The 66704-nt window shown below is 38.5% G+C and overlaps 5 protein-coding genes and 2 pseudogenes across 6 annotated transcripts; 1 reads left to right on the top strand and 6 right to left on the bottom strand.

Moving 5' to 3' along the window:
• Positions 1 to 17181: 17181 nt before the first annotated feature.
• On the bottom strand, positions 17182 to 19514 carry LOC133734339 (2-methylene-furan-3-one reductase-like). The gene is made up of 4 exons (XM_062161969.1): positions 19000 to 19514; positions 18145 to 18522; positions 17874 to 18033; positions 17182 to 17600 (listed from the first exon to the last, which is right to left on the bottom strand). Exons 1-4 carry the CDS (start codon positions 19222 to 19224, stop codon positions 17332 to 17334), a joined length of 1032 nt encoding a protein of 343 aa, XP_062017953.1. The 5' UTR covers positions 19225 to 19514; the 3' UTR covers positions 17182 to 17331.
• A 106-nt stretch (positions 19515 to 19620) lies between these two features.
• On the bottom strand, positions 19621 to 21818 carry LOC133734340 (2-methylene-furan-3-one reductase-like). The gene is made up of 4 exons (XM_062161970.1): positions 21555 to 21818; positions 20607 to 20930; positions 20338 to 20498; positions 19621 to 20046 (listed from the first exon to the last, which is right to left on the bottom strand). Exons 1-4 carry the CDS (start codon positions 21771 to 21773, stop codon positions 19782 to 19784), a joined length of 969 nt encoding a protein of 322 aa, XP_062017954.1. The 5' UTR covers positions 21774 to 21818; the 3' UTR covers positions 19621 to 19781.
• A 3369-nt stretch (positions 21819 to 25187) lies between these two features.
• Positions 25188 to 26079, bottom strand: LOC133730207 (2-methylene-furan-3-one reductase-like). Its single transcript, XM_062157838.1, has 2 exons — positions 25872 to 26079; positions 25188 to 25429 (listed from the first exon to the last, which is right to left on the bottom strand). Exons 1-2 carry the CDS (start codon positions 26077 to 26079, stop codon positions 25188 to 25190), a joined length of 450 nt encoding a protein of 149 aa, XP_062013822.1.
• Positions 26080 to 30849: 4770 nt separating this feature from the next.
• On the bottom strand, positions 30850 to 33348 carry LOC133732926 (2-methylene-furan-3-one reductase-like). The gene is made up of 4 exons (XM_062160536.1): positions 33014 to 33348; positions 32068 to 32391; positions 31464 to 31623; positions 30850 to 31181 (listed from the first exon to the last, which is right to left on the bottom strand). The coding sequence occupies exons 1-4, from the start codon at positions 33230 to 33232 to the stop codon at positions 30916 to 30918; spliced, it is 969 nt and encodes a 322-aa protein (XP_062016520.1). The 5' UTR covers positions 33233 to 33348; the 3' UTR covers positions 30850 to 30915.
• A 9947-nt stretch (positions 33349 to 43295) lies between these two features.
• On the bottom strand, positions 43296 to 45788 carry LOC133732837 (CASP-like protein 4A1; annotated as a pseudogene).
• A 682-nt stretch (positions 45789 to 46470) lies between these two features.
• LOC133732105 (protein farnesyltransferase subunit beta-like) lies at positions 46471 to 50668 on the bottom strand. Of its 2 annotated transcripts, none has more exons than XM_062159573.1 (10): positions 50520 to 50668; positions 50369 to 50422; positions 50165 to 50216; positions 49598 to 49662; positions 49117 to 49173; positions 48517 to 48589; positions 48230 to 48316; positions 47946 to 48132; positions 47665 to 47789; positions 46471 to 46948 (listed from the first exon to the last, which is right to left on the bottom strand). In XM_062159573.1, exons 1-10 carry the CDS (start codon positions 50600 to 50602, stop codon positions 46685 to 46687), a joined length of 1047 nt encoding a protein of 348 aa, XP_062015557.1. In that variant the 5' UTR covers positions 50603 to 50668; the 3' UTR covers positions 46471 to 46684. The 2 variants fall into 2 exon arrangements, with proteins under 2 accessions (XP_062015557.1, XP_062015558.1); XM_062159574.1 differs by having other exon boundaries at positions 50517 to 50587.
• Positions 50669 to 53718: 3050 nt separating this feature from the next.
• On the top strand, positions 53719 to 58273 carry LOC133730112 (pentatricopeptide repeat-containing protein At1g12300, mitochondrial-like; annotated as a pseudogene).
• Positions 58274 to 66704: the final 8431 nt, after the last annotated feature.

Raw genomic sequence — 66704 nt, forward strand, 5'->3', positions numbered from 1 at the left:
GAGCCGCCGTCGGAGATTGATCGTGGAGAAATTTCGGACGTCCGCACTTTTTTTGGGTTGCTGACATCCTCTTTGGAACGGATGTTGAGTCACAAATTACTTATGCAATTGTGCCCCATAATTATGAAAATTGATTTGTCTTCCATGCCATTTTACCCTTTTTAATCCATTTCCTTTTATTTGTAGGAAACCTTGCATTAAGAATAAAATGACTATTTGAGGCTTGAAATGCGGAGATTTGAAGCTAGGGGAAGAAGACACAGAGATTGGAAGAAAATTGCAAATCGACTTTTCTGAAGATTTTTCCGGCAAACTTTTTTGGCGAGCTGCCACTCATGAAGGCTCTTTTCTCCAACAAAGGAGGACTATGGTTGTGAGAATCTCCCATCACTTGAAATGCAAATATCTCCCTACACCTTGTCATTTTGTCACCTTGCCAATTTGGGACCATTTGGGGGACAATGGTGTAAGAGCATCTCTTGCACACTTTGGGACCAAAGAGGACACACATAGTTGATCAAAGAGAGGCGAAAGACTAATTCTTCAGCATTCTTGACTCCATTCAATCATCTTCATCCTATCCAAGATCCATTTTTCTCTCTAGAGAAGACACCACCATTTCCACTACTAAAACCACCATTTCCACCACTACAACCTCCACTTTCCTCCACTACAACCTCCATTTCCTCCACCACTCAACACCACAACTCACCTTAGAGATCCTAAATTTCACTATTCTTACCAATATCAAGAGCTTGGAGCAAGGAGAAGGAGGTCACTACCACCACATCATGTTCTTGGAGACCCATCTCCACCACCTCTTCCGGCATCATTAATAGTCACCCTTTACTCTCTATCTCTTTATGTATTTGATGTTTAATAGAATGTTGAAGCTTGTGTATCTAGCTATGTGTGAGTAGTGAACTAGTTGGGGCTAGGGTTGAAAGCCCTAGCCAAACTTGCTTGTATTGATGCTTTTGTTTATAAATTGATGCAAATTCATGTTGTCATTCTCACATGCTAAGTCAATAGTTGAATGCATTACTTGGGCCTAATCAATTTGAGTTATGTGTTTGCCATGACATGAAGTTTTTCCTAGAGATTGATTACCTTTAGGCAAAAAGGGAGCATGAAAGCACACCATGTGTGCATGTGAGGGAAGTGAGCTAAAATCACCTAGAGATAGGATTGGTTTGCTTGCTTGGTTACCTAAACTCTAAGCTTTATGTATTTAAGGGCAAAGGATTGAGACCTATCCGGTAATTGAATTTGTCTCTAGGTAGTTAGCTCTACACTTATCTGGTTAGAGTTAATAAAATGAAAGGGGTTTATGCCTTAGTAGTCCTATCCGGATGCTAAGAGGGTAGTTGGACAATTAGCTTTGCATCATTCATATTCAATTGCTTTAATTCTTGCAAGGGAGGCAAAAGATGAAACCCGATGCCCTAACTCCCATCCATTTGATAACAACTTGTTTAGTTTAGCTTAGTTTATATTACTTGCTTTCATTGTTTCAATTTGAGTAGAAACCAATCTCAAAATCAAAATCAAATCTCTACACAACATCTTGCACATACTCGCCATGAACTTTGGTTCACTTGTGAGCCTTTGTTTGTGATTTTACATTTGCATATTCTTCTAGTTTTTCCTTAGGTTTTCCCTAGCTAGGAAAGGATTTACCAATCCTCGTGGGTTCGACATCCTTACTTAATACCCTATTCTATAACTTGTACCCACTACAACAATGATAGTCATTTCCAAGGGTGCGATTTGGTCGGAAAAGCCACTTTCCTTGTCTGAAAAAGCTATTTCCGACAGCTAGGTGCCCTCGGTGGTCCTCGGAAAAAATATCATCGGAAATAGTCTTTTTCCGACTAACCCTCAGAAAAAGATATATTTCCGACAGCCAGATGTGGTCGTAAATAATTTTTCGGGCGGAACCTCCCAATTAGCATGATCGATCGATCAAGTCTTACATAAATTCAAAACACATACGTATTATGTATATCTAACTATGAGACTTATAATATATATATATATATATATATATATGTGTGTGTGTGTGTGTGTGTGTGTAATATGTATATATATTATGAGATTTATCCGATCTTACTTTATAACCAATATATAATAAAATTGTTTTGTTCATTACCGAGGGTACTTTGTTGCCATTGAAATTAAGAAATCATTTCCGACAAAGTCAACTGCCTCTCGGAAATAGGTCTATCATTACCGATAACACAAAATCTTGTCAAAAATAATACTGGCACCAAAAGGTCCCGCCAATTTTTTTGTTTTTCCTATGAAATTGGAACTCTTTTCCTATAGCATCTGCAAATTTTCAGCCAAAGATGATCTTTAAGGTATCGAAATCAATGGACAAACTGAACCTATCCAACTTGAACGGTTCGTGTTCATAATTGTATATCGCAGTTATAAATGCCCTAATGATTATCAATTTGGCTAAAAATTTGCATAGATGATCTACTCATATATACCTAAAAACTGAATAGTTAAGATGTGAATATGTAATCGAAATGCGGGTCTAATGAGTGATCTCTTAAAATGACAAAAAAAAAATGATCCCTCACTAGAAGGGCCTATATAAAATATATATATATATATAGATAAATTTCAGTTTAGTACCCTGTGGTTTGGGGGTAACATCATGTCAGTCCCTACTCATTCAATTTGATCAGCAACACCCCTGTGCTTTCAATTTCAATCAGCCGTGCCCAAATTTTACTGTTCCGTCCAATTTGAACGTTAACTTTGACTGGATTGACAAAGTAAAATTTGGACGGAACAATAAAATTTAGGCAGGGCTGATTGAAATTAAAAGCACAGGGGTGTTGCTGATCAAATTGAAAGAGTAGGGACTGACATGATGTTACCCCCAAACCACAGGGTACTAAACTGAAATTAATCCTATATATATCAGTTTGGGGTAGGGGCGTAGGGCTGCCACTTGGTTTGGTAATTACCAAACTAACCGAATACCAACCGAACTTTAGGTTTGGTAAACTGACTTTTTAGTAACCGAGACCGATAAAACCGAAATCGAAAATTACAGAAAAAGTTGGTTTGGTTTTGGTAAATACCGAATCTACCGATTATCTAAATATTAGCTTTATGTACTATGATTTTCAATACACATACATGTATATTAAGAAATAAACATAAAAGTTTTCATAAATACTACATTAATTAATAGTACATGTATTTTGAGTAATCTAGTCCAAGATGGTTAAATAACCTAGTTTTATTGAAAATGGCTAAAATTTGATGTCATATATACAAAAGAAAGCTATGATTAGTAGATGAATACAAAATTTGGTAGATATGATTAAAAACCGAAAATTTTGGTTGGTAATTGGTAACTCAATTTTGAAAGCGAAAGTTTTAGTTTTGAACTTGGTAATACCTATAATCGATTCGAACCGACCGAGTGACAGCCCTAGTTTGGGGTTCATTGATATCGTTTTCTTTGTAGGTTTACAGTGACCAGAAACAAGGCCTAGAGTATTTAGCCAGGTTGTTGGCGTTAATCGCCAAAAAAGAAGCTGGAGAAAAGGCTAAAGAGGCAGCCAAAGAAAAGGCTAAGAAGTGGGGGTACGGATTTACACAGTATTAATTCTCTTTATCATAAAGATTGATAGTAACTGATACAGTAATAAATCAGTTAAACTCTTCTTTGGTCTATTGTTCTTTTTTTCCCCCCTAATCAACTCTCAATAACGGCTTCTAACATTTGAATTGGGAAAAATGCACCAACAGTGTAACAGTGTCCGGACACTGTGAGGACTGTCAAAATGATACCTGAACTTACAAAGTTATTAATGTGATACCTGAACTTACAAAGTTATCAATGTGATACCTGGACTCATTTTTTTGTATCAACATCGTACCTACGACCAAATTCCGTTACGGAATCGTTAAATTTTGCACATGCCACACCCGTGAGTCACTTAATGAAGACAAAAAGACTGATTTACCCTCAATTTTTTTTTTTTTTCTTTCTTTCTTTCTTTCTTTGTTTCTTTCTTTCTTCTTTCTTCTTTCTTCTTTCTTCTTTCTTCTTACTTTCTTTCTTTCTTTTTTCTTTATTTTTTTTTCTTTCTTTCTTTATTTATTTCTTTCTTTCTTTCTCACTACTAGAAAAACTAGCCATTCCATACAGATTTAGTTCACACAGATATTCACACGGAAAAGATTCTGTATATAAAACACTGCAAACACACAGATATTTATGTGTAAAACTATCTTCACACAGTCTTCCGTGTGAAATTAAAACTAAAAGTGGGACCACGAAAATTCACACGGATTTCAGTGTGAAATTCACACGTTTCACACGGATATCCGTGTGAATTACGGTGATACAAAGATGTTTGTGTAAAAAATTATTTTTACATTAAAAATTATTGTTTTTGTGTCAGACATTCACACAGACTTCGTGTGAATCTTAATTCAAATATAAAATAAAAACAACTAAACTATTTAAAATTTAATAAATGTATTTATATGGAGCACATTAATTCTGAGAACCTTTTATTTGCACAGATATCCATATCTAAGATTTTTTTTCAATAGCTTAAAGCCTTAAATTCCAATATAATCGTAATTCGTAAATACTTCTCTCCCTCAAATCTCTCTCTTCGAGAGTTCTCTCTCAGATCTAGCTTTTTCTCATGTAAGACATGGTTTCAATTGCCTCTCTTTTATTATTTCTTGTAGTTCCTAATCTTGCTGATTCTAATAGGATGTTTCGACTTGCTCTTCTATTCCAGTTTCCCCCAATATGGATTCGAATCACAACGGGTCTCCCACCTCAAGCCATAACTCTTTGGATCGAACACTTTGAACTCGCAATATCAGAGAAGAAATTCTGCGAACAAGTACTGGGAGGCATAATGGAGGACTTGGTGTCCAGATCTCTAGTTCAGTGGAAACGTATTGCTTTGCCATTCCCCTTCAGTTTTCTGTAAATCACTTTTGCTTTTTTTTTTTTTTCCTGGGCTCATTCTTTACAATTGATTCATAGAGTACCTTTTCTTTCTCACGAAGTTGAATCATAAATTGGGTTTCTTGGAGCTGGGCTAATGGATCTAACAAGGAATTTATGGTACTAGTATGGATTGATATTTATGAACCCATGTAGGAATTGATTATCAGGCGACTTTGGAAGGCCAACTTGAGGAAGTAGCGATGAAGGCTGAAGAAGCTGAGGGTTGCTTACTTGCTTAGGCGATTTGGGTATTCCAGTACTGTTATTCTTTTTCTGGAGAGCATGTATAATTTGGATATATTAGTTTTGTTTTCTTTTCGTAGAGTTGTTAGCATTGAAGCCACCCTAAGTGCAAAAGGTACAAGTTATAGAATAGGGGATTAAGTAAGGATGTCGAACCCACGAGGATTGGTAAATCCTTCCCTAGCTAGGGAAAACCTAAGGAAAAACTAGAAGAATATGCAAATATACAATCACAAACAAAGGCTCACAAGTGAACCAAAGTTCATGGTGAGTATGTGCAAGATGGTGTGTAGAGATTTGATTTTAATTTTGAGATTGGTTTCTATTCAAATTAAAACAATGAAAGCAAGTAAAATAAACTAAGCTAAACTAAACAAGTTGTTATCAAATGGATGGGAGTTAGGGCATCGGGTTTCACCTTTTGCCTCCCTTGCAAGCATTAAAGCAATTGAATATGAATGATGCAAAGCTAATTGTCCAACTACCCTCTTAGCATCCGGATAGGACTACTAAGGCTTAAACCCCTCTCATTTTATTAACTCTAACCGGATAAGTCTAGAGCTAACTACCTAGAGACAAATTCAATTACCGGATAGGTCTCAATCTTTTGTCCCTAAATGCATAAAGCTTAGAGTTTAGGTAACCAAGCAAGCAAACCAATCCTATCTCTAGGTGGTTTTAGCTCACTACCCTCACATGCACACATGGTGTGCTTTCATGCTCCCTTTTTGCCTAAAGGTAATCAATCTCTAGGAAAAACTTCATGTCATGGCAAACACATAACTCAAATTGATTAGGTCTAAGTAATGCATTCAACTATTGACTTAGCATGTGAGAATGACAACATGAATTTGCATCAATTTATAAACAAAAGCATCAATACAAGCAAGTTTGGCTAGGGCTTTCAACCCTAGCCCCAACTAGTTCACTACTCACACATAGCTAGATACACAAGCTTCAACATTCTATTAAACATCAAATAAATAAAGAGATAGAGAGTAAAGGGTGACTATTGATGATGCCGGAAGAGGTGGTGGAGATGGGTCTCCAAGAACATGATGTGGTGGTAGTCACCTCCTTTTCCTTGCTCCAAGCTCATGATATTGGTAAGAATAGTGAAATTTGGAATCTCTAAGGTGAGTTGTGGTGTTGAGTGGTGGAGGAAATGGAGGTTTTAGAGGTGGAGATGGTGGTTTTAGTGGTGGAAATGGTGGTGTCTTCTCTAGAGAGAAAAATGGACCTTGGATAGGATGAAGATGATTGAATGGAGTCAAGAATGCTGAATAATTGGTCTTTGGCCTCTTTTTGATCAGCTAGGTGTGTCATCTTTGGTCCCCAAGTGTGCAAGAGATGCTCTTACACCATTGTCCCCCAAATGGTCCCAAATTGGCAAGGTGATAAAAGGACAAGGTGTAGGGAGATATTTGAATTTCAAGTGATGGGAGATTCTCACCACCATGGTCCTCCTTTGCTGGAGAAAAGACCCTCCATGAGTGGCGGCTTGCCGGAAAAGTTTGCCGGAAAAGTCGCCGGAAAAATCACCGGAAAAGTCGATTTGCAATTTTCTTCCAATCTCCGTGTCTTCTTCCCCTAGCTTCAAATCTCCACATTTCAAGCCTCAAATAGTCATTTTATTCTCAATGCAAGGTTTCCTACAAATAAAATGAAATTGATTAAAAAAGGTAAAATAGCATGGAAGACAAATCAATTTTCATAATTATGGAGCACAATTGCGTAAGTAATTTGTGACTCAACAAATACCCCCAAACTTGAATATTGCTTGTCCTCAAGCAAAAGCATTAACCCAAATCCGAAACATAACAAAACTAACACAACCTAATCCTTCCAACATTATCCTCAAAGAACACAATTTGCTCAAGGCTAGAAAATCAAGTCATGTCTCAAAAGTTTATGAAGCTATGGGACAAATGGTAGATTAAAATGTATGTCATGCCATGATTGTCACTTTGATGTACCAAAACCAAGCTTGCACAACAAAACCGTGCTAACCATAAACTCACTAGATTTTCACTCTAATTTTCACACAAGTGTTTAAAGGTTAGCTACACTATCACTCAAACAATCTCATGCAAATGCCGCTATATGCTTGCTTTTCAATCTCATCTCCACGGGTCATGCACAAACCATCTTGGATCAAAAAGGACTTTTATTAGGTTGTAATGAGGCTTAGGGCGAGGGGTTAGAGAAATGAAGTGGATAGGAAATCACAAATTCCAAGCAACTTAGCAAGCAACTCCCTTATTGAGATTTTACGAACTTAAGACCTTAAGATGCTTCATATGATTCACTCTCTTAACCAGTCCCCCAAACTTTAAACTAAAAACTATTTATTGAACTAGAGAAACTTTCTTTTTGGATTTTCTTTCTTTCTTTCTTTCCTTTTTTTTTTTTTTTTTTTTTGACTTTCTTGAAATGTAACGACAAATTACAAATGCACAACAAACATCATACTCCCCCACACTTATTTCTTTTCAAGTACCCCCAAACTCTGTTTCTTGAAGCATCTTGACATATACAATCTCACATTGCTCACTAAGAAAACTTAGAAAGGGTAAGGCTAGTGTTTAAGCTAGAAGGTAAGACATTTGTGGTGCAAAGAAATGAAAGGCTAACAAAAGGCACAAATTGGCAATCTAAGGATAATCATCTTTTTAGGACAAGAGCTTATTTGGCCATGGTGGAATTCCTATTGTCTCAATCATTTCCGCGATGAATAGACCTGTAAATGGATCGAATTCGGATCGGATCGGCCTAAATCCAAATCTGTTTACTTAAAAAAAAATTCGATCCAAACCCGCTCCGTTAACACGGCGGATCATTGATAGCTTGATCCAAATCCGTATCCGCCGGGTTAACGGATACCCGATCCGCTAATCCGACCCGTTTATAATTTCAAATATTTTAAAATTTTAAAATTTTAAATTGTAATATTAAATTTATATCATTATACCTCATAAGATATTAATAAAATATTAAAACAACATGAAAACTATCACCAAAAGTAGAATTGCGTTATCAAAATTCTTAATGCTACCCATTCCTTAAATTTCTGCAAAAAATTTGTATTAGAAATTCTTCATATTTTATATTTTATATTTTAAAAAAATAATAATATATTAATAAAAATAATATTTTATTATTACAAAAACGGGCCGGATCATTAACGGATCGGATCGACCTAAATCCGTATTTGATCCGTTAAATAAACGGGTTATCGGATTTGGATCATTAACGGATCAACAGATCAAAATTTTCGATGCAAACCCGTCCAATAGCCACGGATCTGGAGCGGGTCCGGATCAAAATCCGGTCCATTTACAGTTCTAGCGATGTATTCATGCTTGACAAAAGTTTTGAGAGATATAAAACAAGTTCTAGAGATACAATTCACAAAAGATGGAACACACATGAAGAATAAAGTGCTAAGAGTTATTGGATGCACTTTTATTAGGCTCAAAACTCACATTTGTGGTGCAAATTGTTCTCACAAATCTCATCATGCCAACCATATCTCAATGCATCAACTTGACAATCAAAGGTACCAATGAAGTTAAACATAAGTCCCATAACCTTTATTTGAAAAATTGAGTTCACAAGACATAGACATGCTTTCTACCCCTTTACAAATCAAGTTCAAGTTTCATCATAGGAGTTGGAAGGAACTAAATACAAACAAAACATACAAAAACTAGAAACAACTAAAAGCTAAAAACAATTTTTTTTTTTTTTTAACAATTTGAATTTATTGAATTTAAACTAGACCTTCCCCCCACACTTGAACTTAACATTGTCCTCAATGTTAAAAAGTGTTTTCTTGAAAGCTTTGCAATGAAAGAGTCAAGCATGGTAAGAAAGAGCATGCAAACTATCACAAAAACAAAGAAGTGACCGGAATTTAGACACAATGAAGTACATAAAGCAAGAAAAAGGTTTAGGAATGCTCCCCCTTGTAGACCATGAAGTCCATTCAATTCACCAACAATCACCAACATGCAAGGCTTTAAGCCCTTGCCTTCCAAGCTAAACTTTAATGGTGTCATTTCTTCAAGAATGGTTCCAAGGGTTTTCCTCCTCCTTCACTTGCATTATGAGCTTGGCTACCTCCAAGTAGGGCTTTGCTTTAAGGACTTCTAGCCGGTCCGTTGATTCTTCATTCATTCAAGGGGGCTTCTTGAGACAACCATCTCCCTTGTTTACCTTCTTTGAACTTCCAAGGCAAGCTCCCATGTCAACAAGTGCTCCCTTGAGCAGTCCTCCAATTTGTTTCTTCTTCTTGATGGGGGTGAGGAGTGACTCAAAGCCTTGTGAACATGGTAAGACCGGAAGAGGTGCCCAAACTTCTTTCTTATTTTTCTCATCTCCCCTTACTCTTGCCTCACCATAGTAACCCAAAAAGTAGCATTCATTCATGTCATTCAGAATTTGAAGGGGAGGAAAGATTTGGAACTTGATTTTGTCTCCAAGTACTTTCATGCTCATGGTGCCTTTCTTCACATTAATCTTGACACCGGTAGTGGCCATGAAAGCTCTTCCAAAGATGATAGGAAGCTCATTGTCAACCATGGGGGCTTCCTCCATGTCTAGGACTATAAAATCCACTGGTATCACAAACCTTACAACATTGACAAGCACATTCTCCAAGATTCCTCTAGGATACCTCACGCTTCTATCCGCCAATTGGAGAGTGATTGAAGTTGGTTTTAAAGCTCCTTCAAGACCAAGCTTCTTTAAAGCCGAATAGGGCATTAAATTGATACTTGCCCCAAGATCCATCAAGCAATTGTCAAAAGTAGTTTCTCCAATCTTGCTTGGAATAGTGAAGCTTCCCGGATCTTTGAGCTTTGGTGGAAGCTTTCTTTGAATGATAGCACTCACTTCTTCACAAAGAGCCACTTGCTCATGTTCTTTGAACTTTTTCTTCTTCATGCACATATCCTTCAAGAACTTAGCATAAGATGGGATTGTCTTCACGGCTTCAAGGAGTGGAATGTTTATATGAACCTTCTTGAACAAATCAATCATCTCCCTCAATTGGCTCTCTTTCTTGAGTTTTTTCTCTTGTTGCCATATAGCTTGAGGGTAAGGGAGATACACTTCTTCATCTTGCACAATCTTCAAAGGAGGATTGAAGGTCATACCTCTTTTGAATGGCCTTTCAATTAGAGTAGAAGGAGAGTCTTCATTATCATGAGTTCCAACCTTGGCATTGACATTGTCCTTCAAGGCTTCTTCTTGCTTCTCATCGGCATAAGCATTCTTCTTATCATTCAAAGCTTCTTCTTCACCATCATTGAAGCCTAAGATGACTTCTCCATGTGACAACTCTCTTGCTTCCCCCTTTGATCTTCTTTCAAAATCGGGTGGCTCCCTTGGAGTTACATCTTCCTCATTGGTAGGCATGTACACATTGTTCTCCACTTGCCTTCCACTTCTTAAAGTGGTAATAGCTTTGGCTTCATGCATTGGGTTATTCTCCACTTGGCTTGGAAACATACCTTGCTTCCTTTGACTCAACTCATTAGCTAGTTGCCCCATTTGTACCTCTAGCTTGCCCACACTTTGTTGAATGACATTGATCTTCTCATCTTGCTTTGCTTGATTATTCACAAAGGCCGTCATCATTTCTTCAAGGGTAGGTGTCTTTCTTGCTTCTTGAATTGGCACTTGGGGTTGTTGTAGAGGTAGAGGTTGTTGATGTGGTGCTTGATAAGGTGGTCTAGGAGCATGGTAAGCACTGTTTGCTCCTTGATTGTTGAAGTGTGAGCTACTTGCACCTTGATATCCACCTCCGTTCCTTTGGTAACCTTGACCTTGTTCACGGTTTTGATTTCCACCCCAACCAAAATTAGGGTGGTTCCTCCATCCGGGATTATAAGTGTTGCTATAAGGGTCATTCTTTGGCTTGGTTTGGTAGCCGAGGAGATTGCATTGCTCTATCAATTCCGGATACATGTCGCTTTGTGAACACTCCGTTGTGCTATGATACACACTTTCGCAAATCAAGCAAGCTTGGTCCATGGCTTTGACTCCCAAGCTAGGCTCCCGAATTTGGCTTGGTGATGCCATTTGATTGAGGGGTCTTCCTTGTGCTTGTAGAATCATGTCAAGCTTCTTTTGCATATCTCCTTCTATTCGCTTCAACTCTTGTTGCATTTGAACACCTGAAATGTCAACATTATACATGCCTCTCCTTTGCTCTTGCTCCCTCATAGGTACTTGTGCACTCTTCATCATCATTGGCTTTCTATCTGAGGCACTATCATAGAGTTGAGAAGATTCACTCATTTCATCTAGGATCTTCATCGCTTCATCTTCGGTCTTGTTCATGAAACATCCCCCACAAGCATTGTCAACTCTCCTCCTTGTGTCTTGTGAAAGCCCGGTGTAGAAGGCACTTAGAACAGCTACCTTAGAGAGACCATGATTAGGAACACCACCTTCTATATCCTTGAATCTCTCCCATGTCTCATAGAATGACTCATTTGGTAGCTCTCGGAAGCTCATCAACTCATTCCTCAATGAATTGGACTTGTGAGGAGGGAAATAGAACTTAAGGAATACCCTTTGCATCACTTCCCAAGTGTGGATACTACTTGGGGGAAGCTTGTACAACCATTTCTTGGCTTTGTCCTTCAATGAAAATGGGAAGAGCCGAAGGCGCAAGTTGCCTTCATCAATACCCAAAAGTTGAACGGTCGAGCATGCTTCATTGAACTCTTGAAGGTGCAAGTATGGCTCATTACTCGGCAAGCCAAAGAAGAGGGGTAAGTTTGCAATAGTCCCCGGCTTTATGTCAAAAGCAACGGCACATGGTGGAAGCACGATGCAACTTGGGTGATTGGAGATTGTTGGCAAAGTGTACTCCTTCATGGGGCGTGGTTCAACCATTGTGGGTATCCGGGATATTTTAGCTTGCAACTCTTCCGCCAATTTCTTTATGAGATCAAGAGTTTCTTCACCACTATCTTCAAGAGCTTGATCAATAGATATGTTGTCTCCACTTGGTGTGCTTGGAGATGATGGAGTGGAATATGTTGAATTGATCCTTGGGCTACTTGTAGGTGATTCGTGAGACATAAACACCTATAAAATTTCAAAACAAAGGTAAGAAAATAAGTCAAGATACAAAAAGAAACCAAAAATGAGAAATTGAAAAATTGCTGAAAACAGGGGAAACGACCGGTCGGCGACACTTGCCGACTGGTCGGTGAGCTTCTGACCCCTAAAAGGACACTTGCCGACTGGTCGGAAATTTATGACGACTAGTCGGCGAAACAAAAATCACCCGAAATGAACACAAACGACTGGTCGGAGGGGACTAACGACTGGTCGGCAAACAGAGATAAAATAAAAACAAGGGAAATTTCTAGCTAGTCCCTAAGGCTACCCAAGCTAGGGATTGGCTTTCACACCAATCCCCGGCAACGGCGCCAAAAACTTGTTAGCATTGAAGCCACCCTCAAGTGCAAGAGGTACAAGTTATAGAATAGGGGATTAAGTAAGGATGTCGAACCCACGAGGATTGGTAAATCCTTCCCTAGCTAGGGAAAACCTAAGGAAAAACTAGAAGAATATGCAAATATATAATCACAAACAAAGGCTCACAAGTGAACCAAAGTTCATGGTGAGTATGTGCAAGATGGTGTGTAGAGATTTGATTTTAATTTTGAGATTGGTTTCTATTCAAATTAAAACAATGAAAGCAAGTAAAATAAACTAAGCTAAACTAAACAAGTTGTTATCAAATGGATGGGAGTTAGGGCATCGGGTTTCACCTTTTGCCTCCCTTGCAAGCATTAAAGCAATTGAATATGAATGATGCAAAGCTAATTGTCCAACTACCCTCTTAGCATCCGGATAGGACTACTAAGGCTTAAACCCCTCTCATTTTATTAACTCTAACCGGATAAGTCTAGAGCTAACTACCTAGAGACAAATTCAATTACCGGATAGGTCTCAATCTTTTGTCCCTAAATGCATAAAGCTTAGAGTTTAGGTAACCAAGCAAGCAAACCAATTCTATCTCTAGGTGGTTTTAGCTCACTACCCTCACATGCACACATGGTGTGCTTTCATGCTCCCTTTTTGCCTAAAGGTAATCAATCTCTAGGAAAAACTTCATGTCATGGCAAACACATAACTCAAATTGATTAGGTCTAAGTAATGCATTCAACTATTGACTTAGCATGTGAGAATGACAACATGAATTTGCATCAATTTATAAACAAAAGCATCAATACAAGCAAGTTTGGCTAGGGCTTTCAACCCTAGCCCCAACTAGTTCACTACTCACACATAGCTAGATACACAAGCTTCAACATTCTATTAAACATCAAATAAATAAAGAGATAGAGAGTAAAGGGTGACTATTGATGATGCCGGAAGAGGTGGTGGAGATGGGTCTCCAAGAACATGATGTGGTGGTAGTCACCTCCTTTTCCTTGCTCCAAGCTCATGATATTGGTAAGAATAGTGAAATTTGGAATCTCTAAGGTGAGTTGTGGTGTTGAGTGGTGGAGGAAATGGAGGTTTTAGAGGTGGAGATGGTGGTTTTAGTGGTGGAAATGGTGGTGTCTTCTCTAGAGAGAAAAATGGACCTTGGATAGGATGAAGATGATTGAATGGAGTCAAGAATGCTGAATAATTGGTCTTTGGCCTCTTTTTGATCAGCTAGGTGTGTCATCTTTGGTCCCCAAGTGTGCAAGAGATGCTCTTACACCATTGTCCCCCAAATGGTCCCAAATTGGCAAGGTGATAAAAGGACAAGGTGTAGGGAGATATTTGAATTTCAAGTGATGGGAGATTCTCACCACCATGGTCCTCCTTTGCTGGAGAAAAGACCCTCCATGAGTGGCGGCTTGCCGGAAAAGTTTGCCGGAAAAGTCGCCGGAAAAATCACCGGAAAAGTCGATTTGCAATTTTCTTCCAATCTCCGTGTCTTCTTCCCCTAGCTTCAAATCTCCACATTTCAAGCCTCAAATAGTCATTTTATTCTCAATGCAAGGTTTCCTACAAATAAAATGAAATTGATTAAAAAAGGTAAAATAGCATGGAAGACAAATCAATTTTCATAATTATGGGGCACAATTGCATAAGTAATTTGTGACTCAACAAGAGTACTAACTACTAAGTGTGTGTTGTCTGTTTCTAGTGGATATCCGTAGAGTAGTACTGGGAGGCATAATGGATGGACAGATGTGGCCAAATGCTTTGTAAATCTCGCAGATAAAATCATGGCGGTGTTCTTCAGATTCGCCGATGCCCGGAGCAGCAAAGAGCCACAAAAACTTGAACAGAGTAACTGACAGTCTGGGCTTCAAATTGAAGGAAACTCAGATGGTGGGGTGCCACCCCCACGAGATGAATTAACGTTTGCCAAAAAAAAAAAGAAAAAAAAAAAGAGGACGGTCAAGTGAAGAACTAAAAAACAAATATGTGAAAATCTAAATAATTTAATAAAATTCAATAAAATAATTTTGTCTGGAGTTGTGATTTAAATGGGGCCCACCAAATGTATTCACACGGATTAGACAAATCTGTGTGAAAGTAGTATTAGCAACGCCAGTAATACGTACGTATTATTAATCCGTTGTTGTACCGTGTGTATTAACGTTTTCACACGGTATGGAATACTACTATTTCACACGGATTCTCATCCGTGTGTGATGGGAGGTTTTTCTAGTAGTGTCTTCTTCTTATTTTTTGTTTTCTTCTTCGGAGGTCTTCCCCTGATTTGAATCATCAAGATTCAAATCATCTCAGTAGCGGGCCATTCCGGCTACGTCATGGCCTTAAAGAACACCGGCGCCGCCTTAAGCGATTACGGCCATGGTGAATCATAGCAGGCACCTCCTCACCCTGCTCCGCCTGTCGAACTGCTCGTCCAAGTTCACCCCCGCCGCCGGCTTAGCCACCACCACTCTCGTTCTCTCCTCTGACCCCCTTGTATACACCATTGATCAGAAACTCAGACCCCGCCAGCCCTCCACTCTTAAATCACAGCTCCAATCCCACCCCACCATTCTCTCCGTCACTCCCGACATGCAACACCACCTCCATACCATCAACAACCACATGAACAACCTCTCCGTCATTCCTGACATGCAACACCACCTCTGTTATTCCCGACATCAACAACCACACATAAAGAAACTCAACAACCCCTCCATCAAATTATAAGATCCAATTCAAACTCTAATCACCCATAAAACTCATCAAACGAAACACAACACACAAAAGTGATCTATACCAATCTCAAACCCATTGGGCAAGCATATATTCAATAATTTCCAATCAATTTGAGTACCTTCTGGAGCTGATTGTAGCTGACATCGTCGCAATGCTTGGACCAAAATCCATTGGGTGAAGAGAGTGTGTAAATGGGTGAAGCCCTGTCACTGAATTGGTCGTCCCTCTGAGCTAAGCCGGGGATTTTGGGTTCAATCAGAGGCAATTGTAGGCCAGCGAATTGAGAGTGAAGTCAGAGGCCGACGATGCCGAAGAAGGTCTGGAAAACGAGGATGCAGGGGGTTAGGTTGCCCATTGCTGAAGAGGACGAGGGTGAAGAAGAAGAGGACCATGAGGAAGAAGAAGGGTTTCGCCGGAGATCGAGAAAGGGAATGGGCTCGATGGGCGCGGCGGTGGTGTTGGTTGAACTGATCGACTGGTGTGGTCTGGTGTTGGTTGCGGTGGTGTTGGCGAGGAGAGAAGGAGAGTGAGAGGAGAGAGAGAGAGAAGAAATAATAAATTTCTTCTGTTTTTTTTTTTAATAAATATTTGTAATAAGACAATTTTACCCTTAAATTTAACGATTCCGTGACGGAATTTGGTCGTAGGTACGATGTTGTTACGAAAAAATGAGTCCAAGTATCACATTGATAATTTTGTAAGTTTAAGTATCATTTTGACAGTCCTCACAGTGTCCGGACACTGTTGGTGCATTTTTCCCTAAAGATTGATAGTAACTGATGCAGTAATAAATCAGTTAAACTCTTCTTTGGTCTATTGTTCTTTATCTTTTTCCCCTAATCAACTTTCAATAACGGCTTCTAACATTTGAATTGGTGTATACAAAGACTAAATTAATTTTTCATGTTACAATTAAATTGGTGGAATTAAAAGTGGTTTAACATTTTATACTACATTCGGCTAGGTCATTCGGCTTTCAAAAAAAGTGCAATTGAGAGCATCAGCGGTGATGACGGTCACAGTACATAATTCCATCGCTTTAACCTAGTCTCCACAACTAATAAAAGTATCGTGACTCAAATAATAAGATTGAGAATAATTAAGTCATTATAAATTATTGTAGTAAATGTCATGTAACTTTAATATTTATGTCTAATTAGTATAGTAGATTTACATGTTGCTTGTTTTTCTTTTAATAAATATATAAATTATTATATATTTGGGTGTATCGTTTTGATACTGGTTCTAAGATACAATATTTGGCTGAGCTTTTTCGATCAATAAATAAATAAATATATAAAATTAAGATATACTAACTCATATATGTTACAGGATAAAGTTATGACTTTCGAGATTCGTTATACTGGGTTTGAGACATCATTTTAATGTGAAATCATATTTTTTTTCATGTGCTTAGCCTCACTTGCATCGATATGTCCATATTAGCCCCACTTGCATGGATAAGGTCCCTGGCCTGGCATATATATTTTGTTTAAGGTTTCAATTTTTTTGTTTTTTGGCCGAAGTGGTCCTACATTTCGATTTTGAGTGTTTTGGCAATGCATCTAGACACCTTAGCTCCTGAAGTTAAATCATTTAGTGTACCAACATGTCTTCCAAAAACTTGTCAAATTTGATTTCCGACTGAGGATCCTCTAGCAAGTATCATGCAGCAAATACAAAACAATAACTATAGGTTTAGTAGGAACAAAGCAAACAGCAAAGAAAGTAAAGAAGCTCTTATTCTACATATTAAACAAGCATCTCCTACATCCCCGTATTACAAGTCTTCAAGCAACTGCTGCATACACAGTGAAAATGGACTAAATCTTTAATAGAATCCTAGATTAATATAGACACAGCAAGTCTCAATCTCATGGGATAGGGTACACAACCACCTTTCCTGTAGCTCTATAAGTCTCACGGTAACCAAGTGCTTCAACAACTTTAGAAAAGGGATATGGACCTGTGGGATCAAGTACTGGCTTCACCTTCCCGCTCTCCAAGTAAGGCTTCAGTTTCTCCAAGATAGACCCTGTAGGGGTGAGCACAAATCTGAACGCCGGAGGAGTTACTGGACCTATGACTATTGTCACTGCCTTCCCACCTTCCTTCACCGCCTTCACTGCCTTGTCAGTCTGCCCTGTTTTGTTTTGCAAATACAATATATCATATCAGTCACCATAGTCCAATTCATTCATTCCGGGCAAATCATTAGGTGATAACCCCATTGACTAGTACATTTGATTGTTTCATTATGAATACAAGATAAATCTACACCTCTATCATCTTAGAACTGTTCTAATCAGCTATTTGTTGACAATCAAATTATCAAAATATCAGCACAGAAAAGATGACTAAAATAGCTCCGTGCAAGCGAGCTTATTCAAACAACAATGGAGTAGAAGAATCTTACCAACTGCATCATAGACTACATCAAATTTCTCTGGCAGGTCTTCGATGTTTTCCTTGGTGTAATCAATAGCCAAATCCGCACCCAAGCTTCTTAACAAATCCAGTTTTTTAGTGCTTGCAGTAGCTGCTACTTTGGATGCCCCAAAAACATGTTTAGCAAGCTGTCTCACATAAAAGTATGTATTCTCAATTACTATTGTCTGAAGCCAAAATTATTAGTATTGGACATTGAAACTGTAACAAAGTTCAAGCATCATGAAATCGGAATGTACCTGAATCACATGTGTTCCAACACCCCCAGCGCCTCCCAAAACAAGGACGGATTTACCAGCCGAAAGCTCTGTTCTTTCAAGCGCTCCATACGCAGTCTCAATAGCTAAGGGAAGGCTAGCAGCTTCAATAAAGCTCAGATTTTTGGGTTTGAGAGCCAACATGGTTTCTCCTGCAGCAGTGTACTCTGCCAAAGACCCCAGCCTGTTTGGTTTCACCAATGCTTTCTCATTGAGATCCCCATGGCTATTCTTAGCATGATATTGGGGAATCTCATTGCTATTACTCAAACAAGCATACACTTCATCCCCCACCTTAAACTTCTGCACTTGGCTTCCTACCTTCACCACCACACCAGCCACATCATACCCTGGAATTGTCTGCAAACCAAATTGAAAATGAACAAATAAACAAAGGTAACCTCTTCTGTTGTAGTAGAAAAATCTCAAGGTAAAAAAAAATCTCCCACAGAAAAAAAGTTTAATGAAATGTGATCATACCCTGGAATCATCTGCAAACCAATTGAGTGAAAATTTGACAAGCATACAAACAAAAGTAACTTCTTTTGATACACTAGAGAAAAGTCAAAGGTAACAGAAGTTCAATAACATGCCTAAAGTAATTTCTTTTCTACTTTCTGATGTCTTTTTTATTCATAGGTATAACAATGAGATATGATCTTTTATGAAAACAGACAACTACATAGAGACAACAACATCTCACCCTGCAAGAAAGAGAATGATACCATCTTCTGCTTTAATTTCCTAAATGATTAAAAATATGAAATTTTACCCCAAAAAGAAAAAAAGAAGAAGTAAGCATTGGAAAATGAAAGGAGAAAGATAAGGGTGACTCACAGGTAAGGTAGTATCACCCTCTATGTCCTTGTAGAGACCAAGAGCCCTTCTGGAATCAAGTGGGTTAAGAGAAGCAGCAACCACCTTGATCAGCACCTGGTCCTCTTTAATTTCAGGAACAGCCACATTTGGATCAAATTTCAGAACATTTGCAGTTTTTCCATACTCTGAATAGACCCAAGCCCCATATACAGAGGGTATGTACTCACTTGGAGCTGCAGCCATTGATGATTGATGTAGGGCAAAAAGTAAAGCTTGCAGTGGCAGACGTTTCCAGAGTGCGCTTTATAGAACTAATAGGGTGAAAGTTAAGAAAAATGTGTAAGCTGCCATCTTATCATGGGAGGTATGCATCTAGATGGATCATTGTCCAAATTCAAAATTGTTGTATGAACGTAAGCAGTGACAATTGTGAAAAAACGAAATGAACGTAAGCCGTGACCATATCATCCAAGGTTTGAATGATCTGTCTTCGGTTAGATGTATGAATTTTCATGCCAATTGTGACTGTGCATTAAGAATTTTAGTCACACTATCTCTTGAAGTTCATTATAAAGAAGTACGAATTTCTAGGGTCCAATTATGTGTACCAAAAACTTAAATCACTGACTGAGAATCCTCTAGCAACTAGTCATGAAGCAAACGCTACAAAATGACAATTTATTGAGCACTCATTGTTACAAGTCTTCAAGATTAAAACATACTGCTGCAGACATACAAGGAAGGAAATAGAGTCGATTTGCATTTAGAGTCATAGATCATCTACACATACAGTCTCAACCTCATGGGATGGGATATACAACCACCTTTCCTGTAGCTCTGGAACTCTCAAGGTAACCAAATGCTTCCACAACTTTAGAAAAGGGATATGGACCTGTGGGATCAAGCACTGGCTTCACCTTCCCACCCTCCAAGTAAGGCTTCAGTTTCTCCAAGATAGACCCTCTAGAGGTAAGCACAAATATGATAGCTGGTGGCGTTGCTGGACCTACTATTGTTACTATCTTCCCGCCTTCTTTCACCGCCTTTACAGCCTTGTCAGTCTCCCCAGTTTTTGTTTTGCAATTACAATATATAACATCAGTCACTAAAGTGTTCTAATTCATTCATTGCTACTAAACCATATTAGATTATCTCCACATTTAAATGTTTGATCAATTTCAGTACTTGACAGGTGCCTGTTTATACTTGATAAATCTTCGCTCTCTATCAACAGTTGTTATATTTAGGTTTCCATTGATATACGAAAGATCAGCACAGAAAAGATAACTATACTCGCAAAAAGAAAAAGAAAAAAAAAAAAAAAATCTGAGACAACAAGGGAATAGAAGATTCTTACCAACTGCATCATACACTACATCAAATTTCTCTGGCAGGTCTTCAATGTTCACCTTGGTGTTATCGATAGGCAAATCAGCACCCAAGCTTCTCAACAAATCCAGTTTCCTAGTGCTTGCAGTAGCTGCCACTTTGGAAGCACCAAACACATGCTTTGCCAGCTGCATCACATAAAAGTATACATTCTTATTTATAATTGTTTGAATCCAAAATTATTATTACATGCTGAAATTGTAACAAAGTCCGAACATGATGAAATCAGAATGTACCTGAATAATATGTGTTCCCACACCCCCAGCGCCTCCCAAAACAAGGATGGATTTACCAGCAGAAAGTTCGGCTCTTTCAAGCCCTTCATAGGCAGTCTCAATGGCTAAGGGAAGGCTAGCAGCTTCAATAAAGCTCAGGATTTTGGGTTTGTGAGCCAATATTCTTTCTTCTGCAGCAGTGTACTGTGCCAAAGACCCAAACCTTTTTGGGTTTACCAATGCTGTCTCATTGAGATCCCCATATACTTCATCCCCCACCTTAAACTTCGTTACTTGGCTTCCTACCTTCACCACAACACCAGCCACATCATACCCTGGAACTGTCTGCAAACCAAATTAAAAATTAATAAATAAACAAACACACTTAACAAAGTTAGCTTCTTTGTTACAATAGAAAAATGCCAAGCTAAACAAAGTTCCTATACAGAAAGAAAGGAAAAAAAAAAAAAAAAAAGACGAAATTTGATCATACCCCGGAACTGTCAGGAAATTGCAAACCAAATTAGACTAAACAGAAGCATACTAACTAACAGAAGTAGCTTCTTGCCCATACAGTAGAAAAATGCCTAAGGTCATAAAAGTTCCTTAAAAAAACATGCCTAAGGTAACTTCTTTCATACTTTTTGATGTCTTTGTTTATTAAACAATGGAGGATATAATGGGTGATAGTGATATATCAGGCCTTGGGTTCCCATTCTACCAAAAGAAAGTTAAACAATAAGATTTTTGATACGAGAAAAATAAAAAATAAGATATGGTCATTTATAACAAAAAAGACCAACTATATTGAAAGATCAAACAGCACCAGACAATATTTCACACTGCCTGAAATAGAAAGATACCATCTTTGGATAGAAGTCCCAAAGGTTTGACAATATATATAAATCTTAATCCAAATAACAAAGAAAGGCAATTGAGGAAGATGAAAGGGGAAACAGGGTGACTCACAGGTAGGGGAGAGTCAGTGTCCTTGAAGTAACCAAGAGCCCTTTTGAAATCAACTGGGTTAAGAGAGGCAGCAACCACCTTGATTAGCACCTGATCCTCTTTAATTTCAGGAACAGCCACACTTGGATCAAACTTCAGAACATCAGAAGTTTTTCCATACTCTGAATAGACCCAAGCCCCCATTAGAGAGGGTATGGAGTCACTTGGAGGTGCAGCCATTGATGAATGGTGTAGTGCAAAAAGTAAAGCTTCTAGGGGAAGAGGTTTCTACTTTCTTGACAGGGACTGAATGATCGAGTGCACTTCATAGAGTTGGGTGGTTGGTAATTGAGAAGCATGTGGGGGCTTGGCTATTTATGACAAACTTGGAAGTGCATCCAGATGGATTATTATCCAAACAAACTGGTGAAACTGCATTTGGATAGATTTTCAACTTTAGGTTCATTGTAACAGTGCTGCAAGCTACTGTTCTGTGAGTTGAGTGAGAAGCTGAACAAGCCCATTGGGCCATTGGCAACTCATATCCAACATGCCTAGAGTATGCTTTTTAATATTAATTTTTTTATATTTTTTTTTCCTTTTTTAACTCTTTCAGACCAAGATTGCTTCTAGATTCATCAATCGAATGATTAGTTTGGAACCTCTACGAATGAGGCACTACCTCTAACCAAACATTACAGAGGCTTATAACACAATTCGTGTTAAGATATGATATCATCTCTCTAAACATTAATAAGCGCCTAATTTTCATCATTACACTTGAATGAACAAGTCTTTCTCAATCATTTCAGCTAAAAGACAAACTTCAATCCCAAAGCTTAGTCCCTGGTTTAGTTTCAATGCCTAGGGTTATGTACAAGGGATTACGTCTAAGAGTTTGAGTGCTAAATAAACATCAAGGAAAGTCAGCCCTCTAACTGTTATCTCTCAAACACTTCAGTGTAAATCATCCGTAAAATATGATCTAACATAAACATAAGTTTGTATGATACAAAACAATTCTTAGAATCATTTCACTTTATTCATAGGTCAACAAAATTGGAATATAAAATGATCGTAGATTACAAAATTTATGAATACAGAGTTAAAGGTTAACCGTGGTATGTAGATATTGAACTACATAGATTTTAGAGTAAAGGGTGTAACCAGAGATGAGAGAGCTAGAGGCAAATGCAAAGAATGCAAGGAAGTAATAGACTAAATTATAGGTCTGAATCCCTTAATACACAAACCCTAGCACATTCACTGCCACGCAGTACCTACGCGGGCAGCGTAATTTAATTCACATCAGAATTACAAATCCCGGCCATCAGAAATGCCAAAAACAAAGAATCCACCTTGGTTATATATGGTGGTGAAGTGAAGGTAAGTGATTCACGTTGTTGTTTATATAGTAAACAAAAACTCTTAGCAACACTCTTAGATTGATCATCCTTAGTTTAATTACAGTTGAAAATCAGAATAGGTCAATAATAGTTACATGAGTACATTTCACTTCTTTTTTTTTTTTTTTTTGAATAAACAGATGAGTAACTATAGGCATCTGGCTAAATTTCTGTTGATATTTTAGTCGGATTAAATTTTACTTTTTAAGTGGTTGACTCCATAACTTTTAATAAAAAAAATTTATTGATAAAACTTGCATTAAAAGAAAATTTTCACACATGAAAGAAGTTCGACAAAAATTAGCCACACCTTCATCCCACTTGCATTCTTCAGAGTTCAGAAATTGTAAACCACAAAAAATTCAATCATTATGGTGATTTTTGGCCTTAGTAATTTGTTAATAACCACACAACATTTTACCCAAAAGTAATTTAAGAGTACTTTCTAGTGACATAGGATAAAGCTCTAACTTCTATGCAACCTGCAATGATTGATCACTGTAACCATTTACTTTTCTGGAAAAACAGACTCTGATCAAGTAACTGACAAATCAGAACTCCTTGTATTTAGAGAAAGAATCTGAAGCCCAACCCTGCTTCTTGTCGGCCGCCATAACCGAGAAAAAGATCAAATAAAACAAAAACAAAGTATATATTCTCAAATACTATTGTCTGAAGCTAAAATTAATATGAGAAAAATGCAAACAGTACATGACCTTTCGCCCATTAGTAAACAAAAAAAAAATGTCACTTTGGTACCTGAAGTTCGGACCCCGACCCAACATTAGTACCTGAAACACTGTTTGCCGTTACGGCGTTAGTCAACTGACATTACTTGAAGGGCATATAAGTAATTTCAACTCTAATTTGTTTTTTGTCTTTTTTTTTTTATTTCCCCTCTCTCTCTCTCTCTCTCTCTCTCTCTGCCCATCTCTCTCTCTCTCTCTCTCTCTCTCTCTCTCTGCCCACCCTACAAAGCCCCGACGCCAACTCCGGCTACTACCAGAGTTGGGCTGCCCACCACGACGTCGTCACTAACCCTCTCTCACCACCGTCGACCTCGACTGCCATCGCCGTCAACTGCATCTCCGATTTGGATTCCACCTCGATTGCTCAGTTTATGTCGCCGTCAACCTCAACAACTCGGCCTCCAAGTCCGATTACGACCTCAACTGCTTAGCCAGCGAGGAGAAAGCCGATCTGATCGTCTTTGGCTAGGATTGATGAGGACCTTACATCTCCATTTGCAGCCTTGATTGCACGTCGATGAGGAGAAAACTGGATTGATGACCAGATCTTTATCTTGGGCGCCTTTATCATCCACAGCAAACCCAAAGCTTGAATTACGGAGCGGTCTATCGCCGACTCCATTGAGGTTCCATCAATTTGAGGCTGAAACTAGGTGGATCAAAACCTGTTCAATCTGATTTCAATTTGACTGGAAGAATTGAGTTCTTCAGGTTTACTGCTAAAGATCAAGGACGACTTCTGTTGTCGTGATAGAGGTCCGTCAGAGGTATGGCGGCGCGGCGCGGCGAAAATGTCGGACTGGATTTGGGTGACATGGAAGGAGCGGGGGGATTTGTTGGGTATATCTGAGGAGACATCTTTGTTTTCCAATCCAAATCAACCATAATTACAGAGAGAGAGAGAGAGAGAGAGAGAGAGAGAGAGACTGGAATTTGGTCAATATGATGGTGATTTTGTTCTCTGATTTCTCTCCCCAGTTTTAGGCTATGGCTATGGTGATCGATAGGCAAGGTACTTTTATTGTGTCGGGCTTCAAATATCAGGTACCAAAGTGATATATACTTTGGTCAGTTGGCGCCAAGAAATAGATTTACTGTGACTGAATTGGCGGGAATAGTTGAAGGGAACAAAATACCCCTCAAAGTTTGCCAGGTGGCTAGTGCCATAACAGCCAACAGTGTTTCAGGTACTAGTGTTGGATCGGGGTCCAAACTTTAGGTACCAAAGTGACATTTTTTTTTTGTCAGGTACTAAAGTTACTAATGGGCCAAAGGTCAGGTACTGTTTGTATTTTTTTCCCAATTAATATTGGACATTGAAGCTGTAACAAAGTTCAAGCATCATGAAATCGGAATGTACGTACCTGAATCACATGTGTTCCAACACCCCTAGCGCCTCCCAAAACAAGGACGGATTTACCAGCCAAAAGCTCCGCTCTTTCAAGCGCTCCATACGCAGTCTCAATAGCTAAGGGAAGCCTAGCATGCTTCAATAAAGCTCAGATTTTTGGGTTTGAGAGCCAACATGGTTTCTCCTGCAGCAGTGTACTCTGCCAAAGACCCAGCCTGTTTGGTTTCACCAATGCTTTCTCATTGAGATCCCCATGGCTATTCTTAGCATGATATTGGGGAATCTCAATGCTATTACTCAAACAAGCATACACTTCATCCCCCACCTTAAACTTCTGCACTTGGCTTCCTACCTTCACCACCACACCAGCCACATCAAACCTGGAATTGTCTGCAAACCAAATTGAAAATGAACAAATAAACAAAGGTAACTTCTTCTGATGTAGTAGAAAAATCTAAAGGTAAAAAAAAGCTCCCACAGAAAAAAAGTTAATGAAATGTATCATCTGCAAACCAAATTGAGAAAAAATTTGACAAGCATACTAACAAAAGTAACTTCTTTTGATACACTAGAGAAAAGTAAAAGGTAACAAACATGCCTACAGTAATTTCTTTTCTACTTTCTGATGTCTTTTTTTTTCATAGGTAAAAATGAGATATGATCTTTTATGAAAATAGACAACTACATAGACCCTGCAAGAAAGAAAATGATACCTTTTGCTTTAATTTCCTAAATGATTAAAAATATGAAATTTTACCCCAAAAAAATAAAAATAAAAAAAAGCATTGGAAAATGAAAGGAGAAAGGTAACCCACAGGTAAGGGACTATCACCCTCTATGTCCTTGAAGATACTAAGAGCTCTCATGAAATCAATTGGGTTAAGAGAAGCAGCAATTACCTTGATCAGCACCTGGTCCTCTTTAATTTCAGGAACAGCCACATTTGGATCAAATTTCAGAACATCTGCAGTTTTTCCATACTCTGAATAGACCCAAGCCCCATATACAGAGGGTATGGAATCACTTGGAGCTGCAGCCATTGATAATTGATGTAGAGCAAAAAGTAAAGCTTGCACTGGCAGACGTTTCCAGAGTGCACTTTATACAACTTACAAGGTGAAGGTTGAGAAAAATGTTGTATGAAAGTAAGCAGTGGCAATTGTGAAAAAATGAAATAAAACGTAAGCTGTGACCATATCAACCAAGGTTTGTATAAAAATTGTTGTATATGAACGTAAGCTGTGACAATTGTGAAAAAAGGAAATAAAATGTAAGCTCTGACCATATCATCTTAGATTTGAATAATCTGTCTTCGGTTAGATTTCGAGTCTGATGAATTTTCAAACCTACTTTGACTCTGCATTTAGACACATTATCTCTTTAATTCATTATAAAGAAGTACGAATTTCTAGGGTCCAATTATGTGTACCAAAAACTTGATCACTGACTTGAGAATCCTCTAGCAACTAGTCATGGAGCAGAAGCTACACAATTACAATTTATTGAGCAGTCATTATTACAAGTCTTCAAGATTAAAACATACTGCTGCACACATACAAGGAGGGAAATGGAGTCGATCTGCATTTAGAGTTATAGATCATCTACACATACAGTCTCAACCTCATGGGAGGGGACTATGGGATACACAACCACCTTTCCTATTATTATTACAGGTCTTCAAGATTAAAACTATTAAGGAATGAGATCGAAGATGATATACTAGGATATGATTGGTTAGCTGTAAAGATATGCATAGTTAGGTTTTGATTTCATACTATAGTTATCCCTACTTTTACGTAGGAAGATCTGCATGGAGTTGTATATAAAGTCTGTAATCTTCCTTGATTGTGCATCCTCCAAATCTCTCTGATCCTACCATATCTACTCCTCAATCATCAAATCACTCGGATTCTATCATATCTCCTACTTCACCAGATGATGAACTCTTTCCTTCTTCCACCATACCACCACCAAATCCGGATGTTAATTCTCCTGATACTATCCCTATTCCGGTCTCCACTTCCCAACCTTTGTTCCGACGCTCTACACGTGCAACAAAGACTCCTACCGCTTTGCAAGACTTCCACGTTGAGACGGCCTTGCCCTCACGCTCTACGTCCCCATCTTCCACGAGCCATGCAGTGTCAGGTACGCCATACCCTATCTCTGAGGTTATTTCATATGACAGACTCTCTCCCAAGCATCGAGCATTTACTGTTAATCTCTCTCACACACGAGAACCTCAGTTTTTCTCTCAAGCCATTCATGATCCTAAGTGGCGGGCTGCCATGAATGAAGAGATTCAAGCCTTGCAGAACAACCAGACATGGAGTATCGTGCCTTTACCTCCCAATAAACGCCTCATTGGCTGCAAGTGGGTTTATAAGGTGAAATATAAACCAGATGGCACCGTCGAGCATTACAAAGCCCGCTTGGTGGCCAAAGGATATAGTCAGGTTGCCGGAGTTGATTACGGTGAAACTTTCGCGCCTGTAGCTAAGCTTACTACTGTGCGTGTCTTGTTGAGCCTTGCAGCATTGCAAGGTTGGTACCTTCACCAGCTTGATGTTAACAATGCTTTCTTAAATGGCGATCTCACCGAAGACGTGTACATGAAGCTACCTCCTGGTTTTGGAGGTAAGAGGGAGACTCAGCATGTTTGCAAACTACATAAGTCGTTATATGGCCTCAAGCAAGCTTCGAGACAATGGTTTCTGAAACTTTCAAGTGCATTACAAGCTGGTGGTTTCACACAATCTTGGTCTGATTATTCTATGTTCATTCGAAAGTGTCAAAACACGATCACATTACTGCTTGTCTATGTAGATGATGTAATTGTTGCAGGGAATAACCTACAAGATATAGAAGCCACAAAGCAGTTTCTATCAGCACGTTTTAAGCTCAAGGACATGGGAGCACTGCATTATTTCCTTGGGATTGAAGTGGCACGTTCCCGACAAGGCATAGTCCTTTCGCAACGCAAGTATGCATTGGAGGTGCTTGAAGATGCTGGGTTCTTGGGGGCCAAGCCATCCAAATACCCCATTGATCAGAATCTGGTCTTAACTAAAGATGAAGGAGTTTTGTTACAAGATGCTTCACAGTATAGAAGACTCGTTGGTAGGCTCATTTACCTAACGATTACAAGACCTGATCTAGTTTATGTAGTGCACATCCTAAGTCAATACATGGACAAGCCTCGGCAACCACATCTTGAAGTTGCTTATCGAGTTTTGAGATATGTCAAGCACACACCAGGGCAGGGAATTCTATTGCCTTCTCATGGACGCATAGAACTTACAGCCTATTGTGATACTGACTGGGCGAGATGTAGAGATACTAGACGCTCTACAACTGGATACTGTCTGTTTCTAGGCAAGTGATTATACGCATTTATATGCGTATAATTATATCTAAAGCACTAGAATTAAGCCAATCCTCATGTCAATTAATATGTGATTAATTCACTTTTATTTATTTTGTAGAAAATAAGCGGAATTGCGGAAATCGAGAGAAAATGGTGGAAAATTGAGCAAAATGGAGTTATCGACAAAAAGACAAAAAGTCAACAATGGTCAGCGGGTCAATGCAAGCAAATAGGTGAAAATCATTGGTTTTAGCTCGGGGAAAAGCAAATGAAGAAGAGAAGAAAATGGAAGAAAAGAAGAAAAAGGAGGAAAGAAAAATAGAGAAGAAGAAGAATAAAATTACTTTTAGTTAATCAACTATTTGATTAATTAATCAAACCTTTGATTAATCAATAGCCATCATCCTTCATCCATCACGTGCTCTGCAATGGGAATTAAACAACATTTTTTTGTTTTCAATTACTCTAGCAAATTGCAGCTTGCCACGTGGTCTTCCTCATCCAAATCTCAACCACACCCATCCATTCCTCTAGGTCACAAAAAAAACCGGCAGGGGAGACCACATATATATATATATATATATATATATATATATCTTACCTTCAGGAGAGTCACCTCAATCCCAGAACTGCCGCACACCACCATAATTCCATCTCTCTCTCTCCTCCATTTTTAAACCACTCTCCCATTTCACTCACTCTTCCACATTAAATTATTGGGTTATTCTCAAATTTCATCAAGGAAGATCATCAAGACCTTAATTTCATCTTGGGTAGTTAGGAGGATTCAAGCTAGCTTAATTTTCTTTACTTTCTAGTATTGTTGAAATTAAGCAAAGCTTATCCTCTCTCTTCTCATCTATTTTAATTGTACATGGTTTTGATGTTAAATCTTGTTTTAATTATGAGTGAGTAGTTTAATTTTGAGAGTTAGGGTTGTGAAGCCCTAACTCATCTTGTATAAATATTGATGCCTTAATTTTAATAAATGCAATTTTCATTGTGTATGCTTTAAATCCGAATGTAATGGTCCTTAGAAGCATGTTTCTAGGCTTTGTCACCCTTTGAAATTATGTTGTGGGCAATTGTGATGAATAGATTGATAAATTGACAATTTATTGGTCTTGTGGCATCTAGGATTTAAGTGTGGTAACCATTAGCTAGCTTAATTGTAGCTAAGCTTGCTTGGGTCTCTATTATCTTGCACTCTAGGCCTCTAATTTTAGATATTGCGGCCTTAACCGGCGTAATGCCTAAGTTAGAGAGTTGATTGTGGCCCTAACCGGCATAATCGATACACCGAAAGGATAATTGGTTTAGTAGCCTTGACCGGTACTAGATACGGGACTTAACACATATAGGAAATGCATGCATTTGTGAAATTGGCATCGATATTTGCAAGATAGTTAGTGTGAATCACCCGACACTCCCATGTTCCCATTAATTTGAAAATCAAAATTTAATTTCTTGCTTGATAATTAGTTGTTTGCATTTAATTTAGTTAATTCCCAATTCAAAAATCCCAAACAAAATTCTACATTCCATTGTGCATAACTCATTTGGGCTACAAGTTAGTGGCTTTGATTAGGCTTAGTGTGAGCTAAGCCGAGCATTGCCGAGGCTTGGTGCCTTGTGAATTTTATTTTACTTTATTTTATTTTTATTTTTACTTTTTCATTGTATGCTTTTAAGTCATTCTAGTGCCAATTACCTCGGTTAGGTCCAACACCTAATCCCCGAGGTACGATAATCAAGGTTTTAATATTTCCCTTACTTGACAACGATTCGTACGCTTGCGAAGAGCATATGCATCAAGTCAGCAAGACACCGATTTCTTGGAAGAGTAAGAAGCAAGGAACTGTTTCTAGATCGAGTGCGGAAGCAGAATATCGATCGATGGCTACCACATGTTGTGAGATCACCTGGATATTAGCATTGTTGCGTGATTTACATGTTGATCACAAAGAAGCAGTCCAGCTCTTTTGTGACAATAAGGCAGCCATCCACATTGCTTCAAACCCTGTGTTTCACGAGAGGACAAAGCACATTGACATTGATTGTCATGTTGTGCGCGAGAAGGTTCAGAGAGGACTTGTGAAGACTATACATGTCAGGACTAATGAGCAGACAACAGATTTGTTCACCAAGCCTCTTGGTTTGAAGCAGTTTGGAGCTCTATTAGGCAAGTTGGGTGTTCTTAACATACACACCAACTTGAGGGGGAGTATTAAGGAATGAGATCGAAGATGATATACTAGGATATGATTGGTTAGTTGTAAAGATATGCATAGTTAGGTTTTGATTTCATACTATAGTTATCCCTACTTTTACGTAGGAAGATTTGCATGGAGTTGTATATAAAGTCTGTAATCTTCCTTGATTGAAAGATATATAGAAAATATATTCATCTGCAATCTCTTTAAAAACATACTGCTGCACACATACAAGTTAGGAAATGGAGTCGATCTGCATTTATAGTCATAGATCATCTACACATACAGTCTCAACCTCATGGGATGGGATACACAACCACCTTTCCTGTAGCTCTGAAAGTCTCAAGGTAAGCAAATGCTTCCACAACTTTAGAAAAGGGATATGGACCTGTGGGATCAAGCACTGGCTTCACCTTCCCACTTTCCAAGTAAGGCTTCAGTTTCTCCAAGATAGACCCTTTAGAGGTAAGCAAAAATAAGATAGCTGGTGGCGTTGCTGGACCTACTATTGTTACTACCTTCCCGCCTTCTTTCACCGCCTTCACAGCCTTGTCAGTCTCTCCTGTTTTCGTTTTTCAAATACAATATCTAATGTCAGCCACGACATTCTTCCAATGCATTCATTGCTACTAAACCATTAGATTATCTCCATATTTAAATGTTCGATCAATCTGAGTACTTGATAGGTGCTTGTATATACATGATAAATCTACACTCTCTCCATTATCAGTTGTTCTATTTAGGTTTCCATTGACATACGAAAGATCAGCACAGAAAAGTGACTATACTCGCAAAAAAAAAAAAAAAAACTGATTCAGACAACAAGGTAGTAGAAGATTCTTACCAACTGCATCATACACTACATCAAATTTCTCTGGCAGGTCTTCGATGTTCACCTTGGTGTAATCGATAGGCAAATCAGCACCCAAGCTTCTCAACAAATCCTGTTTCTTAGTGCTTGCAGTAGCTGCCAATTTGGAAGCACCAAAAACATGCTTTGCTAGCTGCATCACATTAAAGTACACATTTTTGGAAAATTCTATATACATACCCATATATCATACACATATTTACAAATGTAACAACAAATTTGTTGTCAAAGTGGTAACCTGAGTCATATTTTGTGTAATCTTAGTTCTATTAATGGTAATTACACCACCTACAACGTTGTTATAAGTTTTTGGACAAATTCATTGTCAATGTTGTAATTTTGTTTTAATTATATGTAAATAGTGTAAATGAATATGGTAACTTTGTTCTCAATGTTGTAATTTTGATTCATATAAATTGTAATTTTTGTTCAAGTAAATATAAAATGAGTGTATGATACACATCACAATGCCATAGCTTGTCTCCATATTTTTTATTACAATTGTTTGAAGCCAAAATTAGTATTACACGCTGAAATTATAACAAAGTCATCAGACCATGATGAAATCAGAATGTACCTGGATAACATGCGTTCCGACACCCCCAGCGCCTCCCAAAACAAGGATGGATTTACCAGCAGAAAGTTCGGCTGTTTCAAGCCCATCATAGGCAGTCTCAATGGCTAAGGGAAGGCTGGCAGCTTCAATAAAGCTCAGGTTTTTGGGTTTGTGAGCCAATACTCTTTCTTCTGCAGCAGTGTACTCTGCCAAAGACCCAAACCTTGTTGGGTTCACCACTGCTGTTTCATCGATATCCCCATATACTTCATCCCCCACCTTAAACTTTGTTACCTGGCTTCCTACCTTCACCACCACACCAGCCATATCATACCCTGGCACTGTCTGCAAACCAAATTGAAAATTAATAAATAATTAAACACACTAACAAAGTTAACTTCTTTGTTACAATAGAAAAATGCCAAGCTAAACAAAGTTCCTACAGAAAGAAAGGAAAGGAAAAAGAAAAAAAAAACATGAAATTTGATCATACCCTGGAACTGTCTGCAAATTGCAAACCCAATTAGACTAAACAAATAAGCATACTAACTAACAGAAGTAGCTTCTTTCCATACAGTAGAAAAATGCCAAAGGTCGTAAAAGTTCCAAGAAAAAACATGCCTAAGGTAACTTCTTTCATACTTTCTGATGTCTTTGTTTATTAAACAATGGAGGATTTAATTAAGAAACTTCATGGGTGATAGTGATATACTGATATATGATCAGGCCTTGGGTCCCCATTCTACCAAAAGAAAAATAAACAATAAGATATGATCATTAATTTATAATAAAAAAGACCAACTATATTGAAAGATCAAACAGTACCAAACAATATTTCACACTGCCTAAAGTAGCAAGATAACATATTTGGATAGAAGTCCCAAAGGTTTAGCAATATATATAAATCTTAATCCAAATAGCCAAGAAAGGCCTTCGGGAAAATGAAAGAAGAAAGAGGGTGACTCACAGGTAGGGGAGAGTCAGTGTCCTTGAAGTAACCAAGAGCCCTTTTGAAATCAACTGGGTTAAGAGAAGCAGCAACCACCTTGATCAGCACCTGATCTTCTTTAGTTTCAGGAACAGCCACACTAGGATCAAACTTGAGAACGTCAGAAGTTTTTCCATACTCTGAATAGACCCAAGCCCCCATTAGAGAGGGTATGGAGTCACTTGGAGCTGCAGCCATTGATGAATGGTGTAGTGCAAAAAGTAAATCTTGCAGGGGAAGAGGTTTATAGACAGGGACCAAATTAATGAGTGACTCAATTAGTGAGTGCAATTTATAGAGTTGGGTGGTTGATGATTGAGAAGTATGTGGAAGCTTGCCTATTTATGAGTTATAGCAAACTTGGAAGTACATGTAGATGGATTATTATCCAAACAAACTAGTGAACTGCATTTGGCGGTTAGATATTCAACTTAGGTTCATTGTAGCCACTTCAGCGTGTATCTGAAACAGTATGACACTAATAATAATCTTCGGTGGGTTATTTTTTGTTGTCCCTGTTAACAGTTGGCCAGTGGGGACTGAATTTTTACCTAAGAAAAGAAAAACAAACTGGGTAAAATAAATAATAGAATATTGTTTAAGGAAAAAGAGATTTGAGAGAAATTGTAGAGAGAATTGTAGGGAGAATGTAATAATATTATTGAGAATAGGAGCCCTATATATAGGGATTACAAAGTACTAGTTCTAATGTTACAAGGAATACCAATCCATGTAGGATTGGGAAATCTAGAACATTCTCTCCTATTCCTATTCCTAGTTTGATAAGGCACACTAAATCGATATTCCTTCAACACTCCCCCTTGTGCCGCTTCAAACTTGGTGGTGACGCTTCATCCGTTGCCTCGTTAAAAACCTTGCCAGGTAACAAAAACCCTGTGGGATAAAAATAACCCTGGTCGAAGGACAAAAAGAGCACAACACGTCCTTCACTCTTCGAGATCGAACATGTAGACATCATAACTCCCCCTGATGTCGATATCTCCCCCTGATTGCTACAATCGTGGGAGTTCGGATAACTTTCTCAATCCGATGCTCTTCACATGTTTCTCGAAGGTGGATTTAGGTAACGACTTAGTGAATAAGTCTGCTACATTATCCTCTGATCGGATTTGATTCACTTCAAACTTTAGAAGTGATTGTTGTTGCTGATTATAAAAGAACTTAGGCGATATATGCTTGGTGTTGTCGCCCTTGATGAAACCTAACTTCATTTGCTCAATACAAGTTGCATTATCCTCATAAATGCATGTAGGTTCATCTGTGGTAGACTTCAAACCACAACTTCCTTGAATGTGTCGAATTACAGACCTTAGTCATACACATTCACGTACAGCTTCATGTAGAGTAATAATCTCTGCATGATTTGAGGAAGTAGCAACAAGGGTCTGCTTTGTAGACCTCCAAGATATCGCAGTGCTTCCCATGGTAAAGACATAACCCGTTTGGGAGCGACCTTTGTGAGGGTCAGAGAGGTACCCTGCATCAGCAAAACCCATCAAGACATCATTGTCGTTTTGATGGAGGGAGATAGGAGGACGCCGGCCACCATGAGCGGCGGCGGCGCCGGCGGCGGCAACATGGCCGGCGGCCATTCCATGGACGGGGGCGTTTTGCCTTTTGGGGTCCGATCCCAACTTTCCGTCATTCCTTTTCTCTCTGTAGGGATAAAATGGGCCCATATCAATCGTACCTCTTAGGTATCGAAAGATGGTCTTTACACCAATCCAATGGCGGCGTGTTGGCGCAGAGCTATGTCGAGCTAACAAGTTCACTGTGAATGAGATATCTGGTCTTGTGCATTGAGCTAAGTACAATAATGCGCCTATTGCACTTAAATAGGGCACTTCGGCCTCTAATGCTTCTTCGTCCTCATCCTTTGGACGAAACGGATCTTTTCCGGGCTCAAGACTACGACCAATCATGGGAGTACTCACAGGCTTTGCTTTATCTTCATTAAAGCGCCTTAGGATTTTCTGAGTATATGCAGACTGATGGATCAAAATCCCATCACTATGGTGCTCGAGTTCTAAACCGAGACAAAACCGTGTTTTCCCAAGATCTTTCATCTCAAATTCGGATTTCAAGTATTTAGCAGTTTCCTTTAACTCATCTAGAGTTCCAATTAGGTTCATGTCATCGACATAAACTGCTACGATTGCAAATCCGGAACTTGTTCTTTTAATGAACACGCATGGGCATATTTCATTGTTAATATATCCCTTCCCAATCAAGTAGTCACTTAGACGGTTATACCACATCCGTCCGGATTGCTTTAATCCATATAGTGAGCGTTTTAATCTTATTGAAAACGCGCTCCGTGGTTTAGAGCCACTTGATTTGGGTAATTGAAGTCCATCTGGAACCTTCATATATATCTCTGAATCTAGATCCCCATAGAGATATGCTGTAACCACATCCATAAGCTGCATGTCAAGTTTTTCGGAAACTACCAAACTGACAAGGTAGCGGAACGTTATAACGTCCATTACGAGAGAATATGTCTCCTCGTAGTCGATTCCAGGGCGTTGTGAGAAACCTTGCGCCACAAGGCGGGCTTTATATCTTACCACCTCATTTTTCTCATTACGCTTTCTAACAAAGACCCATTTATGGCCAACAGGCTTTACACTTGGGGGTGTCTGCGTTACGAGCCCAAATACCTGTCTCTTTGTTAGTGAATCCAATTCAACCTGGATCGCATCTTTCCATTTAGGCCAATCTGCTCTTCGTTGACATTCTTCAACAGAGCGAGGTTCGATATCATCATATTCTATAATTCCTTTTGCAATATGATATGCAAATGCATCATCAATCGCCATAGAATTTCTATCCATCATCTCATGTACACTAGTGTAATTTATGGAGATCTCTCTATTCTCTGGAGTTGGTTCTGACATTGGAGCGTCCCCCAATGATGTCTCTTGGACATAACCATAATCCGGAATATTCTCATGAGATGGATTATTTACATCGATGATTAATGGATTATTTTGTGCCAAACTCGCTTTCTTTCTTGGGCGAGAATCCATTGAACCTATAGGCCTCCCGCGCTTCCTGGCAGGAGCCATGGGCCTAGCCACAACGTCACCATCACTGTGAGTGGGGACGTTGGCGCCATGCTCTGGTAACCTTGAGATGGCGTCATGTCCTCTAATTTTAGGGACATCAATCCTTGCAGGCACGTTTGCAGCAGGTATGTGTGATCTCGTCACTTTAGCGATATCAGAAAACGCATCAGGCATCGATTCTGCTACGTTCTGAAGATCGAGAACTCTCCGCACTTCAATTTCGGACTGTGCGGTTCGGGGATCAAGATGAGACAGAGTGGGGACAGACCACGACAATTCCTGTCGTTCCTGTTGAACATTGATGTTCTTATCTTCCCCTAACGACGGGAAGACTGTCTCATCGAAGTGACAATCGATCGCCTGTCAAGGGTTCTATGTAGCGGACAATAGTTGGAGAGTCATATCCAACATAAACACCTAATCGTCGTTGAGGACCCATTTTGGTGCGCTGTGGCGGCGCAATTGGCACATAAACTGCACACCCAAATATGCGTAAGTGTGAGACATTAGGCTCATACCCAGTCACCATCTGGGACGCAGAAAAGGGTTGAGTGGCAGTGGGCCTCAAACGAATAAGCACAGCTGCATGCAATATTGCATAGCCCCAAGCAGAAATAGGGAGATTGGTGCGCATTACCAATGCCCTAGCGACCATTTGTAGTCGTTTTAATAGCGGCTTCTGCGAGACCATTTTGGGTGTGAACATGAGGAACAGGATGTTCAACATCAATCCCAATGGACATGCAATAATCATCAAAAGTTTTTGATGTAAACTCCCCAGCATTGTCTAACCTTATAGACTTAATAGGATGATCAGGGTGGTGAGCCCTTAACTTAATAATCTGTGCTAGGAGTTTAGCAAATGCAGCGTTCCTAGTGGACAATAGCATGACATGTGACCAGCGTGTCGATGCATCAACCAACACCATAAAATATCTAAATGGTCCGCATGGTGGTTGAATAGGTCCACAAATATCACCTTGGATTCTTTGCAAGAATGGTATATATTGTCTTTGGTGTCCTTTGCATAGGATGGTCTCGATCCTAGCTTTGCTAAAGAGCAGGCTTTGCAGAACGAATAATGGGCTTTAGAAATAACCAATGAGGATTTTGGTTGAGCCATGAAGTCACAATTGACTTTAGAAGTAGAAATTGGAGTCAAGGGAGCAGAGGTGGCGTCAAAGCCACCCTTGAGCCGCAGGGGGATGGCGGCGCCGGCTAGTGGTGGCCGGACTTGGAGGGGGAAGGCGCCGTGAGGCGCAGGTGCTCCTCCTTGATCCAAATTTCGAGTTTTACTTCCTTTCGTTCGGAAAAAGGGATGTCCGTGTGAAGTCTTTAATATACGGATCATCATGTCACGACCTGGGTGTCCCAAACGGTCGTGCCAAAGCCTATATGTGTCGGAATCCCATAAATCATCTCTCATGACATGGTTGGATTCAATGACTCGAATAGTGGTTGCATACAACCCACTAGAGCGACACATAAGTTTCTCTAAGACTCGTTTATGTCCGTAGTCATTAGAGGTGATGCAAAGGAACTCTTGTCCATTCTCACAATGTGTTTTCACATGAAAACCATTGGCTCTTATATCTTTGAAGTAATAAAGTTCGAAAAATATGTCTACGACATGAGATAAAATAAATCGATACTTTATTAATAGTAGCCAATGATTACATCAAAGTTTCGTGACCATAATCTAATCCAATGTAAAAATCAAACCTTAGATAAATTGTAGTCACTCAATTCGTTCGGTAATTCCAATTAAATATGACCAGGGAAGTAGAGAGAGATGTCGGTGTAGCAAAGCTCTCTTAAGTACCACTAATCTCAATTACTTTCCTAGACATCATACTTAATTGAGTACGCCTAGAGGAAAAGAGATAATCCAATAAGTCATTTTATTGATTAAGGCATAATTGCCATTACATAATTCTTGGAAAGTATAAAAGACTATTCTAATAAAAATCTGCGGCATTTTGTCTTCATCGCCAGATTTAAAGTCTTTGTGAACTCGATGTCTTGATCACCATGATGCGGCTACCTTCGTAGGTGCATTGCAAATTCAGGTCCATTGATCAGACGTTCCATATCAGAAATAGACACCATAAAGAGGATTCTCCCTTGATTGAGGCGCATTGGCGCAATATGCATAGTCCCTTGGACTGGTGGCGTTGGAAAGTGGTGCCCATGGCCAACGTTGGCTCAATGGTTTCCAACCCTATTTCCCTCAAAATCACGCCTCCTACGGTCGTGCGATTGTCGCCTTGAGCGATTACCTTCTTGAGCATTTCGATCGTATGGATCATGACGTCGATGGCGACTTTCTCTAGCCATAGGACGATGCTCTTGATAGCTATCTTGAAGCCTATCAAATCTTCTTTGCACAAGTTCATTGCCATGTCTTTCAGTAGTGGCCATAGCTTCAATAAGCTGTTGAAAACTTGTGATCCGTCTTGCATTTACATGAGTCCGGAATAAGTCAGAGGACCTCATAGCACAGGCGGGGAAGGTATTGAGGGTTTTCTCAATCAACTGGTCTTCTGTGATCATCTTTCCACAGAGACGCATCATTACTTTGATGCGGAGGGCTTCCGAATAAAACAGCATGACCGTGTCAAATTCAGAGAAGCGAAGATTTTTCCATTCTGCTTCTGTATTCGGAAGTATGGAGTCACGAACATTACCATATCGTTCGCGAAGCGCATGCCAAAGCTTTATGGCGCTATCCTCATTTATGAACTCAAACTGTAGGTCACTATCCATGTGACGTTTCATGAAGGCAAGTGCCTTGGAATTATCTTTCTCAGTTTGAGGGTCTGGAGCTGTTTCTATAGGACAAAGCTCTTGGATAGTATGCAATAAATCACTGGCAATAAGGTGGATCTCGACATCAGTGACCCAAAATAGGTACCTTTTGCCTGCATAATCCAATGGAACAAAATCGAGTTTGTTCATGTTTGACATCCTGAAAGATGAAAACAAGAACAAGTTAGTTTCGGAGTCAATGCTTCCACGAAAACTAATATAAATAAGATTTCCGAGCTATGCTACCAAGAAATCGATTTCCAAGAATAATTGGATTAGACCGAAACAATGATGTATGTATGGTCAAAATAGATGCTCACGAACGCTCTTAGTCCGTAGCATACGAACGCTCTTAGTTCGTTAAATCGATGCTTACGGACGCTCTTAGTCCGAAGTCTTACGAACGCTCTTAGTTCGTTAATTGCGTGAATCCCCACGATTCCGCTTTCTCAAGAATCGAACCCACGTTATAAGAAAGGTGGGATGTAGAAGAAGGGAGGTTGCAAGTCCCCGAAGAAAAAGAAGGAGGAATTAAAATTCGGAAAACGGGAACTTTAATTATAAAAACTTACTTGGTTGTTTTGGAGCTTGAAATCTTGATTCTTGAACTTGTAGTTGATGTAGGTCGAATATAGAGAACTAGGTGGGCTTGGGGATGTATGGCAGCTGCGAAGATGGTTGCTACGTGGACTGCCGAAGGTAGGAAAGCCGAGATGGCTTTGGAGGTGCGGCAGGTAGATCGGCCCAAGAAGGCTGCAAGTGCAGCTGGCCAAGATGTGCTTGGCGGAGACGCTGCAGGGGCAGCAGATGTGCGGCTGGGCTGCAATGGCAGCAGCAGAGCTGGGCGCAGGGCTGCAGGGAGCAGCTCGCAGGGCAGCAGGGGCTGCTGTGCAAGGTTGCAGGCGCACGGGCGCGCGGGCTGCAGCGAAGGAGCGCAGGGGGCGCGTGAGGGCAGGCTGCTTTGTGAATGAGTTGGTTTCGGTTTTTGGTTTTTTGTTTTGTGGCTAGAGTCGTGCTGATAACGTGTTTAAGGAAAAAGAGATTTGAGAGAAATTGTAGAGAGAATTGTAGGGAGAATGTAATAATATTATTGAGAATAGGAGCCCTATATATAGGGATTACAAAGTACTAGTTCTAATGTTACAAGGAATACCAATCCATGTAGGATTGGGAAATCTAGAACATTCTCTCCTATTCCTATTCCTAGTTTGATAAGGCACACTAAATCGATATTCCTTCAACAAATATTCATTTTTATTGCGTAAGGCTCGGTTTACAGTGGGAACTCTATTTCATGTGTTCAAAATTCAAATGTATCCGCACTGTGTATCAATTATATATATATATATATATATATAATATATATATATATATATATATATATATATATAGGAAAGAGAACTCCTTAGCAGTCGACCCCTCTTTTTTGAGTTTTTTCATCTCCATCTGAACCGCCAAATTGATGGCCACTGGGATCTTATTGTCAGCGAATCTTTTTCTTAGCCAATGAAGTTCGGAGGAGAGGAAGAAAGTAAAGAAGAAGCATCTGATCTGAAACCAAAATTTGGATTGCATGGGCTCTTCGTCTTCGACTGGATATGTAAATTAGCTTCTGTTTCCACCAACTTGTTGATCAGAACTCTATGTTTTTAAAAGCTTCAATCTTCAAGCTTGCATGTTGCAGGTCTTGAATGTTTAAATCTGATGCAATTTTGAGAAATTTGGGTGTCATTTGATTTGGGATTAGGTAAATTGAAGTTTTGATTTGCTTGATTCAGTTCTAATCTATTAGTTCTCTAAAAAAAAAAATTGTCTTGGAAATGTGGAACTTATTTTGATTTTGGTGTTGGTGGTATATTAGGTAGAGGGTCTGAAGGAGAACTTCAATACTTCCCATGGCAATCCCGATCCAAAAGTATGTTAAAGGATTGTTCTTTTAATTGTGGAATAAAGGTTCTGGTTCGATTTTGTATTCCTTTTTTTTTTTTTTTTTACTAAGCTACCTTGGTATGTAGATTACCTAGTTAATTGAAGAGCAATGCTCTAGTTTCCTTACAATTTCAAACATTCTTTCTTTTGATGAAGCTGCAAGGTTACTACTTGGGGATGCAGCCAATGCATTCGTAATTACTTGCTGTTTTTGATTTTTTTTTTTTTTTTGGAAACTTGGTTTTTGATTATGGTATTCAAGATATTGCATCCATGAAGTGTCCAAGGTTTCATAAGTTTGTTTTACAAGTGTTAATTTACAATAATGTTCTTTTATTTTTGTCTGTCGACTATTTGAAAATGTGGATGTTGCTTCTATTCACTAAATATGTTTTGTTTCTTCTCATGTATGACAAATGATGCTTAGTTCTTTCCTTAGGTGAATTGGTCCAAGCTACTACCAAGGTAAATACAAAATGGAAAGGACTGCTAAAATATTACCTATCAGACATCGATGAAGATGTTTGGATTTCAGTCCTTTTAACTAATACTTGCATGCACTTATTTAACCAATATAATTCTTTTTTGCATCACTGAACTTGGTTAACTGTAAAATGTCCCTCCTTTCTCAGCTTTTTTTTAGAGGCACAGCTTTGCTTGGACATGCTTCATTTTTTTAATTTACTTTACAAACCTTTGAGAGAACTTGTAGTTTAAGAGATACATCAAGTGACAATTTAACCAAAGTCGATTCATTTTGCAAGCTTTAAGGACAGTCTCTCTGTGCAGTTATCTATTAGTGTTTTCATTTAACTTGTACCCGGAGTGTGTCAAATGTTACTTTCCATCTCTGGTCTTTTCACTAGGTATTTATCCACATATGAATTAATGTTATGTTGAGTGTTAATAGTTTTCTTGGTCTGGAGTTAGGATAGTCTTAAAGTTAGTATAATGCTGGAAACCTAGACCCAACTTTTTTCATGGTTGCTAATGTAATGCTTATTACTGTTAATACTTTGTGATGATTTAATTTTTGTTACTTTACAGTTAGAAGTAATAATGAAATCTGAAGATATGTATTTGGAGTATGCTAAGGAGTTCTCCCATGTGTTTGATAAGGTATGCTTGCCTACATAGTTTTGGATCATCGTAAATTATAATCCACGTTAGTATGAAAAGATCAGAGCGATGCAATCATTTAAAATTGCATCACTTTTTATCTCCTTGGATGAATGTGGATATGCTTCTGTTTAGTGCTTTGCCAGCCTTTGGTTCTTGAGCAATGAGTTAAAAGAGTTGCGCTTGCAGGTCAAGAAGCCGCAAAGGGACTGTCTAAGGAACCCTGTGAATCACTGACGAAGCTTACAAGAGTATCACTTCTAGTTATGGATGTATTTTTAACTTGTAAATTTATTGTATAATACATTTAAAATAATACAAGATCATATATGCACCAATTATTTGGTGTTTTTTTTTTTCAATATAACCTACCAATGTTGCCATTGTTATCAGTGTGACTACAAAGACCCACCAATTCCATAACAGTGTGAAGAGCTGCATTGGTTTCTGTGTTCACAATGTTTTTTTTTATAATTTTTTTTATGGTGGCCTTTGTACCAATAGCACCTGCAATAAAGGGGACTGATCTCCAATTAGTGGCTGCATAGTGGCTAAAGGGCAATAAAGGGGACTGATCTCCAATTAGCCACCAAAACTAGTGTGTATTGGGCCAAAAGCCACTTTTACAAATTGGTCCCCATTGGGGAAAATTCTAGTAGTGAACAGTGCGCGGTACGGTATGCAAGATATGAAATGTTCTTTGAGTTGAGTGAGCCTTGTGAAGTTGTGAAGCTGAACAAGCTGTCAAGCTCATTGGGCCATTGGCAACTCATATCCAACATGCTTGAGTATGCTTTTTTTTTTCTTTCTTTTCTTCTTTTTTTTTTTTTTGCTCTTTCAGACCAAGAATGCTTCTAGATTCATCAATCAGAATGATTAGTTTGGAACCTCTGTACGAATGAGGCACTACCTTTAACCAAATATTATAGAGACTTATAACACAATTCATATTAAGTCACGATATGCTATCATCTCTTTGAATACTAATAAGTGCCCGCTTTTCATCATTATACTCAAGTGATCGAACAAGTCTTTCTCAATAGTTTCAGCTAAAGGACATCCTTCAAGCCCAAAGCTTAGTCCCTGCTTTAGTTTCAATGCCTAGGGTTACGTACAAGGGGTTAAGTCTAAGAGTCTGAGTGCTAACTAAGACACAAGGAAAGCCCTCTGACTGTTATCTCTCAAACACTTCAGTGTAAATCATCCATAAAATATGATCTAACATAAACACAAGTTTGTATAATATGAAACAATTCTTAGAATCATTTCACTTTATTCATAAGTCATCAAAATTGAAAGAAAAAATGATGGTAGATTACAAAATTTATGAATACAAAGTTAAAGGTTATGTCTGTAGACAATGAACTACATAGATTTTAGAGTACATAGGGTGTAACCAGAGATGAGAGAGCTAGAGGCAAATGCAAAGAAGGCAAGGAAGGATAGTGCCACAGATGCTCGTGCCATATCAGGGAACTTGTCTTTGCCCCAATTCGACTCCCAATCTTCAACCCAAGTCGCTGCTGATGAAGATGCCGATATCACAAGGTAGGTCAAAATCTGCCAAATTTTCATACATCACAAATGTGATCAGAATAGATATTGTTTGTAGGCCTTCTCAAATAGCAATTTGGGGGCCCCCCAAACCTTACTTTAAACTTTTGGGTATTGTCCTTTATGATCAAGATCAAGATTTTAGGAAAAATAATCATATTCTACATGAAAAGATGATTATTTCTTGAGTAATCTACTCAAAAATTGTTATTAATTATCAGAAGATCTTTGAATTTTGGAATGAAAAAAAAATGATCTTGATTACTAAAACATGATCACTCAAATGTAATGTAGACTTAATGTTGTATTAAGGTATAACTAAGTAAGCAATTACACTAAACTTGTCATGTAATAATTCCAAATGAGTCATTTTCTTCTGAAACGAATGGACACTAAAATTTCAAGAGAAGTATATTACGGGGAAATATATAAAATTAAAAACAGACATTACTCCATTGATTAGGGAGGAAAAGAAGTATACTCAACCAATAAGCAATGACCAATTATAGTGGTGAAGATCCAGCTTCATAGATTGTGGACCCTTGGACAAGAGAATATATAGAGTAGAGACAAGGACTTGAGGTGGGTCCATGGGGCTAAGGTTAGGTGAGATGATTGATAATAGATAAATAGAATCAATATAGCATTAAGATAAGAGGTTGCCTGATCCATCAAGAAATCGAATCAATATACTCAGACAAAGACTAGTTGTGACTTGCCTGATCCATCAAGAAATCGAAGTAATATCGGAGATGATGCGCGCTGCACTACATGTTTTCCGGTGGTGAAGTAATAGACTAAATCATAGGTCTGAATCCCTGAATACACAAACCCTAGCACATTCACTGCCAAGCAGTACCTACGCAACACAATTTGATTCACATCAGAAATGCCAAATGTAAGGAATCCATCTTAGTTATATATGGTGGTGAAGTGAAGTTAAGTGATTCAAGTGGTTTATATAGTAAACGTACAAAAACTCTTAGCAACACTCTTAGATTGAGCATCATTAGTTTAATTGCGGTTGAAAATCAGAATAGGTCAATAAAAGAGTTACACGAGTAAATTTTACCTTTTTTTGTTGTTGTTTTGAATAAAAGGTAGAGTAACCATAAGCATCTCACTAAATTTTCATATTTTAGCTGGAATATATTTTACTTTCTAAGTCGATGACTCGATGACTTTTAATGAAAAAGAAATAATCATTCATAAAACTTGTATTGAAAGAAAATTTTCACAAATAGAAAGAAGTTTGACAAAAATTAGCCACACCTTCAATCCCATTTGCATTCTCCAGAAGTTGTAAAGCTCTAACATTATGGTGCGTTTTGGCCCTAGTAATTTGTTAATAACCACACAACATTTTACCCAAAAGTGACTTGAGAGTACTTTCTAGTGACATAGGATAAAGCTCTAACTTCTATGCAACCTGCAATGATTGATCACTGAAGCATAGGACAATACAACAGGAACCATTTACTTTTCTGAGAAGCAGACTCTAATTAAGTAACTGACATACCTGAACTCCTTGTAGTTAGAGAAAGAATCTGAAGCCCAACCCTGCTTCTTGTCGGCCGCCATAACCGAGAAAGAGATCAAACAAAACAAAAACTCAGAAATCCTTAACCCCAACATAGCCCTCCTCACCACGCTTTGCCTTCTTGCCCTCTTCAATATAGACAAATAGGGTCTCATAGTTCTCCTATTCTCTCCTCCCTCTTGAGCCTCTCCTGGCGCAGCAAACCCTTCTTGGGCTTTGGTTTGGGCCTCCACGGGCGGTGGCGGCGCAGACTTAGAGTGGTGGGGGGTCTGATTCTCCGGTGGTGTGAGTCTGAACTCATTGGTGTGGTAGATTTCTTCAGCTGGAGAATCATGTAGTGGTGATGGAGATGGAGATGGAGATGGGGACTTGTTATGGTTTTGGGGGAATATTAGAGGACTGAGAGGAGGTGAATATGACTTTTCTGAGATGCCTTGCTTTTCTTCTCCATCTTTGTCTTTTGATGATTCTTGTTGGGTTTCTCTTTTCATTTTCTAGCCGGTCTGGGTTTACGGTCATGTGATGATGGAGAAGAAGTTGAAGAATGGGATGCTAGAGTTCGACTGTTTTTCATTTCTTAAGTAGTTCAAATTTGGAACCTCCATAGCAATGAGAATAAAGATTTCGCATAAGATAAAACCTACTTGTTGCGTCCGTCGTTGTCGTCCCAAACTTTGTTTTTGTCAAGGTCTCGAGGGTAGTAGAATAAGGTTCCAGGGCGGTGGCCAGTTGGCAATAAAACTAGGCTTACATTTAATTGAGAAAACCAAAGTCGGTATTTGCTTAAGGTTCATTAGTCCTAGTTTAGAGGTCTTAATTGACCGGTTGGCATTCGTGCGTCAAAGTTCTGGACTAATTGGATCATCTGCTTGGATGAGTTCAATGGTGTGAGAGCAAAACAAGGGATTCGTACTGTGAACCGATAAATTTTGAATTGTAATACACGATTAGATTGTCCAATTCATATATCCAAGCAACAAAGTGTTTTTTCTTGAGCTTGTCTACACTTTGTGTCTGCTCGATCTTGTCAACACTTCGTGTTAGCTTCCCACGGGCCAAATCAGCGGAATTGACATTTGTCACGTGTTGCTAAAATTGCTGAATCCGAACGAGTTGAGCAAAATTGCTGCATTTTAATCGAGGCTAATGATTCTTACGCACTCACCCATGGGAGACTGGCTAATGATGGGCACGCCCAAGCAAGTGCCCAGACTCACGTCCATGCGAGGCTAACGATGCCCAAGGCAAGTAGAGTTGCATGTTTTTGTCGCTCGGATTCAGTGTCTTTCTAGTGCACGGGCATGCTCATGGTGATGTCCTTACTTGTGGGAGGGAGGGGGCGCAAAGGCTAGTAGTGGGAGTGTTTGGATTAGCTGAAAAGTTGTAAAAATTCAACATAATACGATCGAACACCACCACTGAAGATAAGGATCCTACCAACTTATACTACATATTTCACAGTACAGATTTGAAACTAAATAGATATTATAGGTACACTGGAACACCTATAATCGATCCAATTCCATGTACCAAAGGCCTGGAATTACTAACTGATACATTGCACACAACATGCATTTTCTTTTTTTGAATAACACAACATGCATTTTCAAGTTAATGGAGAACCTCGGAGTTGAATGGTGCCCGGTGTGTAGTGAAGAATTCCCGCGCTTCATGATACTGATCTAAGACGACGTTGAAGAGGGGATGAATCGGTTCCAACAGATTGGAATAGGGACCCGAAACTGCTCTAGGCAAAACTGGGGAGTCAGCATCTGAGCAGATATGTTGACATACAGAGAGACCACTTAGGCAATAACATGTGTGATAAAAATCTCTAGATTTGCCAGGTTTGTCTATCAGTCCACCATTCTCTGCCTGTATTCACCAAATCAATTTAGAATATTAATATCAAGGAAGTAACAAATCTATAAGATGATAGATGAAACTCCACATTAATGATTAACAATGGAAAATATCACTACTGTTTTCAACTATTGAAGCAAATTTAATGTTCAATCTGCCAAGCATCTACATGTGCAGATCACGGTGCATAAGAACCGATAATCCAATAATTTGAAATTCCAGTATCAGTTCATCAATCAAAAGTTTCTAAAACTTTAGAATTTGGTTTTAGTATAAATTTTTTCTGTAGATATGTACCATACAGATACAATGGGATACAGCTATATATAGCTGTAATTGTTCAGAAGTAGATTAGATATGAAGGACCGAGTCATGGAGGTATGCAGCGGTTGAGAATCTTGTCATTACAACTTAACATACAATATATATGATTGGAGATTTCAGAAATAAGTACTCCTTTAGACCTTATTCAGGAGTAATTCAGTTTTTAGGGTTCAAGTTCTAGGACCGAAGATTTGCTACAACCATTATGCTTGACACAGTCCTAATCCAAGTGGCAATACATGCCATCTAATCATGGCAAATGCCTGGACAACAATTTTCAAAAAGCTGGCTTCTCTCCCTATACAAAGTTAGTAGTGCAGCAGAAAACCATAGAACTGAACAAATTAACCAGGCAAATGAGACTTCTATCAGTAATCAGTGGAAGTTCATATTCGTAAACTAACCTGTGTGCATAAAAGTATGTACCGCTGCAATGCAATGGCATGGAAAAGCGGCTTCATTTCTACACTTCTGTTGATAAAATCATATCCAATATCATTGTAATTCACTGGAAAGGGAACCTTCAACCCTGCATAAAATAAAAGGGAAAACTAATATTAAACCTCATAGCAGGTAAAACTAGAAACATATAAACAAACATATGGCTATAAAAACCAATTTGTTACAGTATCAAACATATATAGGCACATAGCCAAACATCTAAAACTTGTCTAACTCAGCCTACCTTCTTGCCTAAAACCTCTGGTGTCATCAACCTGAGATGAAGTACCTTCAGAACTGTTGCCCACTTCAGATATACGAGATGTTGTAGAAGTGTGTGAGGTATCCAAAGTGCAGTGTCCCACATCCGGTAGCACAATTTGCTCCTCACTAACTGAAGGTATTCTTTGCAATAATGCAAATGCACCTCCCTGGTTACTTATCTTAGTTAACTCAACTATGATGCAGAAAATCCGTAGGTTCAAGAATTAAAAAGAAAAAATAAAAGAAAATAATAAAGAAAATCACCTGCCAGAAAGAGTAGCAACCATCAACTAACTTATTAGTCCTCCCCTGAAATCCACATTCCTTCCCTTGTCGAAATACCAACCAATCCTAATACAAGAAAAAGTTATATTTAAGAAATTACGGAGCATGTTCATAGAAACCATTACAAGAGGAATGCAACAGTGAAATTATACACAGCAGAGTAAAAACAAATAAAAAAATTACTTGAAAAGATTTTTATATCTATATGTATATTATACAGTTAGTTATAATCCAATCTGAACCACACAAAGAAAAAAAAATCTTACAATTAGTCTAGGCAAGTCCAAACAATTGACCTCATTGATCAGAATCATTGTTGCCAGCCCACAAAAGGTGTACCTGATGAAAATATTGTCAGATCTATGTAAATGCATTGCTACAGGAATCCACAATGGGCACACATGACACATCCATCTTGACAGGTGAGCAGATGGGGGAAGGAAGCCAAAATACATTTCTCTCAAAGTCCACAAAGATAATTCATAATTGACCTTAGTAAGTTTGTCATTTCGCATATAGAATCTTCTCAACTAATTTTCCAAAGACGTGAAAAAAGGCAGAAGACAATTTGACATGTGAGTGAATGGAAGACAGGAAGCCAACAAGACATAGATATTCAACTTTGTCAGAGGATACCACCCTAAGAGTTTACAAAGATAATTCTATCTGTAAGTGTTTTTTCATGATAAGGTACATCTGATGTCGCATTATTATACAGGAACAATAATGCTCAAGGACTTTTAAACTCATGATCTCCACTTCAACTGAAGTCACCTAACTCATCAACATTATCAAACAGAGGCAAAGTGAGCATTCATGCAAATCGTCATTTACAGTTTTTAAACAGATAGGAGTCTGAAACATACCCACCATGAGCTTCAGAACCAGGTTCCCCAGATATACCACCTTCATAAGTCTGACAACTGCAAAGAAGAACAAATTTCAGTCAGCAACTCGATGATGTCAAATACAATAAGAAGAAAGTTAATAATACAGACCAACAAAGACTGGAAAATATGAGGACTGAGAACCAGGGACATTTAAAAAGCCATCAGCAATACGGCAGCAGCAACAGAATGCAAGAGTAATTCAAGTATGTCTATATATCTCAACCTAGGATGAACTAACTACACCAAGTGTATGACAGTATAAAACTGAAGGGAAAAAAAAAATGTCAACTCAGTAAACTCTGGTGCCAGTAAAGATTCATGACTCGGAAGCCAACCTTAAGATGTAACTTCCAACACTAACTACACCAAGTGTATGACAGTATAAAACTGAAGAGAAAAAAAAATGTCAACTCAGTAAACTCTCGTGCCAGTGAAGATTCATGACTCAGAAGCCAACCTTAAGATGTAACTTCCAACATTATCAACCAGTTCGTGATCCAAAATGTTCAAAACACTTACTACCTGTAAAAATGAGTTAAGTGCGCATGTAAATAACTTATAAATATGTTAGTAAATACAGAATATAATAGTGATAATACAAGCATACGTTCAGGTGGAACTCCAATTTCAGAACTACTTCTAAGGATGGTACTAGCTAAAGGCTTAGACAGTCCCATAAGATTTTGGGAATAGATAGAGGAAGTCTTTGGTCATACAGTCAGACCTTGTGAGTGAACGTGAGGTCGAAAAGTCTAACAACAGATGAACATGCACTTGAGAAAGATGCTATTACCAAAGTCAAAAAATTTGCCTAGTAGTCTTGAGAACTATGCTCAGAAACAGAACTCTTATACATTATGCAGAATATAGAGCATCCAATCCAAAACCAATTGGCGATGCCCGACATTCTATATTGTTAAGCAATGCTTTATTTTCCAAATGCAAGTTTCACTCTTAGGCCTTAAAAAAATGGGTATGGAGTTATGAACACTGTGTTGAGAGGGGAAGAGAAAGAGAGACTAACAGAAATGGCAGTGTAGCAAGCCCGAACATCAATTTCTCCAGCATCATGCATCCTGAGGAAAAGTAATAAACAAAAATGCTGAGAATCACATTGTACAAATATATGCCCTCAACTCCCCATTGAATAAATAAGCACCAGTACGTTGTTTGCTAAACTCGCAGAGTATACATAAAAAATGCAGAGAGAGAGAGAGAGATATTTCACCTGAAGCCCCCACTTGGTTGTTTCATTCGCCGCAGAAACGTGTACAGTTCACGTCTGAGTAAAACCAATCATGTTAAAGCAATTCCCATAGGTTTAAAATTGCAGTACTGTTAAACTGTAAGTTTATTTTAAAGCAGCATCAACTAACCACCTATTAATTGATGAAAGAGCTTTATGACCACCCAGAGTAATCAGTGAATTGACTGCAGCATAAGTTGTTGCAAGATGTGGCATCTGATCAAACAGTGAACATAACAACTGTAAGTAAAAGAGATAACTAACAGACACTCCAAGTACTGGTATCTCAAATCTAGTGTTCAATCGAATCAATTTCAAGGTGGGATAAAAGCTGGTCTATTAAAGCAATTAAAGGAAATAAAAAATAACACCATTAGAGGCTCAACAAAGATCAAACATCAACTAAGCAACTAGACCACCAGCGTGGTCCCCACGAAGAAGAAGCCCAAAGGCTAAACAAAGGGTTATGTTTAGCCCATCCCTTGGCCCTTTTAGCCCCTCAAATCAATTTTTGTTATAACATAGCCTTGGGTTGGAGATGAAAAATGGTGTTTTTTGGGTTATACCAACCCTTTAGCCCAGGGTTGGAGATGACCTTACATCTCCTTGTCCATATATATCTGCAAAGTGATATAGTAGGGGACCCATATTTATCGAAACCTTTTATCAACTCAAACCATTAATAGTGCAATAACATCGGGTAACGAATTAATTAGTCTTCAATGTTGTGTGCCGTATCAATCAAGAGTGAATAACTTACGCCTCCTTCTTTCAAGATTCTGAAATGTATTCAACAATGAGAAGCTCAAAGAAATCTACCTAACTATATGCATAGCTCACAATAGGTATAAGGAAAACATGTAGATTTGTAGCCAACACTGACAGTCTATTCCCTTACTTTTAACAATAGTAATCTTTGTCTCGGAAACTTCGTACTAGTTTTTCCTTCATCTTCAGGTCATCTGCAGATTGATTGCTCTCGGGGGTAGAGTTGATGCTATTCTTTTGCTGAACAAGAAGAGCAGTAGTCACAGTAATAATACCAGGACTAGTTGCTCCTGCACTGTTGTTGTCTTTGTTTCTCTGACTGGCCATACCGGTGCCTTAAGAGTATCTTTGTTCGACTCCAATTCTTCATTGCTATTCTTTTGTTGATTATTAGTTTTAGTTTGGTTAGAGGACGATGCATTTGATCTCTACAAGGAACTGTCAAACGAAGAAGGATATCCGTGTGGCAAGGAGACACAATTCTATTTTGATTGAATTCATAATTGATTGCTCTGCATGTAGCTGAATATCTTTTTCTTTTTCTTTTTGTATCTTATGTTTTTTGGGTTTGGCCTACAATTTCAACCATTTAAGGTCTGTCTTCCTCCAAAAAAAAAAAAAATTAAATTAAATTAAATTAAATTAATAACCATTTAGGTCTTGTTTTTGTATTGAATTTTCCAATCTATTTTGATTGAATTCATTGATTGCTCTTCATGTGACTGAATAACTCCTTTTTGTATCTTTTGTATTTTGAGTTTGCTTCTGATTCTACTTTTGAGTCTCTAGGATAATACTAGAAATAATGTGAGTGCAGGGTTTATAGTCAATCGATTCTACTTAAAGAGGGTGTCCATAAGCTATATCCAACTATTGTGCTGCTTCATTTGTTTTGAGGACCATTAACTAGACTTGGCAAATTGCACATGATACGATAACACGACACGAACACGAATGAAATTCCAAGGATTTGATTTGGTTCCATATAGGATCACCATGATAAGAACGCGAATTTTAATGATTCAGTTTAGTGTTATTCCGTTGACTGTTGACATGATAAGAACCATTAAAATAAGAGTAAAAATTTTGAGCTTCTCTGTCTGCTATACATTAGAAACCCTAGTGCATCTCTTTAATTCATTTTAACCAATTTCTCAATAAAAAAATTACTCATGAGTGTCATTTGTCCTCTTTTTAGGTAAAACCGTAAAACACTCAAATCAGCAGAATTTGAGATTTTTATCCCAAAAATCTTTGAACTGTGACTCTCTCTCTCTCTCTCTCTCTCTCTCTCTCTCTCTCAAACAAAGAAAAACTCAGAGAAATTTCTCTTACTTTCCCAACAAAAACAGAAAAAACCAAAACAGAAAACAGAGATCGAGCGTTTTCTCCCGGCCGAACGCCGGCGGGCCCCCTGCCGCTGCGTTCCGGTCCGGGAGGGGATGAGGATGGAGACTAGCGGCGAGGCTCTTTGGCGGGGATCTGGCTCGGGGAAGGAGGTCGACTGCTTTGTCTTGGATCGGGGCGGTTCTTCCAGATCGGATCCTTCTCTCCGTCGTGCGTGGGTGGGTGCTGGCAGGGATTCCTGGAAGCGTGGTCCACGGTGGGTGGAGACTGGGTCGATCTGGGTTTGGGTGGATCTGAGGTCGATGACGTGGGTTTGCAGGCGTGGTTCCGTGTTGTTTCTGGGGCAGTCGGAGTGGCTCTGGGACACGGCTGGGGCGTTGCAGCGACGTTGGGTTAGAAGGGGGGTGGAGACTGGTTCGATCTGGGATTGGGTGGATCTGAGTTCGATCTGGGTTAGGGTTAGGACGTGGGTCTGCAGGCGTGGTTCCGTGTTGTTTCTGGGGCAGTTGGAGTGGCTCTGGGACACGGATGGGGCGTTGCAGGACGCAATTTGCCGGCTGCTTCTGGCGTGCAGTCACTGGAGGCATCCTTGGGGGCGGTGGTGGTTGGGCCGGGTCGATCTGTTTGGGCCTCGCGGTTTGCTTGGGTTGTTGTGTGTAGTTTTTTCTGTTCAGTTTGTTTGCTTCAGTTGTTTACTTTCCTGCAGGTTTTGGGTCTTTCTGACCTCAAATAAGTCCCTTCTCTTTCGAGTAAGGGTAGTTTGGAGTGGCCTCTGTGCCGGTATGTGCATCTCTTATGCCTGGTCTGCTCTAGGTTGGTGGCGAGTTACTTGCTTTGTCAAATGGTCGTTGCCTCCTAGTGGTAGGTGGAAACCTAGTGTCGCTGGATGTTTTTTCCAGCGGCAACATGATGGGAAATCTGTTTTTATGGAAATTATGCTAAGCTGTAATCGAGTTACAGATCAGGTTATTTTTCCGTCGTGTCACCGTTATGTCAAAGCAATTCGAGATGCCAGTAGTGCGCTCGTTGCTAGTTGGTGCTTTTTCGGATACATGTTTGTAGTTGAGGCTCCTGGTATTATCTCAGGAAGTTTTCTTGATGTACTTTGTTATTTGGGGTTTAGGTCTCATGTCCCCCCCATGTATTCCATGGTTTCATTAATGAAGGCTTAAGGGCAGCCGCACCGGCCCTTATTTCAAAAAAAGAAAAACTCAGAGATGCTGAAGATGATTCGAACAACTGCTGCTTCTTATTCTCATTGCGGCAGCACCACAAGAGGTATGCTTTCTTGTATTCCCACTACTCATCTTGATGTTCCCGTCAACAATTTCATGGCTTTGTTTCATTCGAGACAATCCCATCCAGGATATCGACCCAATATTATTGTGAGTAATGTTGAGGATGCCTCCATGTTGTTCCATGAAATGCTTCACTCCCGTCCTCCGCCTTCTTCTGTTTGCATCAAATCTTGGGTCGACTTGTCAAATTGAAACACTATTCTGCAGTCATATCTTTGAATAGGCAAATGCTTCTGTGTAGAATTGTTCCTGATGACTACACTCTTAACAATATCATTAATTGCTATTGCCATTTGAATCAAATGGGCTTCAGCTTATCTGTCTTAGGACAGTTCTTCAAATTGGGTCTTCAACCAGATGTTATTACCTTCTCCACTCTAATCAACGGCTTTGTTCTCCACAATCAAGTGCCTGAGGCTGCACGACTTTTCACCAAAATGCTGCAGGCGGGTCATTGTAAGCCCAATGCGTTTACTTTCAACACTCTAATAAAGGGCTTTTGCATGATCGGAAACAACAGAGCTGCAATTCAATTACTCAGGAAGATGGAAGAAGGAGGATGCGAGCCTAACACAGTTTCCTATAACACCATCATCCACAGTTTCCGAGTAATCAAATAGAGATATATGAACCACCCACCAAGAAAGTCTGTTCAATTACACAAACACAAAAGCTTTGACTCTTTCACTGGATGCAACCAAAGCCAAGAACTCAGAGCTTAATCAAAACAATAGCAACCATTACCAAATTCAAACCAAAAAAAAAAAAGACAAATGAAATCAGAACTCATGCCAACAAAACATTGAAAAATTCACAAATTGTAAGATACCCAAAACATTAACAGCTATGAATCTGGAGAAAAAAAAAAAAAAGAGAACTGCAATCTAAATTTCAAATATGTACCCATATCACCCTAAATGAAAGCTTTATGCTATAAATTAATTGTTGAAGTAGAACTGAAATTTCTGCTGAGATCGGAAGGCGTCTCTCAAAATTCAACATGATTAGATCAGTTAATGACAAAAAGTGTTCAGTAACTTTTACCACTGGTAACTACCTATTTTTTGGTTTAAAATTTTCAAGCTATGCTAGGTGAGTCTCTTTATAAAATACTGAGTCTTTACTATGTATGGCCTTTTTGGTTGCTGTTAATTAGATGTCATCAAAGATTAGACCTTGTTGACCTAGATCCTAATTATGATTCTCAATTAGTTTGATAACATTGATTGCATCACTGTCAAATTCAAGCTTCCTGAAGTTTTCCCCAACTTCAAAAACAAAGTTCTATTAACTGTGTTAAGGGCTTAGCTGCCTGTGTTTTACTCCAAAACAATCTACACTTAATGAATCTAAACGCAACAACCTATCTATTTAAAAACATCATATCATGTAACCAATTTTTCAAAGATTATATAATAAAGAAGAAAAGAGAAAATCATTCGGACAAAGAATCAGAAGATTTGAAAGTTGAATTTCAATTCGATTACTGCTATGATTGTTGTTGCATTGTTAATATATTATCAAAGGGAAAAATTCAATAAAGACAACTGAAACAATTTCGTTATGAAACCCAAACCATTATATCATATCGTTAAAAAAAAAAAAAAAAAAAAGAGTATCAAACTGTGGAAAACATTAACAATAAGCATTTTGCTCGCTGGAGGTATCAAATGAAAAACTTTTGCATAAAAGAATCCAGCAGATAACACTAACACTAAATTAGTTGCCTATCATATTTGCAATAGGGTCTAGGCTCTTCAGTGAAAAGCAGAAAGAACTAAAAGGGAAATCGGCTCAGAAAGAACTAGCCTCGTGCTGAGATGATCAGGTGAGAATCCCTTTCCTGAATATCAGCTCTCTCTCTCTCTCTCTCTTTGTGCAAAGCAAAACAGCACACTCGATCTCTCTATCTCTCTGTGGATCGTTCTTCTCTATCTCTAGATCCTTTTTTTGGTACAAATCTCTAGATCGTTTTTTGATAATATTAAACTGCAGGAGTGGTGGCAACCAGCAATTGAAGGGCAAAAACGTAATTTCGACGTGAACAGTGATGAAACACGAACATAGTGAACTGCCCTTCTCATAGTTTCTAAAGTGCTCTTGTATTTGCATGAAGAAGAGTGCAGCAGCCAAATCGTACATTGAGACATTAAGCCTCAAAACATTCTTCTAGATGACTCCTTCACAGCAAGAATCTCCGACTTTGGATTGACCAAGCTTTTGAGAACAGACCAGACTCGAACCACAACGGTAATCAGGGGTACAAGAGGGTATGTGGCCCCTGAATGGTTCAAAAACATATCTATCACTGTGAAGGTGGATGTTTACAGCTACGGCATTTTGCTATTAGAGATTATTTGCTGCAGAAATCATTTTGAAGAACATGCTGAGAATGAAGATAATATGATACTAGCTGATTGGGCCTATGATTGCTACAACCAAATGAAATTGCATCAGTTAGTAGAGAACGATCATGAGGCGATGAACGACGTCACAAATGTGGAGAAATACGTGATGATCGCATTGTGGTGCATTCAAGAGGACCCAACACTTAGACCCACCATGAAGAAAGTCATACTGATGCTTGAAGGAATTCCGAAGTCTCATCTCCACCAGTTCCATCCTCATTTACAAACTCAACTTAAGTGAGTAAAACTTTACTTGTGTTTCTTCATCAAGGAGTCAAAACCATCAACCTAGTCATGTGTATAAACTTATATGTCTGATATATCAATATCTCAGTACAAAATATTGTTTCGTAAGAGTTTTGAATGTTCATTCAACAGTCATTGTTCACTGAGAGATAAAATCATGTATGCACTTTGAGATAGGAATCCCTAATATCACAGAAACACCATGACCATTTGCATTTAACCAATTTTTCACTACAACTGCAAGCAAACGAGTTTCACCTTTCGATTCTGTCAACAGGACCCAGTACTTCATTTGGTTTGCACAGAATCTAAACAAAATGCATCATTCAATTGAAAGAGTCATTTTCACAAACACATAGAGGGCAACATCATCTCCCCAAAACCCATTTCATTAAGATCCCCAAAATCAAACAAGATATACAACCAGAGCTACTTCATAATTCTTCGAAACCAGATTTCTTAATCTAAATAAGCGCAAAACCAAATATACACCAAAGCAGAGAGGATCAATCTGAGTTTTTTCTAAGCCCTCTCGCCTCTGATTCAAGTAATTAATCTGTGCAAGGATACACTAATTAATGAAGCATTGAACCTCTTCGCAGAAATGATTAGTAGAGGTATTGCTCCAGACGTTGTTACTTACAACTCTTTGATTCAAGGAGTTGCAATATAGGTCACTGGAAACAAGCTACAAGGTTGTTGAATGAAATGGTGAGTAAAGGTATCTTTCCAGATGTAGTCACCTTCAGTGTCTTGGTTGATACACTTTGTAAGGAAGGGATGGTTGTGGAAGCCAAAGCTGTGGTTGACATGATGATTCAAAGAGGAATTGAACCTAATACGATTACATACAGTTCCCTTATGGACGGTTACTGTTTGCAAGGAGAAATGGACGAGGCGAAAAAAGTTTTTGATCTAATGGTTAGCAAGGGCTCCTTGGTTAATGTTCGGAGTTGTAACATATTGATAAACGGATACTGTAAGCAGAAAAAGATCGATGAGGCCAATCAGGTTTTTCAGGAAATGACTTGTTGGGAGCTTGTTCCTGATACCGTTACTTATAACACTCTTATTGATGGTTTTTACAAAGCAGGCAGAATACAAGATGCAGAAAAGTTGTTTTCTGATATGCAAGGTTGTGGCCAACCTCCAAATGTTCGAACTTATAATATTTTAGTTGATGGCCTGTGTAACAACCAACAACTTTCTAAAGCTCTAGAATTGCTTAGAGAAATGGAAGGCAACAAGTTGGAACTAGATATTGTAGTTTACAATACTATCATTGAAGGTTTGTGCAAAGCTGGGAAAATGGATTCTGCAATAGATCTCTTCTCTGGTTTGTCGTCAAAGCATCCTCAACCTGATGTGTGGACGTATAGTATAATGATTCTTGGATTTTGTAAAGGAGGCCTATTAAGTGAAGCTGAAAAATTGTTTACAGAAATGAAGGAGAAAGGCTGTTCTCCAAATGGCTGTACCTATAACACAATTATCCGAGGTTTTATCAATAACAATGAGACATCAACGGCTACGGGACTTATTCAAGAAATGCGTGATAGGGGTTTCTCTGCAGATGCATCAACTCTGCACTTGATTGTTGATTTATTGTCGAAGGATACAGTAGATCCTGTATTATTAGCATGGCGTAAAGATTCAGTCTGAAGTATTTGAATATTTGAAATAAATATTTTTCAATATCACGAGGAAATTCGGAACTGCTGCAGTGCTGCTCCTTTAGCAACCTCAGATGTTCTGTGAATCCTGTCTGTAAGTCCACCATTGAAACACAATATGTCACTATCAATTCCTTGTTGCACTCCCATTTTGAGCACATTTGTTTTGTATTTCATTATGTGTGTGTGTGTACATACGTGATAGACTGAATATTTAGTTGCTGGCAATGAGTGTATCTGAAGAAGTATTTCTCATTCAACTGGTTGGTTGCGGACAATGAATATCTGAAGAAGTTTTGAAGATCTGAAGTGATGGGTAATTAGGATCATCTAGTTTGTTCTGACCCAGAAATAAAAAAGGGTCAAGGATGATTTAGTTTGTGGAGATAGATTCTGTTGGGAAAACAAAAGAACTGAAAGTGTGGTTATTGGTTAATGTATGATTCTTGATAAGCTTCAGTTGAGAACTATTGAATCCCTCTGTTTGTGCACGTATATGAAATAAAATGGTGATAAGTACTCATATGCAAAGGTTGTATGAAAATTAGGAATTTGGCAGAAAGATGGCTCCATTGCTTTTTTGCAATTTGCAGAGGCCCCATCACATGCATTTAATCAAGCGACATAATTTTCTGTGTTAGTCATCATATTGGTTTCCCAGTGTAATTTGAGAAATTTGAAATATCTGGTAGTATTCATCATGGGATAAAGACTTAGAATGTACAAAAACTTGATTTCTACTGTGTATTGATGCCCTGGGTTTTATTCACTGCGTGGGATTTATAGGATAGAAATGATAGTTTGTCAATGTTTGTTAATCAAATGCTTTGCTTGGTTCTGGTTTTTCAGGGCTTTAGATTTTTCAATGGTGAGTCAGGTTCAATGTAGATACCTTTACTAATGTAGTAGTTTTTGCACAAATGCTTAACATTGTAAATTTGGAAGTTCATCTGCAGTAGAAGAACTTAATTTGTTATTCCTTGATATGTGTTGTGCTCACATGTTTTTCCATTCATGGACAGGGGCGATATTTCCTTCTTTGTTGCTACTTCAAAAGGGCATAACAGATATGGAGGACAGGAAACAAAAAGAGGTTTGTACTGTCAGATTCAGAAGAAAGGAGGAGATGGAGAGGGGAAAGCTCTCTGAAATTGACATGGAAAGAGAAGAGGAGTGTGGAATTTGCATGGAGGTGAACAATAAAGTTGTGTTGCTTAACTGCAGTCATTCATTGTGTCTGAAGTGTTTGAGGACGTAGAGATCAAGGAACTGTCAAACGAAGAAGGATATCAGTGTGGCAAGGAGACGGTGCGGAGACCTTGTGTCCGAGTAGAATAAGAACAAAAATCACAGCTGAAGGAACAAGAACGTACACAAGGCATTACTGGTTGAACAAAAAGAACCGCCTCTGTTCACATACTGTTGCATGCTTATATACCTGGCTCAACCCATTAGCATGAGTGATATTGATGACTTGTAGAATTTAACAGACCTAAACTTGTTTTGTTTTTAAGATTTGGTCTACTCATACATCATTGATATTATTATTTTTGGGTCTTCACTATGTAGTTGCCTTCAAATGTTTTGACAAGGTTGACAAGGTTGTTGGGAGGGAGTGTGTTGACGAGGTCGAGCGTGTTAACCGTGTTCTGACATGCCAATAGTTCCCTCGTGGTCGTGACATCTCCATAATGTCAAACCTATCTAGGCCCTATTTCTTGAAATAATGTCTCACCATCAATGAATTATGATTTTTATAATGTGCTCCATTCGAAAGATCGAAAGATCTCTACAATCTAGACCCTTTTTTTTTTTTTTTTTTCCAATTTTCCTGTATTTTGCCTTTGAAATTTTTTTAAAAAAAATCATATTGAGATTTTTGAATTCCGTCAGTTCTAGAATTGCTTAAAAATCATGATTTACCAATCGTAATATTTTAGTGATGAAATAATAATTTACAATTTTGGCCAAAAAATTGTATGCTATAATCCATAATATTGGGTGGAATATCATGGTCTCGGACAATTTTTTTTTGGGGAATTTAATTCTATACCCAAATTGACACACCTCTTTTAGAATAAACCCAACCATAAGAGTGTTTTAATATACACCCAAATCAATTAATTTTTTTTTATGCAAAATAAAAAAACCTATTAAATAGAATAAATAATAAAACCCAATGTTGTTAAGAATTACTTGTCACGCCCCGAATTTTGAATAATAAATTCAAATCCGAAACATGAATAATTACAATTACAAAATCCAAATCTCGAAACTTCGAGTTCATTATTACAATTCACTCTCACAAGCAATATTGTAAAGCTCAAATGAGCATAACACACCTCACAACGTACAATTGCTGTAAAACTCTAACAATTGCTCTAACCGCACGATCACTGTCCTGGTTCTCCTGTCCTGTAGGATTACCCGCTACACAATTTGAATAGTGTACCGGGAGTTGCAACAACACAAAACCCGGTAAGCTTTTTACAGCCAGTATGAGTAAACAAGAAAGAATTGTTGATTTATTTCTTTACAATTAATATAACTCAACACAATCACCATAAAAGGAAGGATACTCTTGAGGCTCTCTTTTAAGAACTCATTCTTAAAAGACTCAAGTATCCTCAACACTTCTCACATAAGACCCCTCACAGTCTCAAGTAACCTCAACATCACTCATACATGACCACTCACAGTCTCAAGTAACCTCAACATTTCCCTCACAACACCACTCAACAATTGGCAGACAGACTAGAGCTCTAACTGATCGTTTCCACCTACCCGGCGCGAGAGCGTGGTTCACGATTTAATACTATCAGTTCCACCTACCCGGCGCGAGAGCGTGGGTCGCTGATAGTATGCCATGGTCACCCCGTGACCTATTGATCTCCACAGATCACAACAATTTATTGTTCCTCAACAATAAAACTCAACATCTCTCTCAATATATTGTTTCTCAACAATAAACTCAATACCCCTCACAATATATTGTTTCTCAACAATAAACTCAATACCTCTCACAATATATTGTTTCTTAACAATAAACTCAACACAACTCCAACAATACATAATATTTCACAACTCTAACAATACATATTATTTCACGTAAATAATATATATACATAGACATTCGCACAGGAATGCCTATTAATACCAACTATAGTTCACACGCATTAAAAATATAAATTCATTTTATACTTAAATTCATTTTCTTACCTGTGAGCCGCAGCCCTATGAACCGTAGTTGATCAAGTTCATATTATTTCAAAACAAATCTTTATTTCATAAACAATTTCCACACAATTACGACAAAAAAAATCAATTAATTATATTCGGTTCGTAATATGAACCATGTGAGGTTTACTCACCTCTAATCCAGCTGCGTCTTCTTAACAGCTCAAAATACGATCCACAATCGTCCACCAACTTAAACCGTCAATCACCTAGTCAGATACGATCTTAACTTAGCAATCATTCATAAACCACACATATACAACAATCCAACGGTCGGATTCTAAATTAATGATGATCCAACGGTCGGATCGAAATTACGCGATGATCTAACGGTCAGATCCTCACGAATTGCCCTTAGGATCATCCTCCAAAATTATCACGAAGATCCAACGGTCGGATCTTCCTGAATCGTCCTTACAAACATCTCCACAAATTTATACTATAATCCGACGGTCAGATTCTCACGAATCGCCCTCCAAATCACTATTTCACATTTATACGAAGATCCAACGGTCGGATCTTCGCCCGTGACCACACAAAGTCATCGGGACAGTCATACGATCAACATATCTAAATTTGAAGTAAAACCGATGGTCAGATCTTCGCAGATCGTAAACTTAAGATAAAACGTAAAAACGTTAAATAGTAACGTAAAAACGTAAATCCACTATTTATCAACTTTTTCTAACATAACCTTGTAATATATCAAAACGCTCGTATGGATGCGTAGAACATAGCCTAGATAATAAAAATTCAAAATATGGTCGAATGCGCCGCCACAAGGGGCGGTCAGTGGGCGGTCAACGCCGGTCAACCACCTCCGATGCAAAAGTCGTCAACTACAAACTTGTTCCAAATGACGAGATGATCCACTTTCATAACTAGCATGAAGTCTTAAAACGAAAGGAAGTAGTCGGAAATTACCTTGAACAGTCGAGGTGACTGGAAAATTTCCAGAATCCGGCGAGAAACTGCAGAAAACGGCGAGCTCCAATTCGACGTAAAAACGTCAATTTAAGGCTTCGATTCCTTCTGAAGAGTTGTTAAGAAACTCAAGAAGAACACACTGGTTCAAGAATCACAGAAAAATATGGTCTGTAGCTCGAGATATACCGATCGAAAGCTTCGGTGGTCGGAAAAATTCCAGAATTTTGCAGAATCCGGCAAGGCTCGATTTCGACGTTAAAACTTCAATTTAAGGCTTCGATTCCTTCTAAAGAGTTGTTAAGAAACTCAAGAAGAACTCACTGGTTCAAGAATCACTCAAAACGACGTCCTGTAGCTCAAGATATTTGGATCGATAGTTCCGGTCTCGTTCTTGGCGGGGTTGACTTGTAGTTGCTGCTACGGGATGCGCCGCCGTGCAAGGCTGCTTCTGGGGGCTTCAGGAGGTTGAGGGAAGCACGAGGATGCAGTTTGGCAAGGATCGGTGGCCGGAAGCACGAGTTATCGAGCTTGGAACTAAAACGGGCTTAAAACTAACCGGACTTCCGCCGCCGTTTCCGACCGTTCTGCGGCGCAAGGCTGCCTCCTGCAGCTGCGCAAGATCAAGGTGATGCTGTGGAACGTGGTCTGGGGTCGATCGAAGGCCTGTGGAGCGAGAACAAGCTTGGAGAAGGAATGCTCTGTTTTGGTTGCTAGTTTCGGCAGAGAGAGAGAGGTTTATTTTTTTTTTCTTTCTTTTCTGTGTGCTGCCTACCCCTTCCACCAATTCTAATTCAATATACAAAAGAAGCAAAGCAAAGTAATGCAGCCGTCCCTTTGTTGCTCAAAACACGGAACATGCCGCACCATTTCTATTAAAAGAAATCTCCACTTAAAAAAAAGGGGTTATTACATTACTAAAGTTGCCACTATCAAATTCCCCATTCACCTATTAAATAGGATTGATAATAAAATCCAGATTTGTTGCCGATGGAAGTCGATCATGAAACGGCTGCCCATAGATGTCGCCCAAAATTACTCAACCCTTGATTTCAGCAATTGAAAATTCTCCTCTGGGTTGGAGGTTACGTAATCTCCATATTGAAGAGTCTAATCTGTACATTCAAAGCCGGTGTCAATATCTCTACAAGCTTGTGATATAAATGGATTGCACAATCAGAGGTTGGTGGGTTGCCTGTGATCGACAGCATATCCGATTGGTACGGTTGATGAGTATTGTGGTTGCTACCTATTCAAAAGGTGTGTGTGCTCCTGACGAAGAGGTATTTGTTTTGTGATGGTTCTAGGTTTTTGCTATTGAGTAGGTATGATAGACTATACAAGTTCTTGATTGCAGGTTTTTGTTTCATCTTCTTGTTTCTCAATAGATACTACAAGTTAATTTTGATGGCTAAAGAATACACCCACCTAGAATTTAGGTGCGACCTTCTTAAGTTTGGACGTGTTATGACCGACGAGTTAAGGGCAGATATTACTGAAGTGAAGCTGGATCTGATAGAGTCCACACCGTTCAGGGATTTGTTTAGAGCTTTTTATGAGCGGCAAATAATAGACTCTACTTGTAGGAAGTCTAATAGTGACATCGTTTCTCTTTTAAAATGCTTTGACAAGGAAAAAAAACTCGTTTCAGTTTGGGGAAATTACTGGTACCATATCTGTAGGTGACATTCCAGAACTGTTTGGTTTGAATATTGAAGGTCGTGAGATCAACCTTAACCAGAAGAAGAGAAAAGGGGATTCTGACTTCATTAAAAGGCGATTCCCTGGAGTGAAAAGGTTGTCCAAGGTGATCCTGGAGCAACTAATCAAAGATGTATCTAAACTGATGGGGCTTGAGAATGAATGTGATTTTGTTAGGTTGGTTTGTCTCTATTTTTGTGCAACACTATTTTTCTGCAATAGTGGCAATGACCTTAACTGGTTTATAGTTCCATACATAGAGGACCTAGATTCAATGTCTCTCTATGCCTGGGCACCCGCAGTGAAGAATTACTTGGACAATTCCCTTTGTTGATAGATATATGACGTATACCACAATTAATTCTCTACCTCTATGACAACATAATGTGCAGCATGGTGAAATCTCAAAATGCTTGGCATTTTTGAAAGATAAGGGTAAATCAATTATTAAGAGCAAGATGATATGGAAACATGTGAAAAGAGAAGGGCAAGTGAGTCTATTTACGTTCAATGTATCAAACAAAGACAGGGACTTGCTTACCTGGTTGGGAAGGAATAATGTTCATCATTTCCCTATTATTTCAAGCAAGGAATGTCCTAAACAAGATCCTTCCAGGTAATTATCTTGTTCCTTACTATCAGCACTCCTAATATGTGTGTGTATGAGCTTATTCATTTGTTTTCTAATGTACAGTGTGGACAGCGGGATTGCTGCGACGTACATTATCAAGCGATTATCGGAAGGTCTTGAATTAGAGTCTACCTTTAAAAAAGGTGCCATGACTCAGCAGAGAGCACATGTTTTGGGAAGGTTCTTAAGTGACAATAATGACGGTTAGGCTCATCTTTGTGAAAGGAGTTTGGGAGGGACAGGAATGCCATTTGGAAGGCCTTTCATCAGTTTTTATGTCTTTCCTGGAATGTTGATGCTTAAAGTGATCTTATATGTATTTTTTGCAATGTTTGAGAATTTGTATGATTAAAGTGTGTTTCTTAAAACACGATGGATCGTGTGGAAATCATTTTATTTCTGAATAAATTTTTTTTTATGCACAATTAAACAGGGTTAATGGGGTGAATAGGGTTGTCTTTACGTTGGAGGCAATATTATGGGAAAGTCTGGTAGTTTGTGATTTTCCCTGGGCATAAAGGGGGGAGGGTCATGAAGTAGTTTCATATAGTATAGGTAGCAGAATGCATTTCCTGAAACCGGAGTTATAGGTTCATAAGGCATTCGCTGGACGATTTACGTACAAATTGTGAACCTTCTGGATAATAGGTACCTAAATTAGTTGCGAACCCACTAGATGTTAAACACCTGAATGGTAGGCAAATTTATTCAATATTACCTAGGGTTTATGCTACCAAAGTTAGTCAATATATGTAGCATCTGAATAGTAGACAAAATTATGCAATTTTACCCACGGTTTATTGTACCTAAGTTATTCCCTGATTGATAGACACAAAATGTAAACTCGTAAATGATAGGTATCTAAATCACTTGCGAATGTGAAAACTCATACGATATTTGACACCTGCACGATAGGAAAAAGTACACAATTCTACCTATGGTTCATCTAGAGATACCCAAAGTAGCAAGTGAACGAATTGTGTATTGAGTGGTGACGTGTGAGAGTATTTCATAAAACTTAACTAATGGAATACAACAACACAACTAAAACACATAACTTCCATAGTAATAGCTGAAATTTCATACGAGACAAAAGACAAAAGGATGTTTAATCACTACATGATAGGAATACCTCCACAAAAGGATGTTTAATCAGATTGAGAAATCTACGAAATCTAATAGGAATATCTACACAACCACATCTACTTTAAAATAGCAAATATAAAGATCAAATCTGAAAGGAAGAGATATACAATAATTAAGGCAATTAATCTTTTTAAATAAGGAATATCTCCACAAACATATCTCCTAAAATATGGCATCAGTTACATACAATAATTAAGACAATTAATCACGTTGACATATTTAATAATAGGATTATCTACACAAACATATCTACTAAAAAATGGCAAATATATAGGTCAAATCAGAAAGGAAGAGATATACAATAATTAAGACAATTAATCGTTTTTAAATCAGGAAAAATAAATTGATGGTATTAAATTCTAATTTGTGTTTATAACTGATACCATATTCAAATTCAAAAAAAAAAACACCTATATTTGAGGAATATTTTCCTTCTTCGACGAGAAGGGTAAAATAGTCAAACTAAAAAAATGAGAAAAAAACTTAATTATAGACTTAAAACCTATACGGTAGTTTTAATTATATGAATGGGTGTAGATTAAAAGAAAACATAGGATTGGGTTTCTCTTAAAAGGAGCTTCATTTTTTGGGTTTTTTTCTAATTTTCTCTTTTTTTTTTTGAGTTTAAAAAAAAGTTGGGGCTGGTTCCCATGGCATTGGAAAATCATACAACATCTTTATTTGTTTCTAGCATCGCTTGAATCACAACACTTAAATTATCAAAACTGATAAATGTAGGAAAGGAAGATGTTGGGGCATACATTAAGTTGATAGGTAGAGAAAAGTTTGGCATATCATTTTGATAGCAGTAGCTTTGTAGTGACAATAGTATACGACGCTTTGTAATATTAAAGCCTCAAAATAGACACTCTTAAGATTTGCTTCGACATGTAAATAGCACCAACGTCACTTAATTCCAAAAGTAAAGGAGCTTGAACA

Source organism: Rosa rugosa, chromosome 2, assembly GCF_958449725.1.
Source record: "Rosa rugosa chromosome 2, drRosRugo1.1, whole genome shotgun sequence".
Lineage (NCBI taxonomy): Eukaryota > Viridiplantae > Streptophyta > Magnoliopsida > Rosales > Rosaceae > Rosa > Rosa rugosa.

Excerpts from the sequence above, each read along its gene's own strand:
- LOC133734339 (XM_062161969.1), bottom strand. The coding sequence starts at position 19,224 with ATGGCTGCAGCTCCAAGTGAGTACATACCCTCTGTATATGGGGCTTGG. Across the intron at positions 18,523-18,999 it reads AGGGTGATACTACCTTACCT|ACAATTCCAGGGTATGATGT; the intron begins GTGAGTCACCCT and ends TTTGGTTTGCAG. Across the intron at positions 17,601-17,873 it reads TGTAGTCTATGATGCAGTTG|GGCAGACTGACAAGGCAGTG; the intron begins GTAAGATTCTTC and ends AAAACAAAACAG.
- LOC133734340 (XM_062161970.1), bottom strand. The coding sequence starts at position 21,773 with ATGGCTGCACCTCCAAGTGACTCCATACCCTCTCTAATGGGGGCTTGG. Across the intron at positions 20,931-21,554 it reads ACACTGACTCTCCCCTACCT|ACAGTTCCAGGGTATGATGT; the intron begins GTGAGTCACCCT and ends TTTGGTTTGCAG. Across the intron at positions 20,499-20,606 it reads TGGGAACACATATTATTCAG|CTGGCAAAGCATGTGTTTGG; the intron begins GTACATTCTGAT and ends TATGTGATGCAG.
- LOC133730207 (XM_062157838.1), bottom strand. The coding sequence starts at position 26,079 with ATGGCTGCAGCTCCAAGTGATTCCATACCCTCTGTATATGGGGCTTGG. Across the intron at positions 25,430-25,871 it reads TATCTTCAAGGACATAGAGG|ACAATTCCAGGTTTGATGTG; the intron begins GTGATAGTCCCT and ends TTTGGTTTGCAG.
- LOC133732926 (XM_062160536.1), bottom strand. The coding sequence starts at position 33,232 with ATGGCTGCAGCTCCAAGTGACTCCATACCCTCTCTAATGGGGGCTTGG. Across the intron at positions 31,624-32,067 it reads TCGGAACGCATGTTATCCAG|CTAGCAAAGCATGTTTTTGG; the intron begins GTACATTCTGAT and ends AATGTGATGCAG. Across the intron at positions 31,182-31,463 it reads TGTAGTGTATGATGCAGTTG|GAGAGACTGACAAGGCTGTG; the intron begins GTAAGAATCTTC and ends AAACGAAAACAG.
- LOC133732105 (XM_062159573.1), bottom strand. The coding sequence starts at position 50,602 with ATGCCACATCTTGCAACAACTTATGCTGCAGTCAATTCACTGATTACT. Across the intron at positions 50,423-50,519 it reads GCTCTTTCATCAATTAATAG|ACGTGAACTGTACACGTTTC; the intron begins GTGGTTAGTTGA and ends GGTTTTACTCAG. Across the intron at positions 48,590-49,116 it reads GGTTCTGAAGCTCATGGTGG|GTACACCTTTTGTGGGCTGG; the intron begins GTATGTTTCAGA and ends TATTTTCATCAG.